Here is a 72,089-nt window from a genome sequence, read left to right as displayed (position 1 = left end):
AAGTCGCGTAGGCGAGCGCTATATTATGTGCGCGGGGTACCTTTAAGTGCTTCAGTAGGATGGCGTATTTGTGGCGTTCATCCAATACATCCACCAACATGGTCTCCAGACACATGCGGAGTTCTGTATACTGGGCCCGGTTCTCTTGGGTGAAGTCGGGTACCATAGGCGTGCCAATGTATGACGCTGACTGTGGATACATCGGCGAGCGTTGGGGGAGAGGCCTCCTAGGCGAGTCTCCTCCCGCTCCTTGGTATGGGCTGGTACCGGCAGTGTACCATGGCCCGCTTGTCCAGGTGCTGTTCCTCGGTGCGGGTCGTGCGTCGTGCTCACCCGTGTATAGAGTCGGGGGTCTGTAGCGCAGCTCCGCGGGAGTATAGCCTGGGCTGTACCGGACCTCCTGGTCCGGTAGAGTACTGTGCTGTCTTCGGGCGTGGTTCTCCTCCTCTTCCTCTTCGTCTTCAGTTAGGTCATCCAGTGCTTGTAGTCTCTGGTTTAGCCTCTCCACAGGATATGCTGCTCCTTCCCGGTTGCTAGGTCTCGCTTGGACCGGTGGGGGGAGGTGGTCTGTGGGGGGTATAGACCTCGTCTGTTGGTCAAGTTCAGGGTTGTTTACTCGGCTAGGGGATGCCGCCCTGGAGGTGTGTCTAGACGAGTTCCTGGAGCCTCTGGCGGAGGGAGAGGGTGTTGTCCGTCTGATCAGCTGTTCTATTAGTTGCGACTGCTGTCTGTCGCGCGCTGCGTCCCGTTGAGCACCGGCTCGTTCTCGGGCCACATTCTCTTCCATCTGAATGCGTCTTATTTCTAGACGTATCTGCTCGTGTTCGCTTCGCTGCTGGATCTGCAGTCGGTCGCGTTCAGCAGCGGCGTTCAGGCTGATGAGGAAGGCCTGCTGTAGGGTCCTCTCTGCCTCTGGAGAAGGCGGTTGTATAGGGGAGCCTTCCCTCTGGGTACTCCTTGCGGAGCCTTGGAGCTCTATCTCCACGGTGCTCTCCCCGTCTTCTTCCGTGCCGAGTTCTCTCTCGGTAGCGTTGTATTCCTCCCGGGACTCATCGGGGACTACTTCTTCAGTACTGGCGGGGTGTGAAGTCATGTCTGGTTCCCACTGGTCCCCACCGTTAACTTGGTCAGTTACATTAGAGCCCGTAGGGGCCTCTATGGTCGGGGTAGTCTGGGCGTTGGGGTTAGACATACTTTTACTTTCTAGTTTTACCGCGCTTACTGTTAGTAGAAGACTAGGTTGTTGACTGACAGCGTAAGCCTCTAAGTACTGAGGGAGCCGTCGTTCGCGCTGCGGGCGTTGGTTAGGAGGATCGTTTCGTGGAGTGTTCATCATAGGCCATTTCAATATTAATAACACTATATTAATATTACACTAATTACCCTCCGGCTCGAAGGACCAATTGTAACTGAGGGGTACAATTCCCTGACTGTATTACTAGATATGATACTTACTACCACTACCTTTGTACTTAATATTCGGCCACCCAGTACACGGCATAAATATATTATCATGAACACTCTCACGTAGATGAAACGGATCCAACACAAATGTACGAATTAGAAACAGGTCTTTATTTCTACACAGCGATGGTGTGTAGAAGAAGCACTTAATCACTTAATTACATTTATGAATTGAAATAGTATGCACTTTTATGGCAAGGAGTATTCGTCGGTATATCAATAGAGAATGTCCAATCTCTGAAGGCGCAGGTGGTAAATATACGACCTGGAATAGTTAAGGAATAACAGCAATGATACTTTAATGATTATACTAGATACACTAGAGGGGGTTAATCCGGTCGCTTGTAAGCCGACAGGAGTAGGAGGGGGGGGGGGGGTAGAATCCGGCTGCCTCGTCCGGCCAAGGGTATCCCAGGTGAACCCACTGTAGTGCCGTTCAATGCGCCGGCGATCCTTGGACCACAGATGAAAGCAGGTGGACTCTTTGTGGGCCGGCTCTCTCCGGTCCACGGGGGAGAGACGTGAAGCGACCTCGTCTTGCAGAGCGTCTCCTCACCTTGCGTCCTCTCCAGGGGGGGGGGGTTCCAACACACGGCAGTGTCGGGGGTCTTTATCCATGGAATAATCAAAGTATCCAAAGCATAATCCGTGCCTGGGAAGGCGGGCTGTCGTCGGTAGAATAATCCGGTATACAGGTCCACTCGCTCGTCGGCTCTGGGGCTCCTCGGGTGCAGCTTCACATAGGGTCAACCACCCTGGGTAAGCAGCCAGTTCTCTGCCCGAAACGATGGGGTACTGACTACGGTAGTATTCTCACCGCACGAAGCACTATATATTAACAGACTATTATTAGCTTAATAGACTACGTCCAACTCGACGATATAGTGCCAAATATGACTATTCAAATATTAATATACACGATGTCTCAATACCGATGGTAGGCGAACTTGGCCTTACTCCCACACGTGGCGTCGCGGGGAGGCTTTACGTCTGTGACTCTATTGGAGGGTAAGAAACTGGACTGAAAAGAAAGTCCTACTTTAGTAGCGCAGTATATATACGCACTATGAACAAATAGTCCCATTAGTGGTGCGGTAGCCAAATTCCTACGCGGAACTAGGACTTGTTCGTACATGTCGAGCGGTACGTTTGAACTGGGTCTGAGGGGTATGGCAGCCTGGCACCAAGGTCTCGACCAATAGTAGAATGGAGACTATTATGGGATGTTCAGTAGGCTAGAATGGATATTCAATGCATATTGTACAAGGAATATACAAGGGATATCAGGGAATATTAGAGAATATACAAATACAATTAAATATATATATATAAATAATATATATATATTCGGTTTAATCTGGCCCTTCACAACAGTTATATATGCCTATAATTGTGTACAGCACTTTGAGCTACATGACATGTATGAAAGGTGCTTTATAAATACTTACTTACTTACTTACTATAGCGCCCTCTAGTGGAAACAGTTATACATAGTTAGACAGTTACTCAGTTACTTGCAATCATATATAACCTCTAACCTTAACACTCCCACGTATGGTTGTCTAGTACACTGTACAACTTCTTCAAAAACAATTTTACAAAGAAAATAATACAGTTCAGAGCATCAAAAAGAATATTATGGCAGTCAATACTACATAAGTCAATATTTACACACCAAACATGACCTCTGCAAATCTTCTCAATTTCAGTTTGAAAATAGGTTTCGTCATAGCGTCTGCTACCATGTCGTCTGTTGGACAATAAATCAGTGTCATTCTTTCTTTTCTGATGACAGATCTGATGAAATTATATTTTATATCTACATGTTTACACCTCTGTCGGCACACAGGGTTTCTAGCAATCGCAATGGTTCCCTGGTTGTCTTCATAAACAACAGTCTTCTTATATACATAGGTATCCATTCCTTCGAGCAGTTGTTCTAGATAAATACATTCCTGTATTGTCATAGCTAGAGCCATGTATTCGGCTTCACAAGTTGATAGTGCCACTGTGGGCTGCTTCTTTGTTTTCCACAAAACCAGTGAGCTGTTTGTGTTCAAACACACAATACCCTGTGGTACTTCTTCTGTCTGTGGTGTCTGCTGCCCAGTCTGCATCACTGTAGGCTTTAAGCCCTAAGCCCTCGCTGCTCTTTCTGAAACAAAGCTGTTTATCTGCTGTACCTTTGAGATAACGAAAAACGTGTTTTGCTGTAATCCAGTGCTCCTCTGTGGGGTCAGCAAAATGCTGTGACAATTTACTCACTACAAAACATAGGTCAGGGCGAGTACATGTTGTCAAATAAATGAGGCTACCTACAGCTTCTCTGTACATTTTTACATCAGTCAATCTCTGAGCATCCTCTTGGTAGTCTAGTTTTTGATCACATGGTGTTTCCCTTGTTCTACATTCTTGCATGTCAATACCTTTCACCTGTTCTAGGTTTCTAGTGTTGTCCACTGCGATGATCAAATCATCCACCCAAATGACAATTATCACTTTTCCTGACTCTTTTGACTCCCTTGAGTAAACACAGGGGTCTACTGGGTTCTGTGGGAAGTGATCTTCAATGAGACATGTATGAAGCATCTCGTTCCAATTTCGCCCAGACTGTTTCAGGCCGTAAATGGATTTTTCTAGCTTACACACTAGTTTCTCTCCTTTCTTCTCGTAACCTTCAGGTTGTTCCATGTATATCTCCCTATCTATGGGTGCGTGCAGGTAAGCTGTCTTCACATCCATCTGGTGCAAAATCAAATTGTCCTCAGCCGCTTTCTGCATCACTACCCTTACACTGGTCAGATTGGCTGTGGGGGAGAAGGTCTCACCGTAGTCTATCCCCTCCCTCTGACTGTAACCTTTAGCTACGAACCTGGCTTTGTACTTGTCGTGGCCTTCAATACCCTCCTTGATTGAGTACACCCATTTCCCTCCCACTGTCTGTCTGCCCTCTGGTAACTTGGTTAGAGTAAAGGTGTGGTTGTCCTCTAGGGCAGCGGTTCTCAACAGGGGTTCCCCAGCACACAGGGGTTCCGCGGAGAGCTGCCAGGGGTTCCGCGAGATGCCTGGCAATGTTCTTTAAAAATATAGAATGACAACAGTCTTATTTTGAAAATCCTATAGCGGGTCTCATTTCTGCCCACGCGCAGCTCCAGCTAAATAACTAGGCTCCGAAAGCTAGCAACATTTAGGTCATTATGATACTCTTATTTTGAAACTCCGTGGTGTCGTGACTCATATCCGCTCTACAGCACACAGCCAATAAGGATGCATCTCAACACAGCAGGCTGAGCAGTGAGCAGTAGCGTCTCTCAGCTCAGCAGTCAGTAGTAGCGTCTGGATCTGGAACGCGGACATTGAAACACAGCAAGGATAGTGTTTTTGCAACCCAAAACAAATCCCTGCTGTTTTATTCCGCAACGGGTCAAATGCATATAACATGCTTTGCAATCCTTGCCATTCCTTTGTGGCCACGTTGTGTTTGAGACTGGAATTAATGTCCCTTTAGCATAAGCTAACAACAAGCTAAAAGCCCTGTTCAGAGCGACAGAGAACAGCAGGGTGGGGATTAGTTGGAAGGAGGACTGGGAAGGAGGGGGGGGGGGCATTCTCCCTCTATGTGTGTGCGTTTGAAAAGATATGATGAAGTCAGACTACTATATTATATTGATAGAAAATGTACTGAGGGTGGACAGACAGATTATGTTGATATTTAAACATAAAAAATACAATACATAATAAATGTATCCATGATCATCATGCAACATAAAACAATTGCAGGAACGGTTTGGGAGAGGAAGGTGTTTTAGGTTGCGTGTTCCAAAAAATGTACTTAAAGTTTAAAGCTCAATATATCAAAACGTGGCACTTTATAGTGAACAGGCACTTTATAGTGAATCCAAATTATTTTTGGATTACAGAAAATTATCCCTAAATAATTATCTAATTATCTATTATCTAACTATCTAATGCAGCTGCACTGTTTTCCATGAAAATACCATATTTGGATAAGTTTGACCATTTCTAAAAATCTGAAAATCATTAAGTCACTGGGTAAAAAAAGACTTTACAGACAACATTGAGACAAAGCTTCCTGACACATCTCCATCCAAACTCTTGGAAGAACTCATTGAAATCTCATCTGATACCACCTGGAGAGCTAGTTTCAGAGTGAATGAATGAATGAATGAATGAATGAATGAATGAATGAATGAATGAATGTGTGTGGTGCTGAGTACCAAGTATCTCATGATGCTGCAGTTAAGGTGTTGATACCATTCAGCCCCACATATCTGTGTGAAGCTGGCTTTTCATCCATGACAGCTCTGAAAACAAAATATAGGGCCAAGTTGAGCCTTGATGATGACATGCGTGTTGCCTTGTCAAAGATCTCCCCACGTATTGACCGTATTATTAGCCAGCAGCAGCGGACCTCGCATTGAGCTAGAAATGTCCACTGAGTGAACGAGTGCTTATTTTCTGTATTTATTTATATTTTTTGAGAAATTGTAACTTGGTGATCCTTTTCTGTATTTAAAATAAATACATGATTTTCTGTTTTTGAGAAATTGTCAAACTTATCCAAATATGCTATTTTTATGGAGAACAGTGCAGCTGCAACAGATAGCACTTTAGTGATCCTTTTCTGTATTAAAAAAAATACATGATTTTCAGTTTTTTCTTAAATAAACATTATTTTGAAAGCAAGCACTTTTGTCATCAGATTCAGACAACTTTATTGATCCCGCGTGGGGCAATTCATATTTGCAGATTCACCAACAAGCAACAAAGACAAACAAACAACAGAACATCTCAACGACAGCACGGCAAATAAAGAATCATTGTATCATCATTGTAGCAAAAAAGACAGGACCGAAAAAGTCTTTATCGTATGTAGGGGTGCCCTGGAATATTTTATTGAACACAGGGGTGCCTTGGCAGCAGAAAGGTTGAGAACCCCTGCTCTAGGGACCTCATCTCCTCATCCATTGCTCTCTCCCATTTACTTGATTCAGGGGACACTATGGCCTCTTTAAAGGTCTGAGGTACTCCACTGACTACTCTGTAGCAGTAATCAATGCTGGTAGGTGTACTGTCATCCTTGTCACTTTCTCTCCGGGCATAGTCTGTCAGATACTTTGGGGGTTTGTGTTCCCTTGAGGGATACCTCCCACTGCTTGGGGCACGTGACGTCACCCTTGGGTGCTCCTCGTCATCGTCCTCTGGGGGTTGCTGACTGTCTGTCTGCACGACCGTGCTAAGTACACTAGGCTGAGGTGTCTCTGTTTCTTCACACCTTACTCTGGAGTCCAGCTCTGGCTCCTCTGTCTGTGTCTCGTTCTCACATGTTGTCTTTGTGACAAATTTGACTAGCCTGTGTTTCTGCACTCTCCCTTTACCGGGATAATAAACTAGGAAAGCGGGGCTTCCTTTGTCGTGCCCTACAAAGAGTCCTTTTTCACATCTGGACTCAAGCTTTCCTCTGTCCTGCAGGTAAGCATAACCCACTGATCCAAATTTGTGCATTCTAGCTAGATTACACTTCTTTCCTGTCAGTGCTGTATACAGGGTGGTGCCCGTGTGCTTATTAAAGCACATGTTTCTGGTGTAAGCGGCTTCTTGCACCGCATAATGCCATAGACTCTTAGGTAAGTTACTATCTACTAGCTTACACCTAGCCATTTAGAAAAGAGTGTGCCATTCCCTCTCTGCCACTCCGTTCTGGTGTGGGGAGTATGGACATGACGTCTTGTGTCTTATCTTGTTCCTTCTCAACAGTGATTGGAACTCTCTATTTGTGAACTCGGTTCCGTTGTCGGACTTCAAGCATCTTATGTTACCATAAGGGGCTACGTCTGTCTGGAATTTCTCCGTGGCCTGGAGTGTGTCACTCTTTGCTTTGAGAAAGTAAACAAACACTGCCCCTGTACACACATCTGTAAAAGACTGTACATATCTAAAGCCTCCTATGGACTTGTTGCTTACTGGACCGGCTAGATCTGTGTTAACTAGCGCAAGTGGTACCTTTACTTTTTCTGTGGGATTTCTGTTTCTCGATTGAGTAAACTTCCCCTTTATGCACACTACACATTCTCTGTCAGGTCTACGCTTTTCACCTTCAATGTGCATGCCTTCTGTCACTGCTTGCAGTTTCAGTAAATCCTCGTAATTACAATGACCCATAATCTCATGCCATGTCTGAATATCGTGACTGACAGTCACATTACACATATCATTATTATTACACTTGTCGTTGTCATTACACTGTTTGTAGATAATACATCCTCTTGTACACCTTTATGTTAAATCGCGTACCGTCAGGCTCTACAAGAAAATGTTTACCTTCATTGAAGAACACTTTGGCACCATTCGCAGTAGCAGCTATTACAGAGAATAGTTCTTGTGGGAACAAGGGTACGTAGAGAGCGTTCTTTAACGTCACTGTACACCGGCGCCCCTCACTGTCTATGAGGTATACCTGTGCGTCTCCTCTCTCTTGCGCCAACCCGTAGGTGCGCTTCCCGTCTGCCAGCTCCATGCTGTGTCTCTCCGGGTCGAAAGTGTTGTCAAAGTTCTTGAACCGACTCCTGTCGTTGATGACGTGGGACGACGCACCTGTGTCCACGATCAGTCCCTTCCTTTGGGCCTGCTGCAGCTGCGTTGGCCGGCTGTCTGCGCCCCGAAGATGAAGTCTTCTTGCCCCGCTACTCTTCGGGCGTCGTCTCGATTCGTCTCACGTCCACCGTCACCGCCATCTTGTCCACTGCCGCCATCTTGTCCATGCGTCTGTGTGCCCCGTGGATTTGCAGAAGCTACACCAAACAGTCTTTGTGCAGTTACCTTTCCGATGGCCTTTTTCTCGGCATCGCCAACACGCCAGCTCCGTTGTGGGCCTGGTCTTCTCCCTCGGCGTCGCTCGGGCCTTCAACACCCTCTCTCCCGCCTCCGCGGCGGCTGGGTGGATATCTTCTAAAGCCTCAAATGTTTGCAACTTGGCCTTGAACTTTCCCAGCGGCATGTCCGCTGAACCGTGTGTTACCAGGAGTGTGAACGGTTTGTACAGCTCCGGTAGTCCTCTCATCACCATCGCCATCATTAGTCCATCGCTTGGTGCTTCTCCTGCACTCTTCAGCGCCGTAATGATCTGCTCAGCTCTGATGACGTATTCGGTCACAGTCTCGGTGTGCCCCTTCTTCAGTGCTGTTAATGTTATGTAGAGGGACACGACTCGGGGTCTTCCTTGTCCGATATAATGTTCTCTCAACACTTCCAGGCTTTCTCTGCCTTTGTCCTTAGTGTCGCGGAATATCAGCCCCAAGCTTGTGTCGTCGAGCAGTGGTGCTAACTCACAGTATGCATCTGCATTATGCTTGTCGTCCAGGGCTTGCGCTTCCGCCGTTAGTGGTATCGTGGGGGCCGTCAAGATCGTCGTCTTCAGACCCGCACCGTGCATGCAGCATAACATGCGCTCTTCCATTGAGCGAGGGCCATTTGCTCTTTCCTTTTGTCAAAAAGTCAAGTTAGACCGCGCACACAAAGTCTGACACTGGGTGCTGAAATCCCGTAGAATTAAGTTGAAGAAAGCAGGAAGCCGGACCAGCAATCTCAGATTCAATATTATTTTTTTAATGGCAGCCTGAAACATACATGTTTCGGAACTGGAGTTCCTTCGTCAGTGTTTGGCTGCCATTAAAAAAATATTGAATCTGAGAGTACTGGTCCACCTTCCTGCTTTCTTCAACTCTTTCCTTTTGTCGCCATTCTCTTGTTGGTGGTAGGCGTAGCTTTAGCTCTTGTTGGCCTAGCGTCTAGCCACGCGGTGCTCCCGGTGCTAACCTAGCCTATACTTCAGCTAAACTTGCTACCCTTTATTATTTCGCCCCTGCGTGATCTGGGCCCATAACCTGTTGACAGAGTTTGCTATGGGGCGACAATAATATGTTCATGAGGCAAGGTTTCTATCTTTAGCCATTAAACTGCGTGGTTTATTTCACATTGGTCCACAGCAGTACATGAGACATCCTTCTCTTATGAGCAGTGGTGCGTTATTGAAATCATCTGTGGTTGCACGAATGCGCATTTAATGTCCCCTCGCTTGAGCACAGACTAAAGACAGTGCCTAATTGCCTCTACGAATGGAATGTAACACATGTCTTCACAACAAGTTAGGTGTGAATGTATCTGAGAACATATTTAACACACCTGACGACCGGCGCTATTGATATGCAAATAGCGAGTACTTATCTGGGGTTGCACAGAGTGCACCCCCGTCCCATGAAGAACGCATGCCTGCTTATGAGAGCGAAGGTGGAAGAGACAGAGGGGGAGTCGGCATCTCCTTATAATACCCTCTACCTGGCGGCAGCATTAACAGCTCTGCCTATAGCGCCCTCTAGTGGAAACAGTTATACATAGTTAGACAGTTACTCAGTTACTTGCAATCATAACCTCTAACCTTAACACATACTATACAAAAGGATCTTCAATTTGGTATAGTAAATAATTTAAAATTGGTAAAAAGTCTGTAATATGGGAAGACTTGGTGGGTGCAGGGGTAATGTTAGAAGACTTGTTTGATGGTATACACCTACTTTCCTTTGAGCAGCTAGTGTTTAAATATAACTTACCCAGGACAGATTTTTGGAATTGTTTACAAATAAGGAGCTGTATTATGACCGCAAATAGGAAGAAAGATATTGCCACTATCACTGATATTCAGGAATTATGGAGATTCAATGGGAAGCATCCAGGGGGAACGTCTAGGTTCTATGACATGCTTAAAAAGCACCAACTCCCAAATTATGAGGGTGCCAGGATAACAAAAGGATTGTGGAACGCCCATACCTAGGGAGATCTGGAAAACAACAGTACAGTACAAATGGGGGACCCTGATGTAAACAAGACGAAAGTCTTTCTCTGGTCTGCATCCCCTTAACAATTGTATCAGCGATGCAGTCGTGCACACACACGGTTACACGCCGTTGCAGTAGATCACTGAGGCAGAAGTGTGCGCGGATGTGCACGCGCACACACAAACCTCCCGACTGGAAGGATGAGACATTAAGTTGTGCTTCAGTCTCTGAAGGAAACTGTCCTTCTGTAAACTAACTCTAAGTTACATTGTTAATTTAGTTTGCATTTACTTTTCTAGTTTAAGTTAATTCAATTAAAGAAACATTTATGCATAATAATCATCTGTTCTGTGCGCAATCGAAGGAACATGTATGCGCGTGCGCGGGAGCGCGCGTGCACGTGGCGTTTGGGCAGTTCCCATATTACGACTGCACCACTTGTATGTATTGAGCTGTACTGTACCCATTCTGCAATCTGTTAATAAACTTTTCAATCAATCAATCAATCAGTCATGGTACTCTATAGCCCGAGACATGCAGACACGTCTAATTAGATTCAAGATAATGAATGGGAGTTACTGGACTCCATCAAATATGTCAAGACTGGGTCTCAGGGGAGATGATATTATGTTGGAGGTGTAATACAAATAGAGGTACATTGGTTCACATGCTATATGAATGTGAGATGGTTCAGGACTTCTGGTCAGCTATTATTAAATATATCAACTACATATTGGAAATGAGGTTCATTGAAGGGCCTGCATTATATATTGCTGGTGGAGGCTGACCTATCCTCGCATTTATGCTCTTGGATAAGGCTGGCCCTCATAACAGGATGTATTGAGACATCGGAAATCAACAGAGAAAATCAACTTCAGAGAGTGGAATGATGAGCTTGCTAGATTAGCCTCTTTTGAGCAACTTATACACAAAGTTAATAATAGCTTACATGTGTTCAAAAAGACTTGGGGTCCATATTTGAGAATGATAGGTAAATAAAAGTCAGGATATCTTAGGTCCGATTTATACTCTCTGTACAGGTCAGGTGTAACCATAACATGTATACTGATTATATCATCAATGTGAGGAATGTTATAATCTATATTACTGCACATGGCTACGTTTTCATCAATTAATACAAGCAGTCAGATCAATTTACTTTTATTTAGAAAGTTAAATCAGAATGTCAAAATAAATATCTTTACGAGTGTTGCATGATACAGATACTAGAAAGGTATCTCGATAACGAGCTGTTAAAAACGGTTCAATACTATTTTTATTAGTATCAGTATCAAATAATACTTTTAGAATAGCCTGATGCTGTATTTTCTGAGTTGAGTGGATGCATGACCAGAGGACTAGCTTTAATAATACAATAATAATATATTTGATTTGTAGGGTGTTTTATAGTTGTGGAGAAAATCCCAAAGCGCTACATTGTAAAATAACATAAAAGCTAGCAAGATAGTGATTCTCATTGTGTTTGACTACCTGTGTCCGTGATGCTATGCTGGGATGTTGCTGGACTCATCTCGCAGATAGTTTGTGTCTAATGTTATGATCGCGGGCCTCTTGTATTTCAAATGCAAGGGGATGTTGCAGGAAAATGGAGACTAGATCCTTCATATGGTAGAAACAACTTTATTTTTGGGTCTTAGTTGTACTTATTTGCAATGTGCTCTCTCACTTTCAGTTGGAAGGAGTAGAGAAGTAATAGATTAGATTTGATTAAAATGTATTATCATCATACAGCACAAGTACAGTATAATGAAAAGAAGTTTGGCATCCAACCAGAGTGCAAATGTAGCAGTAAAGTGCAACAGCAATATACAATGTACAGGTGGTTAAACTGGGTGCAAAATATACAAATGAGTACTACTGAGTATAGTGCTAATCAGATGTATGTACAGAGTTGTAGTATAATATGTACAGTGATACAGGTATTAAGACAGTATGGTACAGTAGTAGTCATACTGGCCGACAGCGTAACTCACTTCTTCAACCATTATCTGAAATGAAAAAAAAAAAAAAAAAAAATCTAACCCCGACTAACCTTAATGTCATGCACTTGTCCTAATAAACTAACCTACACTGTAACACGCAACACTTTGATGAACATTGTTACTCAGCTGATAGAGTTATACCCTTCTTGCTGTCTTGTCGCACAGAACTTGTAAGTCGCTTTGGATAAAAGCGTCAGCTAAATGACTAAATGTAAATGTAAACTAGTAAGAGTAGGATATGCACAGATATAGATACAGTAAAGGACTTTGTGCAGGTAAGTACAGACAGGTGTGGATAGGTATAAGTTCATGAGCAGTGGTGCGTTCCTCATATCAACACTGATTGCACGCACGCTAATGACGCCACGTGCGCTCCCGTGCATAAATGTTCCCTTGCTTAAGCACAGACTAAAGACAATGCCTAATTGCCTCTACGAATGGAATGTAACACATTTCATTCACAAGTTCTGTGTGAATGTATCTGAGGACGTATTTAACACACCTGACGACCGGCGCTATTGATATGCAAAGTAGCCCAGGTGGGTACTTATAGCGAGTTGGCGAGTGCAGCGCATTCCTGTGTGCACGTGCGTGCCGTGCACATCCGTGCGTGCACACGCTTCTGTTCACAAAACGTTGGCTGCACTGCGTGCAACCCCGTCTCATGAGGAATGCATCACTGTTCATGAGTGAAAGTTCTCAGCCCAAGCACATGTATTTACTGAACTGGTGAAAAGCTGAATGATGTCGGAAAAGCCCCAGCGTTGTCTGGTTAGGTTACTACTGAGGGCCTTTTTTCTGAGTCTGGGGGCCTTCCTGGTCAGTGCATGTGGGGGTGAGCAGGTTCCCTATTACTGAGGAAATAGTTCATGAGAACACACACAAAATCACCTTAAGTGACTTACACACCACACAAGCACACTTATTACATGCACACACCGACACTGTAGAATAATTTCCCCTTGTAAAAAACTTTAAAAAAAAAATACATATACAGTACATACATAAAAAACATATACCTTCAAGTATTGTATATAGACTATATGTTGTGTATTATGTTTAGTTTCTAGTTTTTGAAGAGCTTGGTGGTTTGACAGGAGAAAAAACTATTTGATATCTCTATCAATACACACAGTACTTTGAACACGTTATACCTATGGTATTACTTATGTATTTCAAATCAATCAATCATGTATTTCCTGTTGTAATGGGATGGTGCTAAAATGTGTGTGTGTGTGTACTGTAGTAGCCTGTGTAATAATTAACAATCAATTGACACTCAATCCCAGGCTTTTGACAGCGTGATGATACTGTTTCCTATCACAGGGGAGGGTGTGGCGCACTCAAACGCCTTTTCACAGCAGTTGCTCGACTCGCCGAGCTCAAGAACACTGCAGCCATCTTGCACGGGAGGTTGCGGCCGATAAACTCTGAAATTCACGGTAGCAGAGTACCGCAAACCGTATTCTCGGCGCGCCGAAGGTCGCACGGCAGAATTCTGCGGTAGGCGAGCCATCGCGGACGGGTAGAGATGGACGGTGTCGACGTGAGAGTTCGAGCGAAACATTTCCCTCTGAAATCTCCCGTCCGGTGTTGTTCCGTCTCGAGCGGCCCCCGGAATGACAGCTGAGGCCATTGGTACCGCCCTTTAAAACCGCGAAGCGACCAATCGCGGCGCTCCGGGATCCCTGTGCGGTGACGTTGCATCTGTTGTGCGCAGGCGCACGTCAGTCGGTAAGTACCTCACAAGCTCGCAGGAGTGTGAAGATGGCGGTAGGCTCCGATCTGCTGGAAGAGCTACTCTTGACTACTGAGGTGAATACAAGAGTAGTTTGTAATCTAGTAGAAGGGTCTTTAGAGGTAGATGTTTCGGGCTCCTGTCGCGGGAACCCCGGGGTTAGAAGAAGCCAGGGAGCCGTTAATCACACTGCTAGTTTCCGGGACAGGGGGGTATAGCGGGAGCTAATGTCCAGCTGGGACTTGGTCAAGAGGTGTTTTGCTAAAAGCAGGTACGCTGTACGACTAACCTTGTTTTGCTCTTTGTCTCTCAAAAGTGTACACGAAAGCAAGCACCAGAGCTGACAGAGAAACACCAAGTAGTTGTGTCATAGTTTAGCCCCATCATCACATCCAAGCCTCTTCTCCGCTTCTTCTAAACACGTTGTGTAAAGGAGGAGGAGGAGGAGGAGGAGGGTGTCATTAGAAACGAGACCCCCCGGCCGGCATGGTGCAGCTATGGATGCATCATCGGCCAGTTCGGATCCATCTGCGGGGCACGACCGAGGCAAAGCATCCGCTGCTGCTGCCAACGATGCCAGTGTAACCCCTCTCCCCAATCACGCGGGGAGGGGAGGCTCCTTCTCCTCAACACAAACTTTGAATGGAGGTCACACCATGAACTCTCACACTTCAGGAAGCGCTGCGCCTCTCCCGGGGAGGACGGTGACAAGTGGCCCCGCCGCCGGTGCGCCTGACAGTAGCGGCGGTGCTGCTGCGGGGGTGGGGGGCGCCACGGCCGCTGTCACCGACGGACCGGGGCTGTCAAAACAAGGGCTCGCCAAAGCGCCAATGCCCCCCTCCTCCTCCAACAACAGTGTAATTCAGACGCCTTTCACGAACTCACAACACGTTGTCACTTCAGTTCAGCCCGCGGGCCAGGCAGCAGGAGGACCCGCCGCGATCACACTCATGAGGCCGCCTATGCAAACAGCGGGGTCGGGGATAACTTTTAATGGGAACAATAATGCGGCGGGACCCCCTTCTTTGGCCGCGAGTGCGCCAGTCATACAAACCACGCTTGTTGTGAACAATGGTCATCAGCCGTCCGCCGCCGTGTCTGTCAGCGCAGGGTCACACACTGTAATCAAGGCAGAGGCGCCCAAAACAATCATACAGACGGCAGCACCGCAACAGCCTCTCACACCGCTCAGCGCTCTTACTAGGACGCCGACTCCTGCTACTGGGACCGCCGGCCCGGGCGGGGTCAGGACCCTAGCGCCGCAGGGCCTACTGGCCCCGAGGCTCCCCCAGACCTCCCAGGGACAGCCCAGTATCCAGAACATCCAGCTACCCCCCGGTGAGTGGATGGTGAAACTTGTGTTGTACTTTACCCCTTCGGGTTCACACAGACATGATGACACACACACACACACACACGCACATGCACATGCACACACACACACAACGCAGCGGCAACTCACCCATCAGCATCACACTCACCACACACACACACACACACTAATTGTACATGTCAAAATACTTCCCAAAGATCAGTGAATACCACAATCGCAACACCACAGGGAGCTCCACAAATCATGTTAAACCCAGATTCGGCTCAAACAAGGGACTAAACACGTTTCGCAATTATGCCACATCAATGTGGAACGCCCTACCCAAAGCTGTAAAGGAATGTGAATCACTACCCACTTTCAAAACCACTCTCAAAGAACACCTAAGGGAGACTGCAATTCGAAACTGGCCCCTGTAAATGTCCTAACCCAACCCCCTCCAATGTACAGGAAATTACCAAGTATGGTTTTGTCAATAATCCAATGTACAGTTTTGCTTGTACAGTTGTACAGTGTTCCCCACCCACCCCTCCTACCCCCCCCCCCACCCAACCACCTCCAATGTACAGCCCCCCCACCCCACCTACCCAACCTCATCCAAAGTACAGTTTTTACGTCAAATGTATACTCTCTTTTCTGGACTCTTTTTGTATCACAAACAGTACTGTATTTGCAAATCTGGTATGTCATAAATGTATAGATGTAGCAGTACTGTCTATCTGTATGTCATGTATGTCAAATATGTCCTGATGAATTGAAAATGGGGGACCCTGATGTAAACAAGACGAAAGTCTTTCTCTGGTCTGCATCCCCTTAACAATTGTGTGTATTGAGCTGTACTGTATTGTACCCATTCTGCAATCTGTTAATAAAGTTTTCAATCAATCAATCGACCAACCCCATCAGGAGAAAGTAAGAACAGGTCAGGTTTGGCATTCAACCAGAGTGCAAATGTAGCAGTAAAGTGCAACAGCAATATACAATGTACTGTACAGGTGATTAAACTGGGTACAAAATATACAAATTAGTACTACTGAGTGTAGTGCTAATCAGATGCATACAGAGTTGTAGTATTATATGTACAGTGATACGTAAAGACGGTATGGTAGTAGTCATACTGTCCAGCTGCGTAACTAGTAAGAGTAACAGATATGTAAAACGATTATGTGCAGGTAAATACAGACAGGTGTGGATAGATATATATGTGGTGAGAATAAATATATATATATATATATATATATATATATATATATATATATATATATATATATATATATATATATATATGGTATACAGCATTTGTATACATGCTATCATACAGAGCTATGGGTTATATGCAGGTGTATAAGTAAGTATATAGAGGGGTATGCAGGTATATTCAGACGAATGTGGATATTAATATTCAATACAAGTTCTAAAATGACAGGTTTGTCCATAGCTTTTTATGTTGTATGACAGTACATGATTGTTTTATGTTACAGTCACATTATGCCAGTTTTCTAGAAGTGTTTCTCAGTTTTATTTTTCTTTAATACAATGTCTGTAAGTTAAACAGGTAGAGCTCTCCAAGTAAGGCTCCAGTATTTTGAGGGGATTTAACACCCTTTGAAGCCCTAAAAAACAATGCAGATTTATTTGGCAAATAAAAAAAACACTAACCTTTTATCTTTTACTAGTATGCACTCTGCTACTAAGTGATCTACATTGCCTGTATTATTACCTACTATGCTACTATGTACTCAAGTCTGTAGATCTCAAGTTCAAGACTGTTTGATGAACAATGTTACTTACTCTTAGCTGCCAGAGTGTGTGTATACTTTCGACAACAAATGTTAATTTCCGCATTCGAGTTTTGCACTCTGATTGGCCAGGTCATGTGACATGTGCGCCAATCGTGGGACGGCAAGTTCGGCGCCTATTTCCGGGTCTAACAGCCTGCAAACTACCTAACGCCTAGTTTATCACTGGTTAAGCTTAGGCGACTCTTTCGCAGTTGGTTAAGGTTAGAGTTTGGAATCAGGGCAGGCGTTCTATCGCCATGCTCTAAGACAAACTCTAACCTTAACCAACTTTGAAAGAGTGCCTAAGCTTAACCAGTGTAGAAACTTGCGGTCCCACGATTGGCGCACATGTCACATGACCTGGCCAATCAGAGACGCGGAAACAAACATTTGTTGTCTAAAGTATTCAGGCTGCCAGAGTTGTACCCTTCCTTGTACAGAACTTGTAAGTCGCTTTGGATAAAAGCGTCAGCTAAATTACTAAATGTAATAGGCCTACCAGGTAATCTCCTGTTAAACTGTAAACAGTCTTGCACACATTTATGTGGTTTGAGACGTATTGTTGAGATTAGTTAGTTAGTTAGTTAGTTTGTTCTCCTGAGTGGTGTCATCCAGGAGACTTACGGAAGGACGTTTTAAAATATAGCTCAGTGAAATAATGACAATTTAAAAAAGACATGATATGAAAGGGATATCGTTGGGAGCATATGGTTACACTTTTACCGTAAAGAATATGGATTTATTTTTCAAAACAAAGTATTACAACCAAATACCACTCACCATATTACAACCAAAACCTTTCACTTTAAACATTGTACACAACATCCACACAAACACTTTATTGTTTGGTCTTTTGCTGTTGTATGAAGCACAATCTCAGGAGGGTCACACAGAACTAAGCATTTCACTATAATGTACATCTACCTTATTTGTGACAAATAAAACCAAACTTGAAAACATTTAACTGTATACTAAAGAAAGACTAAACAGACTAATCAAAACTCCTTCTTGGAGCATCAATTTCAGCGAAGGATAACACAGAATATAGAGCCCAAAAGTCAGTATGGCACAGATATGTTTAGTTGTTTCTATTTTATACAAAGCCTTAATTATGGCAGGTCTTGCTCATGGGCTGCTGGAACAGATCAAGATCATTCCTTTTTGAGAAAGTTCAGGAGGACCGTTGATTCCACATCCAAAAGAACACTGAACAGCTACTTCCACCAGGCAAACAGACTATATAGTTTAGTTATAGTTTTAGCTTATAGTTTGTTTATAGCTTATTTAGTTAATAGTTAGGGCTGGACGGTATGGTCTAAAATTTATATCACGGTATAATTTGAAGCATAGACTATAACGGTATATATCACGGTATATTCATTTATCTTAAATTGTCTATATAAATGCTTCTGAAGGGTTAAAACACTGGTATGGAAGCTATTGCTGTACTCTTGTATTACTACTAGGACATATTTCACATAGTACAGAGGTATTTTAAGAACATTTATTGTGCAAAACTGCAATAGAAAAATGCAAAACCTTTTCTCAAGTCACTTCCATCTCTGAAAAACACTTTTTTCATGAAATACAATCAAATCAAGCGGCACAAAGTGAAAAAAAAAACTACAGCAGGACAGGAGGTTTCTTTCCCTCAAACAACTCAAACACAATACAACTCCAACATAACTTAACTTTAGTGTACATGTTTGACAACGTAGAGAGAGAGCGAGAGAGTGTGATGTAATAGGTTTGAGCTTCCTAAAATGCCGTAGGTGACGATGTCACACCAGGATGTCATTGTCAACACACAGCTGGAAACGAGAGCAGCCCGATGGATAAAGCGATATAAAGGAATGAATAGCCAAATAAATGTGAAGTTATCTTTGAACCTTTGTTTTCAAGCCTCATCAATATAACCCCCCATCTTTCCTCACTAATGGAACTGTGCCGCAGAGTCACATTAGAAACGTTAGCTTAGTGGCTAACGTTAGCCCCGTTGCTGTGCTAAAGCAAGTCTCCTATCAGCCTCCTTAGGCATAACAAAAAATATTGTTTGTTTCCGGTTGCCGACCGACCCTGCCGATTTAGGTGCGACCCAATATATTTTATGAGTTTAAATTTTTTTATTTTTTATTTTTTAGAATAAAGTTTCATAGAAATCTTAGTCAAACCTTTAGTATTATGATTATTAAACATGCTGGCAGAGTACATTTTAATTTAATAAAGAAATTCCCTATCCATAGTCGCCGTGGGAAAGAATAAAATAAAAAAAAAAAAAAAAATAAATTCCCTACCTACCCATGCCTTAACTGACAACCAACAGGAAACAAACAATATTTTTTTTATGCCTTAGCCAAATTGAAATGCAAAAACTATATGGCAAGGTCAGATTCAGATTCAGACAACTTTATTGGTCCCGCGTGGGGCAATTCATACCGTTTATACCGTCCACCCCTAAGTAGGGATGTCCGATATTATCGGCCGATATTGGCATAAAAATGTGATATCGGAAAATATCGGTTTTCAAAAAAATATATATATATATTATTTAATTTTTTTTTACATTTCTATAACCTTTATTTACCCAGGCAAGCAAGTAAGAACAAATTCTGATTTTATTTATTGTCAAAAGTATGCATAATGTTAATTCCACAACAAGAGATATGTAAGGGATAATGTATAGCTATGAGGTCATTGTCGCAAAATAATTGACCGACACAGAGTTTAAAATACCGAGCCGCCTCGGCGAGGTGTTTTAAACGTCAGTGAAGGTCAATTATTTTGCGACAATGATTGAGTATAGCTATACATTATCCCGCTTATTACATGGCTAACTTACTAACAATATACCTAATTCATTTTACATCGACTCGCAACACTGGTTCTGGCTCCGCTCGTCGCTCCGCCCCCTGTCATCGCCGGCAGCTTCCCCGGCAGCAGAACACCGGCAGTGGGCTTGATTGCGAACAGCTGCGCACAGCGGTCATTATTGTCCCACAGCGGTCATTATTGTCTTATAACTGACCTCTGACGCGCGCTATTGACCAATCACAAGCAAGCATTTCGGCGAATGTGAAAACGCCATGTAATAAGTAATGTTAATTACCTGAAATTATTCCGTTTTCTGGGGGGGGGGGGGGGGGGGGGGGGTAACCCTGCATGTATCGGTTGATATCGGAATGAATGAAATGAATGAAAAACTTTATTTAACAGATTGCAGAATGGGTACAATACAGTACGGCTCAATACACACAATTGTTAAGGGGATGCAGACCAGAGAAAGACGTTTGTCTTGTTTACATCAGGGTATCGGTAAAAAAGCCAATATCGAGCATCCCTACCCCTAAGTTATAGTTTGTATAGATAGAATATACCTTGTATTATGTTTACAAATCTACTAAGGTTGAAGAGCCGGGAAAAACAAGCATATCACATTTTTCTGAATGTATACATAATGAATCACTACTGTTGCTTCCCTCGGACAAACAAAGTTCAGTTGACTTAAAGGAACACGCCAACATTTTGTTAGCCTAGCTTAGCACAATGCATGGAAGCGGACATGACCGGTTAGCCTAGGCATTGTCCAACTAACACCTCTCCCGAAGGCTAACCGGTCATGTCCGCTTCCATTCATTGTGCTAAGCTAGGCTAACGTGCAGCCAGATAGCTTTCTACTGAACGCACAGAGAAAACTGGTATCTATCTTCTTGTCTCTCTCTGGAGAAGACGATAAGCTAAATGTCCCCAAATGTTGGCGTGTTCCTTTAAACCAGGGGGGCACCCTGCCCTGCGGTGTTGTCTGATTGTATCTCTGGACGTCTCTCCAGGGATGGTGCTGGTGTGCAGTGAGAGCGGCCAGCTGTTGATGATCCCCCAGCAGGCGCTGGCTCAGATGCAGGCCCAGGCTCAGGGAGCCATGGCCCCCCGGCCGGCCACTCCGACCAACGCCATCCCTGGCCAGGTAAACACCGCCGGTCTACCCTGGTGTGGCTAGCGAGGACCGTATAGATTCCTTCCCACGGCGAGGCCTCCACACTGCTCAGTCTCAAACCTCGAGTCTGGTGCCTGTCTGCGTCAAAAGGCTGCAGTGCTATCAATCAAGCCAAAGCATACTAAAGACCTGCCAGCCCATGACTAATGTGATTGTAATATGAAATGTGATGCATGTTGACACAGCTGTTTCCACATAATGCCTTTCTCAGCGCTTGGAGCGCTTGGGGGGGGGGGGGGGGGCACACAATCTGCAGTCTCTTGCGATTTATTGCAATTCCTTTTTTAATCAATTGTGGTTGATTATAGCTTTTAGAATCAGTGAATAGGTTTTCTGTGTGTTTGCGTGTCATGCTACCATTTTGTCCTTTCCAAGGCCCCTGGGACGTCCATCATCAACAGACCGGCCACGCCCACCATCATCCGTCAAGGGTCTCCGGTCTCTGCCATCTCTGCCACCACCGCACTCCACAGATCACCTGTCCTCCAGGTAATTACACTGTAATTACATAAATGAATTACATCTGTCATGTGTTTGTGTGTACGTGTTCTGTGTTTGTTCACGTAAGAGGTCAACGCAGCTGTTTCAGGACAGATCAGTGAAGCAAGACTCTCTACACGTGTAAATGGTAAATGGTGCATTTATATAGTGCTTTTATCCAAAGCGCTTTAAAAACATTTAGTTCCTCACATTCACCCATTCACTCACACATGACGGAGGCAGCCACACAAGGTGCCAACTGCCAACCTGCTCATCTGGAGTAGTTAAGGGTTAAGTGTCTTGCTCAAGGACACATCGACACGCTGCCCGGGTGGAGCGGGAATCAAACTGGGAACCTGCTGACTACCAGACGACGCTCTACCTCCTGAGCCACGTGTAGCTCTGTGACTTCAGTTCACGTTCTCAGAACAGAATGAAACCATTTTCAAATCATAGCAATGACACAACTCAAGCCATAGAAGTAGGGATGCAGCAACACTGATACTTTAGTTATCGGACACAGGGCCGACACCAGGGTACAATTGGGTATTGGGATTGTGAGAATCTGGTGATTTTCTGCATTTTTGAGATCTCTTTAACCTCTTAAGCCCGAGCCCTATTTTCTGAAAATCCGCCTAAAAATACATACCTAAGTAAATGGAAGATTGCTCCACTTGCATGTTCTTGGTATCTAGGGACATCTATGAATCTCAGGGAATGTATTCCCAGTGTCAGAAATACTGTGTCTGTTACTAGGCTTGAGTAAATTGTGATAAACCAAAGGAGAATATACATTTTCTTTCCTTTTTCCTATTTGACGGTGAATAACACCATGCTAAAAATGACCAGACATGAAAGATTCAGCACCTTCTTGAGATCACGTATACAAAAAATCGAAGCAAATTAATAAAGGGAAAATGATTAAACAGGAGATTTTGTAGAGACTGCACTGAATTCTTCCATCCGGACACATGCAATTTAAAATATGATTATAGAATATAGAATATCAGGCCTATAAATGACCTTATTATGGCCAAGTCGCACATCTATGGATCGGGCCAAATCTCCCCTTTCCAACGGCAGAGTTCAATCTGGATTTAGTATCTATCACCAGGCGTGATTCACAAACCGTGAATGAAATCTACTGTCTGTAAGTACAGTTACTTTTTTATAATGTAAATTTCTCCGCCATTCTTCATCAGATTGCAATGCCGTTTTTTGCTAAAACGTTCACAGAGAGGTAGAGAAACTAACTGCGTTAGGTTTTATGGCAATAACATTCAGGTTTGTGGGAGATAATCCAGAAAAATAAGATAAATAAAAAAGTCAATCCAGAGGCCAGATGATTGACAGGGGCTGGCATGCGCTAGGAAGTGTATATATATTTTTTTATATATTTTTTTTGAAAGCCCATCAAAAGTCCTGGGTCTCCTCTCCTCATAGGACTACAAACTCAATTCTCGTCTAGATTTCTAGAACTCATATTTCATTAACACATTGGGTGCCATGCAATGCAGTATGCCCATCTTTACCACTCTCTGCCAGTGCTGTAACCCTATGGAGTGGCTCACCTTCTTTGCAGGGCTATAACTTTTTAAATATTATAGCTATATCGAAATTACTATGGCCCATTCAACATCGGGTATCTATCGTTCTGGATGTGGGAACGTTATATTTTTCCATTCATACATTGTCGTGTTAGTACCGTCGAGAATATAAGTATGTTTTAAGACTGTATAGCAGTAATTCCTAGAATGCGCGTTATAGGCCCTGACGCGTATTATACATTATCGATTGGCGTTTCGTCCCTATACACGCTATATAAAAAATGTCATGCATATGATCGCTATACATTGTGCTCCATCATGCGTGAAGGAAAAGGGGGGGGGGGTCGTTTATGATTACTTGATTGTCACTAACGGCTTTCTTTAGTAAGACACCATACGTTGATCGGACAGATTGCAATGAAATAAATGGACAATCGAGCTGGAAATAACGTTAGATTCCTCTTACCTCTGGCCGATGCGTCTGGAGAAAAAAATTCCAATTATTTGACGTCGATCTTGTATGACGCAATAAACGCCGAAAGCATATTGATTCTTGCGTCTCGAAAGCGATCCAATGCACTCGAGGTGTGTATATTGATCCACGTAACAACATATCTCTGGCGGAGCTTTTTCCCCGATGCACCGAGCGCCACTTCCAGTTTAGAGTAGGGCTGGGCGATATAACGATAACGATAAATATCGCGATATATTTTAATAATCGATATCGAATATCGAAAAAAAAAGAAAAATCGTTTTTTTTTTTTTTTTTTTTTATAATTTTTTTTTTTTTTTTTACCTGCAACAGCGCAGTTCTAAAACCAGAGACAGTGGACAGACTTGTCTTTCTTGCCTGCAACTTAAAGTAATGGCTTTGCTTGTCCAAATGACAATACTGACCAAATTCAGATTTCTTTTTCTCTTGTCCATTTATTTTGTTTGCTTTCTAATTTAAAATACATTTTGAAACCGTCTGTACACAGTAGGCTATGTGTGCTAGCAGAACTAGACTCCAGTCACGAGTCACGGTGCACATGTGCGGTGGTTTGTCCACCAAAAAAGCGCCAAAAGATCGAAAATAAACTAGCAGAGCCAGAACTGTTCAACTCCTCTGGAGCCACAGCCAGCAGAGAAGCCGGTTTACTTTAGCTTTTAAACCAGCTGCAGCCTGAGAACTGGAGTGTGAGGGGATGTAACACTATAGATGGCGGCAATGACAAAGAATTGCTGCAAAATAAACATACATCTGTTGTTAAAAAAAAAAAAAAAAAAAATTATTTTTTTTATACTTATAACAATTCGATAATTATCGATATCGAGAAATAAAATAAAATTATCATATCGTTATCGCGATATGATTTTTTTCCATATCGCCCAGCCCTAGTTTAGAGTGGAGTGTAACTCGCCCAAAATCCACCAGGCGGCGGTATTGAGGCGTTGCAATATCAGACAGGGTCCAGCTGGCTCCCGGAGGCTTCCTGGATGAATTATGAATGCCAATAGCGAATAAAATAAATAACGATCATAACAACACGTTTTCTCGTTGGCACTCAACGCATGGCGGCCAATTGGCAATTAATGTGTTAATAACACTTTAAACCATTGGTAAACAAACGTATTGCTTAAAATATACACCTTGACTGCTGTTTTGACAGGGTTAGGGTCTTTACTCTTGGCTACATATGAAAAGAAAAATGCAACATTAATTCATACATTCTGTAGAGATGGATTTATGGCGTGATGTCATTGTGGGTCCGGTATCGGACCCCTCGGGCTTAAGAGGTTAATGGAGAAAAATGGCTTCTAAAGCATATGAAAATAATTATTTATTCAGTGACCCCAAACTAATGGTCATAGTTTTGGGTCACTGAATAGTCAATATCATACAATACTTATTTTTTTTTATCCTTTTTTTCTCCGCCTGATTTTCTATGCTTTTCCTCCCATCCCAATTTAGTTGTTATGCCAATTCCCCCCTCCCCTACCTGGTTGTTGTGCGCATGTGCCCCCTACTGGTCGGTCAAGGGAACCCTAAGGTCTACCACATGCTTCCTTCGACACATGCAGAGACAGCCAGCGGCTCTCTTTTTACCTGGCAGCGCGGACTCTCATTGGTGAAGTGTAACGCGTGGGAGGTCACGCTGCCTTCACCACTTCCTGTCTTTTGCTGTGCAGGCGCCCTGACCTGACATGTAGGAGTCGCTGTCCACAATGCCAGATTACCACCCCATCGACTTTCCTCCCGCTAACTCAGCCAAACGAGCAGGGGTGTAAAAAGTACCCATAAATTATACTTAAGTGAAAGTATGGGTACTGTCTCAAAATCTGACTCAAGTAAAAGTCAGAGTATCTGGCTAAAAACACACTTGAGTAAAAGTCAAAAAGTCCTACTTTTAAATGTACTTAAGTACTCAAAAGTAAAAGTAAATTTTTTTTAAAGGGATAGACCAGGGGTCTCAAACTCATTCCATCGTGGGCCAAGTTTTCATTTTAACTATACATTTATACAAATTTTTTAAGGCAGAGATTTCATGGGATCGGGGGAGGCAAAGGAGACACTTAATTTTATAAGAATCAGTGTTGACTGCGGCCAAAGAGAACAGTTTATGTAGATAGGGCCATGGATGCTCATCCTGTCCGTCCACGCCGTCGCCGACCGTTTCGTCCTCTTCATCACTCATTGTGGCCGTCTTCTATGGCTTGTCACTCTGACTGTCTATTCTTCTGATAGCAGGTGGTTAATCAAAGATCCCCGCTTTCTAGTCTTGCACAAGGACCAATCAGCATGGGTATGGGCGGGTTCATCTTCCATTGATGGGGATTTGATTGTCTGTCTTTAAATAAAGTTTGGACGCAGGATTAATAACGTTAACGTTAGTTCGGCCAGAGAAACAAATATACTAATTAAAATAGTTGGACCTGTGAGATTTGTACTTTGTACTTTATAGGTCTGCATTTTAAATGTAAGGAGTAAAAAGTATGTTTTTTTTCTCTGAAATGTAATGGAGTAAAAGTACAAAGTATACAAACCTAATGATACTCGAGTAAAGTACAAATCCCCCAAAACAGTACTTAAGTATTGTAACAAAGTACAATTACTCAAGTACTTTACACCCCTGCAAACGAGTTAGTATGACGGCTGGCGGAGGCAATGCTGACACCCGGATTTGAGACCGGAGTCTCTCGCATTGGTGACGAGCCCAATCTCCGCTGCGCCACCCAGCCGCCATCAATAATATCATACAATACTTTAACAAAATCAGAATTAGTGAATTAGTGAAAAAGAGGGCAATATGACCAAAAACGTTATCGCGATAAAATTATAAAATTATTTTCATATAATCCGATATCGATAATTATCGTCGATATAATGTCTGTCAAGTTTAATTAACTTCTAATATGCTGCTGCGAATGTCTCAAGTCGAGTTGATGTCGTCATCAGTCCTCGCACGTTAGCAGTTAGCCGACAACAGTGGTGTCATTTCAGTAAAAGCCAAGGTATGGCAATTAGGGAGGGTGGGGGGGGTGAAGGGGGGGATTCCCCCCCTTGGTGGATTTTTTTTTGTCAAATCAGTTGCGCAATAGTCACTTTTGGTGAGTTGTTTCTATACAATTCACTTATATGACATTTAGGTATGACACAGGACTACACAAGCATTTTTTGTATAGAAATGTGTCAACAGACTAAAGCAGGGAACCACAATATTTTGCATACAAATTATGCAAAATGTAATATCATAACTGTCTATTCTTTTTCTTGCAATTGAGCCAATTTTCCTTAGGTACGGTTTTGAGGTGTGTGTTCAACAGAATGTAGTATCAAAAACACATTCACAAAAACGATGGGTTACTGAATGCTGAACTGCACTGTTATAATCACTAAGCCATTGTAAGACCTTACAATGATAGATAAAACAGGGACACGTCCCCAAGGACTTCAAAATTGCGAGAGTAACACCCCTGCACAAAAAGGGCAGCAAATTAGACCTGGGTAACTACCGCCCTGTTTCTATCCTTACATCCATCTCGAAAGTCATGGAAAAAATAGTATACGAACAGATCGAAAAGTACCTCGCGGAAAAAAATCGAATCTACGAATTCCAATCTGGCTTCAGAACATCCCACTCCACTGACACATGCCTTCTCTACTTGAACGACCACATCAAACAAGAGGTGGACGCGGGCAAATACTGCGGCATGGTCATGCTGGACCTACAAAAGGCCTTCGACACTGTCAATCACACCATTCTGATTGACAAGCTAAAAGCAATTGGTTTTGATAGTTTATCAGTGAGCTGGATACAATCCTACCTGGAGGGGAGGGAACAGATGGTGGAAGTAAACGGTACCCTATCCCCCCCCCCTCACAGTGAGCTGTGGTGTTCCACAAGGAAGCATACTAGGACCGCTACTATTCCTAATTTATGCAAATGACATGTCGTCAGCTTGTGACTGCAACTTGTTCCTGTTTGCGGACGACTCAGCCCTGCTGGTCTCTGACAAGAACAAGTTACAGGTTGAAAAAGCCCTCAGCTCGGAACTAGGCAAAATCTGCATATGGCTCGCCGACAACAAACTATCATTACACATGGGCAAAACAGAGTCCATTCTCTTCGGTTCAAATAACAAACTCAGCAAGACCGACGGCTTCTCGGTTACAGTGGGTGACAATATTATCACAAGGAAAGATGAAATTACCTACCTGGGTTCCATCCTAGAGGCTAATCTTTCCTGTGACAAAATGGCATCCAATGTAATAAAAAAAAGTCAACCAACGAACGCGTTTCTTGTACCGGATCTCCTCTCTGGTAAACAAGAATACCCTGAAGACTCTAGCAGGAGCACTCATTCAAGGGTACTACGACTATGCTTGCACCTCATGGTACCAAAGCACCTCAAAGGCACTAAAAAACAAATTACAAACATCTCAAAACAAGCTAGTCAGACTACTACTTGACCTGACTCCTAGAACCTAGACGAAAGGGCCTACCTGGAAGAGGTAGAGAACCTGTCACAGTGGTGTCAGGAGAACTGCCTCTCCCTGAACGTCAGCAAAACAAAAGAGATGATTGTGGACTTCAGGAGGTCGGGGGTCAAGGACTACAGCCCCCTCAGCATCGACGGGGCACCAGTTGAGAGAGTGAACAGTTTCAAGTACCTCGGAGCCCACATATCCGAGGACTTGACATGGACCACACACATTGACAGTGTTGTGAAGAAGGCACGACAACGCCTCTACTTCCTCAGGCGCCTAAGGAAGTTCCAAGTCAGTCAGAAGATCCTTAGGAACTTCTACTCATGTACAATAGAGAGCATCCTGACCGGCAACATCACCTCCTGGTTTGGGAATAGCACTGCACAAGACCGTAGCAGACTACAAAGAGTGACACGTTCAGCCGAACGCACAATTAGAGGGGGGCTTCCCACCCTCCAGAACATTTACAACAAGCGGTGCAAGGGGAAGGCTAAGAGAATTATTAAGGACTCGAGCCACCCGAACAACTGCCTCTTTGAACTGCTGCCGTCAGGCAAGCGATACCGGAGTCTTATGGCGAGCACAGAAAGACTCAGAAGGAGCTTCTATCCCCAGGCCATCAGGCTGCTAAACGAACAATAATCGCTAAACGAACAATAATCACTATGCAACAACCATCAAATGCACACAGCACACACACCCACACGCACACACACACTCACTCAAACAAACAACACACTGCAGCACCCACTCTCCACACTTTAGATCACACAAACACACTTACACTTTATATTTATTGATAAAGGATTTGCACTACAACTCGTACACCGACTGTGAATTGTACCTAAACTGCACCTCGTCCATTTATGCCTTGCACTATATAGTATTGTATATTAGTACACTGCACAGTATTGTATATTGTATGGTAACTACGTCTACGAACATTGTACATATGTCTAAACTGAACACTGTGACCTCTTTTTTTTCTTCTAATTTTTACTATGTTTTTATTTCATACTTATCTTGTCATGCACAGTCTCTGGAGCGCAACAGTAAGAAGCATTTTGTACAAAAGTATTCTGTACTTCTGTATGACAACTATTAAAGAAACTTGAAACTTGAACCCACCTCACCCCTGCCCACTTTGACAACCTAGGATGGCTTAGAGTAGACGACAGAGTACAGCAACTTGCAATGGGCCTGGTCTACAAGATACACTACGCGACCAAGGTACCCATGTACATGTCAAAATACTTCCCAAAGGTCAGTGAATACCACGATCACAACACCAGAGGGAGCTCCACAAATCATGTAAAACCCAGATTCGGCTCAAACAAGGGACTAAACACGTTTGGCAATTATGCCACATCAATGTGGAACGCCCTACCTAAAGCTGTAAAGGAATGTGAATCACTACCCACTTTCAAAAACACTGTCAAAAAACACCTACGTGAGACTGCAATTCGAAACTGGCCCCTACAAATGTCCTAACCTAGTTGTACAGTAAATGACCAAGTAAGGCTTTGTCAGTATTCCAATGTACAGTGTAAAATGTGTGTGTGTCCCCTACTCAACCCCCCCCCCCCCCCCCACCTCCAATGTACAGCCCTCACCCAACCCACCCAACCCCACCCCACCCATCCAACCTCCTCCAATGTACAGTTTCTACGCCAAATGTATATACACTCCTTTTCTGGACACTTTTGTATCACAAACAGTACTGTATTTGCAAATCTGATATGTCATAAATGTATAGATGTAGCAGTACTGTCTATCTGTATGTCATGTATGTCATATATGTTATGATGAATTGAAAATGGGGGACCCTGATGTAAACAAGACGAAAGTCTTTCTCTGGTCTGCATCCCCTTAACAATTGTATGTATTGAGCTGTACTGTACTGTACCCATTCTGCAATCTGTTAATAAACTTTTCAATCAATTCAATCAAAACCTTACCTGTGTCCCTGTATCACTTGTCTCTGCTGCCCTTTGATTAAAAAACGTCTGTATGTCCATTTTCCTTTTTTTGTGTGGCATAGTAAAAGTCACCTAGTAAAAGTGAGATAATTGACAATATCAAAACATGCTAGGGCTGTACCGAATAGTTCGAAGCTTCGTTCATAATGTTGACATTCGAATTCTAAATCAACATAATTTTTTTTTTTTTTTTTTTTGCCAAGGTATGGCGAGTGCCATACCTTGCCATACCAAAATGACGCCCCTGGCCGACAAGCGGAGTATCTCATGACAATAAATATGACACTAAAATACTCTCTTCCGCCACAATATATTGAAACGAAGTCCACTCCCACACTACTATAAACGTGGCCTCAGAATTCAAAACACACATACTCGGCACGTAAATATATAAAACAGTGCCGTGCAAGCTAGTTAACCTAGCCAGCCTGTTGCTTCTACGCGGTGTATTCCATGACAATGTGCTAAATATCACACTAAAATACTCTCTTCCGCCACAATATATTGAAACGACTTCCACTGTATACCCCCACTACTATAAACGTGGCCTCAGAATTCACCACACACACACATACTCGGCACGTAAATATATAAAACAACGCCGTGCAAGCTAATTAGCCTAGCAAGCCTTGTTGTTGAGTGACGCCAGTCCTACCGCTCTGGGTCTCCTTCCGGGTCTCCGTCGCTCTCGGCCATCTCCTTCACTGATTGGTTGTTAGCTGTTGTGCGTAGCACGTCATCACGTAAGGTTGGCTGTTGTTAGTGAGTGTGCTGAGCCGAGGCTGAACGGAGCCAAGCTTGGAAAATCGATATATCGAAACTTTGCGACCACGTTTCATGTTTATTTCGAGGAAATAATTTATCGCGATAGTTATCGTTATCGTTTTATCGCCCAGCCCTAGGTTTGAGATGGTCAGACAGGTCAGTTGGGAGTGAATAAGTGGTATCGGTGTCTCCCTAATCAAATACCTGACTTAACGGACAGAGGACGAAGACGTCATCCTTATATCCACAACAACCGGGAGGCCACTTTGCGAAGAGTCTACTCGTTTTTTTCAGAACCAAATCCTTGTGTATTTTATAGTGTAGTTGAGCGGTTTGGAATGGGCTCTGAAATCTGACACACACACAAAACACACACACACAGAGTATCTTCTGTGATTTGACGTGCAGAGATGTCTAGACAGTACTGTAAGTAGCAATTTAAAATGAATTTGTCTCTCTCCACACATGGCTAAGAAAGGCTGACCAGTGCCATATCAACTGAGGACCACATTTGTATTGGCATGATCCCATTTTTGTACAACGCCTTTGTTTGAAAATGGTAGAACCTAACTAACTTAACTAACTTAACTAACTAACTAACTAACTAACTAACTAACTAACTAACTAACTAACTAACTAACTAACTAACTAACTAACTAACTAACTAACTAACTAACTAACCAACTAACCCACTCGCTCATTGGCTCATTTACTTACACAATGTCTTCTCCACCCAGGGCTCCCCGGGGGCTGCACTCCCAGTGGCGCCGCCCAGAACAGCCACGCCGGCAGCAGGGACCACGGTCTCCTTGGCAACGGTGAGCAGGGAGTTGAGTCGAGCACCTCTGTCCTCCTCGCGGATAAAAGAAGATATCCGACCAAAAAATGGGACTATACTGTTTAAAAGTACATTTGAAACGTCGGAACGGAAATACACACTGAGCCAGTGTTGAATGTACTCTCATGGAGTCAGATGTACACTTGTGATTTAATGAAAAGGTAGTGGCAGAGAACTTGTTCCTGGTATTTATAGCGCCGTCGCCACCATCACCAGATCGTAAACACAACCACGTGACATAATACAGCAGGGGACCAGTGGGTCGTGATGTCTGGCTGTAGGATGACTATACTGTATAAGCTACATCTACATGCCTGACCTCAGGGCTTTTCTCTGGAAATGAGAGAAGATTAGGTGAGAGATTAGAAGAGAGGTTGGCTTTGTGTGGTTATAGAGGGGATGGCGACTCCTTTAAAAGGATACACATACATTAGGAGCAAACAACGGGATCTATTCAGGATCCACATACTAGTATTCAATACGGGGGATATTTTACGCGTGTTATTTGGACGGTCATTCTATATACAGTGTGTTTATATAGTGCGTTGGCTCGGCCCAGCCAAGAGTCGAGAGGACGGGTCGAACCGGACACTTTGTTCCTAAATGTGTGTGTTTTGTCGTGTTTCCTGGCAGGAGACCATGGAGAATGTGAAGAAGTGCAAGAACTTCCTGTCGACGCTGATCAAGCTGGCGTCCAGCGGGAAGCAGTCCTCCGAGACGGCGGCCAACGTCAGGGAGCTGGTCCGGGATCTGCTGGTGAGTGGGCTGGTCCGGGATCCGCTGGTGAGTGGGCTGGTCCGGGATCCGCTGGTGAGTGGGCTGGTCCGGGATCTGCTGGTGAGTGGGCTGGTCCGGGATCTGCTGGTGAGTGGGCTGGTCCGGGATCTGCTGGTGACTGGGCCCTGCCCTCCTCCCCAAAGCCTCTAAGTTGGGCGCTATCATCCAAGAGGTGATATCGCCAATGGTGCATTTATATAGTGGTTTTAATCCAAAGCGCTTTACAATTTGTTCCTCAATTTTTTTTTGTTTTTTGTTTTTAATTCATTTTTTTAGCGTTTATCGCTTTTTCTGGTCAAGCATGACCGACAGAAACAGGTTGAATGGGATATAGATCAGGGGAAGACACTCTGAGAAAATACGGCGGGTCCGGGAATCGAACTCGTGTACCCCAGATCCGTGACGAGCACCGTTGTCCCCGACGCCGAAATAGCGCCGAGATACGCGGTGAGCTACGGGAGCTCCCTGTTCCTCACATTTTACCCATTCACTCACACATTCACACACCAATGGTGGAGGCAACCATGCAAGGTGCCAACCTGTTCATCTGGGGCAGTTAGGGGTTAAGTGTCTTGCTCAAGGACACTTTGACACACTACCCCGGGAGGAGCGGGAAACAAACCGGGAACCTCCGGATTTTCTTTCTTTCAGCAGTCAGATGGTGCAAAGAACGCTCTGGCAAACAGGCTGAATTGCTTCATTTTGGTCCACTACCTCTCCCAAGACGCAATTCAGCTGGCCCTGTGATAGAACGTCCCGACTTTTCAAGCAAACGCACAGAGCATTAATCTGCACACCCTGCATCGTGTTTTCATTGAATAAAAATGCTATCAACCTGCTTTTTCGTGGACTATTAGAGGAGGACTCGATATTTAGCCGTGGTGTTATTCGGTTCACATTTCTCAAAACGGACACCATCTTCAAATCTTAGCGAAGACACAACTCGGGCCATAGAAGTAGGGATGCAGCAACACTGTCAAGTCAAGTCAAGAGTTTTATTTGTCACGGCATACAAGGCATACAGTGAAATGCGGGTGGTCATGCCCGCAGCGATTGTGCAATAATACAAGTAATAAGAATAAGACATAACCGGTATAATGTACCGGTACATAAAGTTTTAAAATGCATGGTAAAAGACATGCTAAGGTCCTGCGATAGTGCAATACAGTGTTAAGCTACGGATGAGGCACTGGGTCTTATGTACACTACTATACAATACTATACAATATACAGTTATACTATATATCCTTATGCTATCTTGCTATATCCATCTGTTGCTATACAAGAACCACTCCTGTTATTTATTTTTATTTTTTATAAAGTGACCTTTTCATTTGTTCATAACACTGATAGTGTTATCAGATACTGGGCCGACTCCAGGGTACAATTGGGTATTGAGATTATGAGAATCTGGTGATTCTCAAATTTTTTGAGATGCATTTCTGACAGATCTCTTTAATGGAGAAAAATGGCATCTAAATATCTTTTTTAAGATAAAAAAGAAATGTTTAGTGACTCCAAATTAGTGGTCATAGTTTTGGGTCACTGAAGACATTCAATATCATACAACATTTTAGCAGAATCAGAATCAGTTGCATCCAATTTGACTTTATCAAATTAAATAGCAAATTTACCATACCTACTCTGAAATCAAATCTGTGGGAATTATTGTTTTTGAGCAAGATAAGTAGGGGGCGGCTGGCTAGCGCAGTGGACTAAGCACTCGCCTACCATCGCAGAGACTCTGGGATCGAATCCAGCTGGCATCCCTACTGACACAATTGGCAGTGTTAGCAGGTGGGAAGCCGGTGGGGTATGTGTCCTGGCCGCGTGAATACTTTACCCAAGGCAGTTGTCCTTCCGCGTTCGGTTTGCGCGCCCTGATTGGCCTCTCAGCGCCCAATCGCGTTAGCCTACACAGAGCTAGCAGCGTATCGGGAGAAATGTAATATTACTGTGAAGAGAATCACGTCGCTGCAGATGCTCGCAGTTAGTTGCCCGCGGAGATGGTAAAGTACTACGGATGTAAAACATTTGGAATTGTTTACAATAAAGCTGTGATTGTACAACTTCAAGGCTCCTTTCGATCGCCGTGCTGCTGCTAGGAAGGAGCAATAAGAGGAAAACAATGTCAACATACAGTAATTGTACTTACAGCTGTTGTGGTGTCCACAGTCTGAGTAGTTAGGCGATAGTAGCGCTGAGAGGCCAATCAGGGCGCGCAAACCAAACGCGGAAGGACAACTGCCTTGGGTAAAGTATTCACTGGTCGTTGTAAACTGCGACTCCTACTGGTCGGTCGGGGGGCCTGCAGGGAGGGGATCTGGGAAATGGCGTGAACCTCTGCACGCGTTACGTTCCCCCAGTGAAACTCCTCGCTGTCAGGTGAAAAGAAGCCGGAGTATCAGAGGAGGCATGTGGTAGTTCTACACCCTCCCCAGGCCGACAATGGGGCAACGCGTGCAACGACCAGGAAGGAAATTGGCATAACCACAAAATTGGGATGGGTGAAAAAAATAATATATTGTAGTGATTGTAATGGTACATAATTCACCCACAGAACTAATGTTAGGAACATTCTAGAACATTAGTGCTGCCCGAACATTCTGGAACGTTTGTGATGTCATGGCAGAACATTCTAGAACCTTAGTTATGCCTGATCATTCTGGAACGTTCGTGATGATGTCATAGTAGGCCATTCTGGAACGTTGGTGATGATGTCATAGTATGGCAGACATTCTAGAACCTTAGTTCTGCCCAATCATTTTGGACCGTTCGTGATGATGTCATAGTAGAATTTTGGAATGTGGGTGATGATGTCATAGTAGAACCTTCTAGAAACCTCTAGCATGCCTATTTAAGCGGTGGCAGTTCCTGCCACTGGCATTCTGTTTAGCTTTCTATTAATGTATTGTATCTTGTAGTTGTGCTGATGAATATTAAAGGAGTTACCTTCGACTTCAGGACATCGCCTCAGACTCCCGTCTCAGCACTACAATATAGAATAAAAAAAAATGTAAGATATGTAAAAGCTATGGTAGAAAGAGATGCTGGGGTGAGAGACCAGTTTAACCTAATCTTTTTTTTTTTATCCACGTTTTCTCCCATTTTTCTATTTTTCTCCCATCCCAATTTTCATATCATCCAATTCAATTCTCCCCTGTCTTTGAACGCTGTTTCATGCCTCCCACAAGCCGGCTACAATGTGGACTAAGTCATACATAGCACGAGTCCCCTCCGATACTCGAGGCAACAGCAGTCGCATCTTTCCACCTGCGCGGCTCGATCTTTCAGGGTCAGGGGTCTGGGCTTTGGAGGGGCCCCGCCCCCGTCGCTTCCTGATTCTACTGCGCAGGCGCACCAACCGACCTGTAGGAGTCGCTGTCGACAACGCCCGATCCCCACCCATCAGTTTCCCTCCCCCTAATACTGCCAATGTGTATTAGTGCGGACGACCAGCTAAACTGAAAGCAATGTGGAGCGCTGGGCTTGAACCTGTTTGAGCCCAGTCTCCAGTATTCGTGGTGAGCACCTTGCCCACTGCACCACGTAGCCGCCCTCAGTTTAACCTAATCTTACAAACTATTGAATAACTAATTGAAACCTAATAGGTATTATTAGCTTGTAAATTCATAATTCATTTTGCATACCTACTGTGCAAATAATTGTTTTGCGCGAGAGCAGTGGAAGCGAGGTGAGAGATGTTCTGTGTGTGTGTGTAATCGTTCTCCAATAGTCCAGGACCAGTTTAGCCTATAATTGCTAATCATACAAACTCTTCAGGGTGAATAATTACCATAATTGAATCCTAATATATCTAATTTAAAAAGAAATCTATAATAAGCCAATTATCCATAAATGATGCCTCCTTACCCACCTTCTACAAAGCCCTACTTGTATTTATTCACTGAGGCACCTAATGAACAGAAGTGCATTTACAACAACATATTGAGCTGCTGCACAAATAGAATAGATAAACAAAATGACCAATTTAGCTAGTGACCTCAGGAAAATGCACCTCTGTGTTTTTAGGTGTTACTATGTGTCCGGCCCACAAAATCATCTGTATTGTTAATCTTGCCCCCCTTGGTAATTGAGTTTGACACCCGTTGTCTAGATAGTAAACGCCGTTGCCACAGCAGTACCACTGGATGACAGTTGTAGGTATGAGTACTAATATAATGGCTACAGTTGCCACAGCAGTACCACTGGATGACAGTTGTAGGTATGAGTACTAATATAATGGCTACAGTTGCCACAGCAGTACTACTGGGTGACAGTTGTAGGCATAGATATATATAGAACACTAGATAGCTTACCCGCGCTGCCGGCCAATGGAGAGCGACGTCGTCGTAGGGTGGCCATCTTGCCCCAGGCAGCTCAGCTCCTGATAACATTAATGTCTATGGTGCATGTACTATTTAAATAACCATAGATTGCTCAATTCTATGCCGATTTTTAAACGGGTTGGTTTGCTATAAACATCAAAGATGTAGTTATGATAATGCATACTTATAATTTTTTGTTGATTTTTTTGTTGATGTTTTTTTACAAACCGCTTGAATCATAGCCACGTTAATAATGCTTGTAATAAACCAAACCGTTTGTAAATCCGTCAATATTTCAGCGAGTTATGAGTATTTTTGTCTGCAGATCACTCACCCTCCAACAGCTACCATAGAACGTAACAGAAAGGCTGCCTGGGGCAAGATGGCGGCGGTTCAGCGACGCTGGTGACTCCGCCTTAAGCTATCTAGTGTTCTATATATATCTATGGTTGTAGGTATGAGTACTAATATAATGGCTACAGTTGCCACAGCAGTACTACTGGATGACAGTTGTAGGGTTGAGTACTAATATAATTAAATCAAATCAAATTTATTTGTAAGGCCCGACAACACACGTTAATGTCCCCATGGGCCGTACACGTCTTCTTTAAAGTCAAGAAGAAACATCACAAAAAGTCAAGAACAAAACAAGAACACCATAAGGTCCAAATATTTTTTTAATAAATGCAAAATAAATAAATGCAACACTCCCAGACATACCCCACGCGAAGGTAAGGAAAAACTCACTAAAACCTAGCAATAGGAGGGGGTGAGATCAGGGTAGTAGGTTGAAGGAGAGAGAGAAAAGATGGGTCTTAAGCAGGGATTTAAAAGCTTCGACAGAGCAGGCGCCCCTGACGATGGCAGGTAATTTGTTCCACAGGTAGGGAGCGTGGTAGACAAAGGCTCTGTGGCCGGCGGATTTCTTTTTAACCCTAGGAATCGATAGAAGCCCCGCATTTTGTGAGCGCAGAGCACGAGCGGGCGAGTATCGAGAGATGAGATTGGATAGATAGAGCGGTGCAAGCCCATTAAAATTTTTGTAGGTGAGGAGTAGCACTTTAAAGTCAGATCGGGCTTGAATAGGTAGCCAGTGTATGGCGGACAAAACTGGTGTGATGTGATCATCATATAATGGCTACAGTTGCCACAGCAGTACTACTGGATGACAGTTCTAGGGTTGAGTTCTTATATAATGGCTACAGTTGCCACAGCAGTACTACTGGATGGCAGCTGTAGGATTGAGTACTAATATAATGGCTACAGTTGCCACAGCAGTACTACTGGATGACAGTTGTAGGGTTGAGTACTAATATAATGGCTACAGTTGCCACAGCAGTACTACTGGATGACAGTTGTAGGGTTGAGTACTAATATAATGGCTACAGTTGCCACAGCAGTACTAGTGGATGGCAGCTGTAGGTTTGAGTACTAATATAATGGCTACAGTTGCCACAACAGTACTACTGGATGGCAGCTGTAGGATTGAGTACTAATATAATGGCTACAGTTGCCGCAGCAGTACTACTGGATGACAGCTGTAGAGTTGAGCATTGATGTGATGGCTACAGTTCTGACTCCCTGCTCTCGATGGCTCTGGTTGAACTAGGAGGGCAGGCTGGATGCAGAGGACTTCACCAGCAGACTCTACAAAGAGCTCAACTCCTCGCCTCAACCCTACCTGGTGCCTTTCCTCAAGGTAAGGAAGCACACCGAGAGTCAATAGGGACGCACCAATACTGGTGTTGGAGTTATGGTCAACTATCAAATTCACTTTAAGTTCAATACCAAGAACCACATGTAACCACCTACTGTATATATCCATATTTGTCTGAATTTACCTACATATAACCCCTCTATATACTTGTACACCTGCATATAACCCATAGCTCTATATGATAGCATGTATATACAATAATGCTGTTCAGGAGGTCGGGGGTCAAGGACTACAGCCCCCTCAGCATCGACGGGGCACCAGTTGAGAGAGTGAACAGTTTCAAGTACCTCGGAGCCCACATATCCGAGGACTTGACATGGACCACACACATTGACAGTGTTGTGAAGAAGGCACGACAACGCCTCTACTTCCTCAGGCGCCTAAGGAAGTTCCAAGTCAGTCAGAAGATCCTTAGGAACTTCTACTCATGTACAATAGAGAGCATCCTGACCGGCAACATCACCTCCTGGTTTGGGAATAGCACTGCACAAGACCGTAGCAGACTACAAAGAGTGACACGTTCAGCCGAACGCACAATTAGAGGGGGGCTTCCCACCCTCCAGAACATTTACAACAAGCGGTGCAAGGGGAAGGCTAAGAGAATTATTAAGGACTCGAGCCACCCGAACAACTGCCTCTTTGAACTGCTGCCGTCAGGCAAGCGATACCGGAGTCTTATGGCGAGCACAGAAAGACTCAGAAGGAGCTTCTATCCCCAGGCCATCAGGCTGCTAAACGAACAATAATCGCTAAACGAACAATAATCACTATGCAACAACCATCAAATGCACACAGCACACACACCCACACGCACACACACACTCACTCAAACAAACAACACACTGCAGCACCCACTCTCCACACTTTAGATCACACAAACACACTTACACTTTATATTTATTGATAAAGGATTTGCACTACAACTCGTACACCTACTGTGAATTGTACCTAAACTGCACCTTGTCCATTTATGCCTTGCACTATATAGTATTGTATATTAGTACACTGCACAGTATTGTATATTGTATGGTAACTACGTCTACGAACATTGTACATATGTCTAAACTGAACACTGTGACCTCTTTTTTTTCTTCTAATTTTTACTATGTTTTTATTTCATACTTATCTTGTCATGCACAGTCTCTGGAGCGTAACAGTAAGAAGCATTTTGTACAAAAGTATTCTGTACTTCTGTATGACAACTATTAAAGAAACTTGAAACTTGAAACTTGAAACTATACCATGGTATATATTTATTCTCACTGCATATATATATCTATCCACACCTGTCTGTACTTACCTGCACATAGACCTTTTACATATCTGTAGATACTATATCTATATCAAACTCCGCACCATGGGAGATCGGGCTTTCTGCTCCTCCGCTCCCAGTCTGTGGAATGCTCTCCCTGACCACCTGAGAGCACCACAGACTGTATGCTTTTAAAAAGGGCCTCAAAACACATCTTTTTAATAGAGCCTTTTGTTGATTTTTATCTAGTTTTAGCTCCACACATTTTATGTTATTTTACTCTTACTAGTTTTAGCCCTTCTTATTTTAAGTTATTTTACTCTTTTACTAGTTTTAGCCCTCCACATTTCATGTTCTTTTTACTCCTTTACTAGTTTTAGTTCTACTTACTTTATGTTCTTCTACACTGTAGCGCTTTGAGATTTGTTCCACAAATATAAAGCGCCCCTACAAATTGAATATATTATTATTATTATTATTATTATTATTATTATTATTATTATTATTATTATTATTATTATTATTATTATTATTATTATTATTATTATTATTATTATTATTATTATTATTATTATTATTATTATTATTATTATTATTATTATTATTATTATTATTATTAATTATTAATTATTATTATTATTATTATTATTATTATTATTATTATCTGTACATATCCTACTCTTACTAGTTACACTGCTGGCCAGTATGACTACTACCATACTGTCTTTATACCTGTATCACTGTACATATTATACTTCAACTCTGTACATACATCTGATTAGCACTACACTCAGTAGTACTCATTTGTAACATTGTATATTATTCTTGCACTTTACTGCTACATTTGCACTCTGGTTGGATGCCCAAACTTATTTTCATTGTACTGTACTTGTGCTGTATGATGATGATCCATTTAAAATTATTATTATAATTAATATACATAATTTTTTTAACACATAGAAGGATGTTAGAAGGAGGATGTTATTACTGGCTGACTGTATTACATTATTTATATCCAGTGACCCCAAACTAATGACCTAAGTCTGTATCGTTCAGTAGAAGCAGCGTTTTGGATCGGTATTCAGTATCAGCCGATACTTATAGCTAGGGTTGGGTATCGTTCACATTTGAACCGATACCGGTACCAGTACCAGTTCCTGTAATTCGGTATTGGTACCCAACGGTACCTTCTTTTCGGTACTTCTCTCTCTGTCATAAGAAACAAATATAATTCAGTTGTAAAAACTAAGTCCAAATGATACAACATTTTAACATTGTTATTTATTTAGAACATTTAGTTATTTATTGTTGTAACACACCACACAAAATAAATTGCATGATCATCATGTATTGTGTTTTTAAATGTTTAAATATCAACATTATCTGGCCATCCTCAGTAAATATGATCAAACCCCTCTGACCTCGTCTGGTCTTTCTAAAGACCCAAGAGACGGGACAGTAATAATATATATATTTGTGGAAAAGGCTCTTATACTACAGATTGATCTAACGTGGTAGTACCAATGTAATTCGATTGGTACCCTTAAAAGTACAGAGTTCGGTACCAACCCTGCTCACAGTTTACAGCCAGAGTGGTATTGGCAGTGAAAAATTGGTACGGTGTAACATTATCCCTCATAAGGATGCACATTTGGTGCACAAGAGGTTTGTGCTCCCATCCTTCACATAAACACTATGCCATATGCCCAAAAGAGTCATTTTAATCTTTATTTTTTCCCCAGGGGTGGTTGAATAAGTGCACTTGTTGTAAGAGAAATTTGAACCAGCAAGCGTCCAGTCTAAAGCCTGCCTTCTTTAACCCTGAGTCTACCACCAGCCTCTATACGACTGTACTAATGATTTTCAACCTGCCTGTGTACCCTGTACCCTCCAGAGAAGCCTCCCAGCCCTCAGGCAGCTCACCCCAGACTCTGTAGCGTTCATCCAGCAGAGTCATCCCTCCCAGCCAGCCTCCGCACCAGCCTCCGCACCAGCCTCCGCACCAGTCTCCGCACCAGCCTCCGCACCAGCCTCCGCACCAGCCTCCACCCCAGCCTCCACCACTACCACCACAATGGCTCTGGGCAGCTCAGCCCCTCGCCTCTTCACCCCGATCAACAGACCCTTGCTCCAGTCAAACCTTGGCAAACCGGTACAACCTGCCCCACTGGTAAGTAGAGATGTTCCGATACCATTTTTTCCTTTCCGATCTGATTCCGATACCTAAGCTTTGGGTATCGGCCGATACCGATACTTATCCGATACCAGTGCATACATTAAAAAAAAATAAAAATAAAAAAAATATTATATAAATTATATATATAAAAAAAAAAATAATAATAATGTATACAGCTACTGTTTTATATATACTGTTTTTTAGTAATAACTATAAAGTAATGGTATTTATTCAACAACAGGTGATTGTATAGATTAGTATTAGTATCAGTAATTGAAAACTATCTCAATGAGTTCACCCACGGAAAGGTTGTTGGCACATTAGTTCCACACGGACATTATTCGTTGCTGCACTTGCTTCCACAAGAAGGCTCCGTTTAGTACCAGAGGCTCTGTTGTTGTGATTTTTGCACAATAAATATTCAACATTCTCTTTTGAGACTCCGCCTCAGACTCTTATCATTTGGCACTAAAAGCTAAACATTGTCACCGATATGGCTGTCCCGCAACATGTCATTAATTGTGTATGCGACGTGCAATTGTGCAATGACGACGTTAACGTGAGCTAGGTTAGCTAGCATGAGCTACCGGTATATGGAAAGACTGTAACGTTACTGGTGACATTGTGATTTAACTTGGAATACTCCTTTGCCAACTTGCTGTACTTTGCTTGCACTGCAGGTCTGCAGCCATTATTGCTGGATTATGAATAGCCCCAACTTTAGCCAAGGTAACGTTAAAGCTAGCTTTCGGTTAGCTGTTCAATGCTAATAACACCAGCCACCAAGCAAACTCATCAGAGCTCCCCGTCAACAGCGCTCTGTCGGGACGATGGCATTTTAAGAAAGTATCTGCTCTGCTGTTAAAATGACAAATGGCAATTGACACTTTAATTCACGGTCGATTAAGCACACGTTTGTTTTATAATGCTCACTCAGCGAGTAGGGTATATCTGCAGAGCCACAGAGCCCAACATCCGCAGTGTTGTTGATAAATTACGTCATAATAGTATCGGAGCGCAACATTAGAGGGTATTCGCCGATACCGATACGAGCATTTTAGGCAGTATCGGCGGCATTTCCGATACTGGTATCGGTATCGGAACAGGCTGGTAAGGCTAAAGTTAGTATATATTTCAGTTCAGTTCAGTTCAGAGTTTTTATTTGCCACATGGAATAATACAATCATAGTTTCTTCATTAAAAAATCATAAATAGCCATTCCATGGACAAAAGGAGCAGGAAGAAGAATAAATCTTATAATTACCTGCCCCTTATTCCTAAACTAACATGTATTTTCTTAATGGTCGGCGTATAACCTTATTTACACAAATAATCATTTATACCATTATAAAAGAAACACAATCCACAGTTAAACAAGAAAAATTGTAATAATAATAATAATGATAAAGAATAAAGAAGAAAAGAAAGAGAAGAGAAAAAAAAAAATCTCACTATTCAGATCACATTTTGATTTTCATACTGACTAAATATTCTTTTTTTATACATTTTTTTGAATTGATAAACACTGTTACATCCCTTAAGCTCGCTATGGAGAGAATTCCATAACTTTACACCAATAACTGAAGGATATACAAGTTTCATTGTAGTCAAAGAGATATTGAATTGTACTGTTGTTGCCTGCTGTCCACACATTGTTAAACCCAAATGAGTTTTAATTAATGGTTCAAACGTGTCAGCAATACTAGAATAACCTACCGTACTTTTCGGACTATAAGCCGCGGCTTTCCCCCCATTTTTCGACCCTGCGGCTTATATAACGGTGCGGCTTATATGTGACTCGACGTGACCAAACCCGAAAATGTAAAAAACAAAATATTGCTTTTTTGACTGCATTGAAATGTTATTTATCTGTTCCCTTATTTGCTAAACTTAATACAACTTGTAAATGAGTTAATTCTTGTTATTTGTCCGACAGTATTGTGTCCCAATGCTAATTACAGTAATTAAACATTAAAACACCTGCGGCTTATAGTCCAGTGCGGCTTATATATGTACACATCATTCAATTTAGCTGCTGCGGCTTATAGTCAGGTGCGGCTTATAGTGCGAAAAGTACGGTACTCTAAACTTCTCTCTTGAGCGGCGAGTGTCCAGTGACAGCTTGGAAACCGTAGTGGCTGACCGATAAGCCTCTTCATTAAGTTACCTAGTTACTGTGATGAAGGTTAAAGCTGTGGCCTCTGGTAGTCAGCCTGCATCGTTGTTTGATGAGTAACATTAGCTATTGTTATAGATGGTTTCCCTGGAATTCTCTTGCCAGGGAACAGTTTGGACCCCAATTGTATTTCCTGTCAGTTATTACATGAATTTGTATATTTTGTACCCAGTTTAATCACCTGTACTGTACATTGTATATTGCGGTTGCACTTTACTGCTATATTTGCACTCTGGTTGAATGGCAAACCTATTTTCGTTGTACTGTACTTGTGCTGTATGATGATAATACATTTGAATCTAATCTAATCTAATTACATTAATAAACATTGCAACAGGAAATAAACCCGGGTCCATTTAGAATGTTTATGGTGTCAAGTTGAAACCATCTATATGATCTTGATTTAATTTTAGATTTGATGGTTTGTCGGAACACTGAACCTTACGCATTACTGGCACTTACTGGAAACAGTGATGGGGATCGTTCACCTCATTATAGAATAAATTGGAAACCATTAGCAGTAACACACGAGAGAACCGATTCAGATTATTTTATTGTCACCGCTTTTTGAAATGTACATGCATAAAGAAAATAAATAAAACTGAAGATGCTTGTTTTTCCCAGCTCCTCAACCGTAGTAGATTTGTAAACATAATACACAATGTATATTCTATCTATACAAACTATAACTATAAGCTAAATTAGCTATAAATAAACTATAAACTAAACTATAAACTAGACAATCGTAGAAGTTCATCTGACTCAAATGGCGCGATGTGTGGTGTGGAGCGGGACACTTTGAATCTGTGTAAATGTAAATGTTCATGGTTTTTGTTCATAACTGGTCCTTTGACCCCCCCCCCATATAACCCTTCAGGTACTCCATCCTCAGCAGCAGGGGGCGATGTTGAGGCCTCAGGTTACCATAGCAACAAGCCCCATGGTGACCCTCAGGGGTCAGGCCCCAGGCCGCATCATGCTTGGACAGCAGCCACAGATGCAGCTCAAACAGCTGCACCCAGGTGAGGGTCCATACGGAGGTGATATGGAACTCAGGGTTATTATCATACCTGGATAAAAAGACCGTTTTATGTAAAAGTTGTGCTTTTGTAAGTAATTCAAACGATCATTCGTGTGTGTTTAGTGTGGCTCTCTGTCCATTCCTCTCTGTCTCTCAGTTCCTATGAGGCCCGGGGTGTCGCCTGCCTCCAAGCTGGTCCCCGCTTCAGTGCTCTCTCTTGCTCAGAAAAACAAGCTGAAAGAGGCCGGGGGCACTTTCAGGTAAGAGTTATAATAATAATAATAATAATAATAATAATAATAATATATGATGATAACAAGTGAGTAATCAATGTTCTGTACGTTTTCCATGCACACAGATATTCAGATAAAAAAAAATTCACAGATTGTTTTTAACCCTTTCACTACCACACTACAGAAGGTTAACCCTTTCACAACCATCTGTAGTGTGGTAGTGAAAGGGTTAACCTTCTGTAGTGAAAGGGGTGGCAGTGAAAGGGTTAACCTTCTGTATTGTCGCACTGAAAGGGTTAACCCTTTGGTAGTGTGGTAGTGAAAGGGTTAAATGTAGGCCTACATTAATTCAGAAAAGCGTGAGATGCTTGTTTGTCCCGGCTTCTCAACCATAGTAGGGTTGTAAACATAATACACAATGTATATTCTATCTATACATACGTTTTGATGAATTGTAAAAATAAAAATAAATTATTCTACAGTGTAAGTAGCAGCAGTGTGTAATACCGGTAAGTGTGCTTGTGTGGTGTATAAGTCACTAAGGTGCTTTTGTGTGTGTAGCTCATGTGATAATTCAAAGTCTGTCCCGTAGTCTGTCTTCCCGGTGGAAGTAGCTGTTCAGTGTTCTCTTGTGGACCTGACCTGAGACTGCGGTACCGTCTGCCAGACGGCATGAGCTCAAACAGTCTATAATATCGTGGATATTCTGTGTTTTTTTAAGTTTTCGCTTCATGACATCGTCTCATGGCTGATGGCAGAGTCAACATAATCCTTTGGCATTTTGAACCTGGGTTCAGAGAAAGCGTAGTGTCTTCATCAATGATATTGCAGAGGGTTGTTTTGTTTTGTATTCTTCCCATGTCTGCTCAACAAAACCACTGAAACTGTAGCTTGCATTTGCATTATGCTGATATTGGAGAAAAATACGTCTACTCAACCACTGACACAGACCTCCCCACCACATTGTGCCGTGTATATATATATGTGTGTGTGTGTGTGTGTGTGTGTGTGTCTCCAGGGACGATGACGATATCAACGACGTGGCGTCCATGGCTGGGGTTAACCTATCGGAGGAGAGTGCCCGTATCCTGGCGACCAATTCGGAGCTGGTGGGAGCGGTGACGCGCTCCTGTAAGGACGAGGCCTTCCTCGCCTCCTCCATGCTGCAGAAGAGAATCCTGGAGATAGGTGAGATAGACGCTAACGGTCACTAATGTCTGTATGAAACCCCGCCCCCTCTTTCCTTTATCCTCCAATCACAACTGTTGCTTCAAACTAAAAAGTTTGTCTGAGGGAAGCAACAGCTGTGATTGGAGGATAAAGAAAAGAGTATCATGTACAAATTGACCGAAGCTCACTGATGTTTACTCCACGGAGCACACACAGTAGACTTCAGTGAGCTTCAGTCAGCTTGTACAGACAGGAGCTTGTCCCCATTGACTTTGCATTGGTTTGTGGCTACTAGCCAGAGCTAATGTGAGGAACAGCAACTAGGGATGTCCGATATTATCGGCCTACCGATATTATCGGCCGATATCGGCATTAAAATGTTATATCGGAAAATATCGGTATCGGTTTTCAAATATTTTTTATTATTTTTTTTTACATTTCTATAACCTTTATTTACCCAGGCAAGCAAGTAAGAACAAATTCTAATTTTATTTATTGTCAAAAGTATGCATAATGTTGTGTTAATTCCACAACAAGAGATATGTAATGTTAATTACCTGAAATTATTCCATTTTTGGGGGGGGGGGGGAAACCTGGCCCCGGTATTCACTGACATCTTCAACCTGTCCTTGGAACAGGCCGTCATCCCCACCTGTCTGAAGAAGTCCACCATCATCCCTGTACCCAAAAAATCTACGCCCGCTTGCCTCAACGACTACCGCCCTGTAGCCCTCACCTCCATAGCCATGAAGTGCTTTGAGAAGCTAGTGAAGGGCTACATCTGTTCCTCCCTCCCCATCAACCTGGACCCTCTGCAATTTGCATATCGCCCCAACAGGTCCACGGAGGACGCCATAGCCCATGTGCTGCACACAGCAGCATCACATCTGGACAAGAGGAAGGGGAACTATGTGAGAATGCTGTTCATCGACTACAGCTCAGCATTCAATACCATAGTCCCCTCCAAACTCATAGCCAAGCTCAGGGACCTGGGCTTGAACTATGACCTGTGCCAGTGGGTCCTGGACTTCCTGACGGGCAGACCCCAGGTGGTAAGAGCCGGCAACTGCACCTCCTCATCCATCACGCTCAACATAGGGGCCCCCCAGGGCTGTGTTCTGAGCCCCCTCCTCTACTCCCTGTACACACATGACTGCGTAGCACAGCGGAACAACAACACCATCATCAAATTTGCTGATGACACAGTAGTGGTGGGCCTGATCTCTGCCAACGACGAAAGGGCCTACCTGGAAGAGGTAGAGAACCTGTCACAGTGGTGTCAGGAGAACTGCCTCTCCCTGAACGTCAGCAAAACAAAAGAGATGATTGTGGACTTCAGGAGGTCGGGGGTCAAGGACTACAGCCCCCTCAGCATCGACGGGGCACCAGTTGAGAGAGTGAACAGTTTCAAGTACCTCGGAGCCCACATATCCGAGGACTTGACATGGACCACACACATTGACAGTGTTGTGAAGAAGGCACGACAACGCCTCTACTTCCTCAGGCGCCTAAGGAAGTTCCAAGTCAGTCAGAAGATCCTTAGGAACTTCTACTCATGTACAATAGAGAGCATCCTGACCGGCAACATCACCTCCTGGTTTGGGAATAGCACTGCACAAGACCGTAGCAGACTACAAAGAGTGACACGTTCAGCCGAACGCACAATTAGAGGGGGGCTTCCCACCCTCCAGAACATTTACAACAAGCGGTGCAAGGGGAAGGCTAAGAGAATTATTAAGGACTCGAGCCACCCGAACAACTGCCTCTTTGAACTGCTGCCGTCAGGCAAGCGATACCGGAGTCTTATGGCGAGCACAGAAAGACTCAGAAGGAGCTTCTATCCCCAGGCCATCAGGCTGCTAAACGAACAATAATCGCTAAACGAACAATAATCACTATGCAACAACCATCAAATGCACACAGCACACACACCCACACGCACACACACACTCACTCAAACAAACAACACACTGCAGCACCCACTCTCCACACTTTAGATCACACAAACACACTTACACTTTATATTTATTGATAAAGGATTTGCACTACAACTCGTACACCTACTGTGAATTGTACCTAAACTGCACCTTGTCCATTTATGCCTTGCACTATATAGTATTGTATATTAGTACACTGCACAGTATTGTATATTGTATGGTAACTACGTCTACGAACATTGTACATATGTCTAAACTGAACACTGTGACCTCTTTTTTTTCTTCTAATTTTTACTATGTTTTTATTTCATACTTATCTTGTCATGCACAGTCTCTGGAGCGCAACAGTAAAAAGCATTTTGTACAAAAGTATTCTGTACTTCTGTATGACAACTATTAAAGAAACTTGAAACTTGAAACCCTGCATACCGTAATTCCTCTAATAGTAACCGGGTCTCAAATACAAGCCGGGTCTCTATTAATGGCTGGGTGCGCTCTTGAGCTAAGCAATTATAAGCCGGCCTCCTAATACAAGCCGGGTTACTAATATACTGAGCTGCACACTGAGCTAGTTACTTGATTTCACTTTGAAAACGTTGAAATGACCAGTGACCACCTGTAATTGCACTGTTTACTATTTCATACAGTACTTGGTTTCAATAAATGAACCCAGTACATTTTACTGGGTTCAAACTGACACAAAATGTTGATTTATTCATTATGATCCGTTAAAATTTGAAATATAGGCCTCCCTCTTATACAGGCCTCCTCCTAATACAAGCCTGGTACCCGCTACAGTTGAAACAAATACAAGCCGGGGTTACTATTAGAGGAATTACGGTATATCGGTATCGGTTGATATCGGTATCGGTTGATATCGGTATCGGAAATTAAGAGTTGGACAATATCGGTATAGGTAAAAAAGCCAATATCGAGCATCCCTAACAGCAACATATAAATATATTGCGTTTATATAACGCTTTTATCCAAAGCACTTTACAAGTTATGCCTCACATTCACTCATTCATTCACATACGGGACGGCGACCATGCAAGCTGCCAACATGCTCATCGTGTGGCAATTAGGGGTTAAGTGTCTTGCTCAAGGACACTTCGACATGCTGCCGGGAGGAGAGGGAATCGAACCAGGAACCTTCTGACTACCAGACGAGACCGCTCTAACTCCTGAGCCCACTGTCACAACCTCAGCATTACTAAGTAGGAAATAGGGTTAGGACTAATCAGAACTATACCTTTAACTTTTCCAGACGGCGACGTTTGTGTCGGCTAACGTTCCGAGTCGATACAGTGACATTTGACATTGAATGAATGAAAACTTTATTTAACAGGTTGCAGAATGGGTACAATACAGTACGGCTCAATACACACAATTGTTAAGGGGATGCAGATTGCAGACCAGAGAAAGACGTTTGTCTTGTTTACATCAGGGTCAACCATTTTCAATTCATAGTGACATTTATGACATACTACACAACATACATGACATCATGACATTTATGGCATAGGGACATACATGACATACAGGTATATAGTACTGCAGTGTTTCCCACAGGATTTTGTGAGACTGGTGGGTGAACCTCGGCCCCCGGACCCCCCCAGAACCCTTTTTTTGTGTACATTTGAAAGTTAAATGCATCAATCTGGTGCACTTTGAGAGCAAAATAAAGAGGCTAGATCTATGATGAACTTTGTGCTCAAAACACAAAATCGACTAGAGCAGTGCTTCCCAATCCTCTCCTCGAAGCACCCCAGCCTTTCAATGTATTTGTTAAATTCCACCACCAGCACACCTGATTCAACTTAACTAGCCCTTTATTGAATCAGGTGTGCTGGTGGTGGAATTTAACAAATACATGGAACGGCTGGGGTGTCTCAAGGAGAGGTTTGGGAACCACTGGACTAGAGCATACATTTGAGCCATCAAAGAAATGAAGCAAAAGTGGTTACCTGTGTTGAACTGGTTTATTTTTTTAGAAAATAAAAAAATATAGTGGATTACTATTTACGATTACCACCACTGCCAATACTGTAGGTCAGGGGTTCCCAAACGTATTCAGCTCGAGACCCAAAAGAGACATTTAGAGTTTCCCCGGGACCCAAACTTACAAAAATACATCATGACATGAATTGCCATAACATACATTTATAAACTAAAACTACTGATAAAGAACACAACAAACCATGAATTTAAAATGTATATGAAATGTATTTATTTAATTATAAAAGTACATCACAGCAATAATCAGAGTGTAATGTTAAGTTCCTCACCACCTCATAACATATGTACATGCAATTTTGTAACACTTTTAAATGAACAAACATGTTCTACTCTCCTTTCTATTTCTCACCCCTTTTTCAACTCTCCATTTCTTAGCCCCTCCTCGTCCCTCCGTCCCTCAACCTTAAACCCCAACATTGAGCAACATTCTGATTCATTTGTACTGACTTATTTTAAGATTCTACTGACCTGACATCATGATAGAAGCCTTCAAGGGGTATAATATTTCATCTATGGCACAATGAAATCTAATGAGAGTTATGTGGCTGGTTGAAGTTTTCAACCAGCAGATCTATTCTGGGCTTGGTTTTTGAAAGTGCTATTCTGAGGTCATGCTGAGCATTTAGTCTGTTTCTGTATTTGTTTTTCAAGTATGCTAGAGTAGAAAACCCATAGTATGTGGTGCCAAACTGAATCAACACATCTACAGCGTTTTTATTAAAAAATGTTATAATAATAATAATAATTTATTAAAATATTTTTTATTGGCGACCCAATAAAAACGGGTTGCGACCCTACGTTTGGGAAACGCTGCTGTAGGTGATACTTATATATATATAAAACTGTGGCGGGCCGCCACAGTCTAGGTAATTAATGGGAAACACTGGTACTGTTACATTTGTGACATATACGATATGCAAATATCGTATATAGAAAATATACATATGATGGGGAGGAGACTGTACAATAGGAGGGGGTAGGTGGGTGGGAGAAAAAATATACATACGGTGGGGAGAGAATATATACATACGGTGGGGAGGAGACTGTCGATTAGGAGGGGGTGGGGGTGGGGTGGACATTTACGGTGGCCAGTTTCGAATTGCAGCCTCCCGTAGGTGCTCTTTAACATTTTGGTTGCCCAAAACATAGAACTCCGGCGCTCCGGTCTAAACAACATTGCATGCGTGCACGAGGAAGGATAATAATTATGATCTAGCGTTGATTTCAGGAAGATCCGATAAAACAGAAATGTACGGATGAAAAAAATAATCTGTTTCTTGCACGTTGACCAGAAGCAAGTCACTGAGACCCGACGCCGTTATTAGACCCATAGCTATACTATAAAATATAGGTTTAGCTCTACAAACTACAACTACGTTTACATGGGATTAATGGACGGCAAGGAAGGGGTCACTTCCCGTAAGGGCCGTGGCACTCAATGTGTTAAGACCGGTTTTGAATGTGGGTAGGGATTCACATCTTTTTATGGCTGTGGGTAGGGCGTTCCACATTGTTGTGGCATAATTGCCATTGACATTTGACATTTGAATGGATGCATCCTTTTCAACACTGTCTCCTGTCCATCTGTCCGTGTCCTTCAGGCGGGAGGTTCGGGGTGACGGAGGTGGGCGCGGAGCTGGTGACCTACGTGTCTCACGCCACTCAGCAGAGGCTCAAGAACCTCCTGGAGAAGGTCTCCCAGGCAGCCCAGCAGAAGAACTTCAACTTCAAGGTTTGTCCACAGCCACACTATATGGACAGACTGACTCCTTGTAAAAAAGATATCATGTATTTCCACAATTTTATGGTTGGATGGTAGTGATCAAAAACAACAACATTGAAATACCATTTGACCATCATGGTTTAGGTAATATATATATATATATATATATTAGGGGTGTAACGGTACGTGTATTCGTCCCGCGACTTCACGGTACGGACGTTGCGGTTCGGTACATCCAGCCATATGACGAATACATCTCATACCACTAGGTGAAACTAGGGTTGCACATTTTACAAATGTATGCTCTATATCTTTACTTTACTTGACACTGGCTTACTAACACAGAAGGTCATTCATTTAACGTTGAATATCAAGCTTGTATTGCCACATTTAGATGATGAATAAAACATTGAAGCTTGTAAAGGCATGATGACGAGCCGACAGAACAAATTAACAACCGCACACTCTAGTCTGCACTGGGCTGTTTCTCCCCTCCCCCCCTTACTACAGGTGTCCCTGAAACAAAACTATGAATGAATGATATGTTTGTAACACAGCAGGGTCATTACAATAGGCTGCAAATGTTCATTGTTTTCTTGTTCGCCTAATAATGTTATCCAATGGAAAGACACACATGTCTCTGTCTGTGTTTTGTGTATTTTGTATGTTTGTTTTTGTTTTTGCTGCCATTTTGGCCAGGTCTTGCTTGAAAAAGAGATCTTTGATCTCAAGTGACTACCTGGTAAAATAAAGGTTAAAATAAAAAAAAAACATACTTTTGCTGATCTGGACTGGTCCTCTGAGCTCCCCTCCAGTCGAGCTGTGGTGTTTAAATCCAAAATATTGATAAATCCTCTGCCATTGTTGTGTAACATGGCATCTCTTCTCTAGAGTCTTCTTTCTCTGCTTCACATGAAGTTAAATCTACTCTAGAAGTGAAACTGAAACTGAAAAATCGTACACCAGTGGGGGTTGGGGGCAGTAGGCAATACATTTATTCAGTGGATTCCTGAACACAGAATGACACCGTTATCACTGACTGACTACCCCGGCAAGCCTAGGTGGAACTAAGTATAACTTAATAAAAATGTATTATATTTAATAATAATAATTCTAAATATATAAAAAAAATTAAAAAATTTTTTAATCCTGTTGTACCAAACTCGTACCAAACCATGACCCCAAAACCGAGGTACGTACCGAACTATGTACAGTTACACCCTTAATATATATATGGCCTTTTTATTTTACCACTATGAGTAGCATAGATGTTTGCTAGGGGGATTGGGTTTCTTCATTGAACGCTTATCCTTATCATTAGGGCCCAAGTATCTCGTGTTTTATTATAAATAAAGAAGTAGGTTTTGCGTTAAAACTGTTTTTAAGGTACGAGGTGGATGCGAAGAACCTACAAGTTGATTATTCCGCTTATACTATGGTCCTTTGACAACAATATCAAATAAAAGCATTTTGGTGAAAGTTAGTTCACTAAACTAAACGACTAAACGACTAAAGTTTTGAGTCGTTCGTTTATCAACTTCATGAGTCGGCTGTACAACGAATAAAGCTCCGACAGCTGTGCTCTTTAACGTTGCTATGGTTACAGGCTGCGTAGCGGATGCATTTATAACGGTGATTAAACTCGAGCCAAACTACATGTGCATGTGCATTAAACAGTTTAAAACACTTATCGGCCAATCGGAAAAGAGTGTTCACCCAGATCGTGGTATAAATTGGATTTTTTTATTTGGTATAATCTTATTATTTAAGTACAAAAGTGTTACCATGATAACTTATAACATGATAACTTATTATTATATTATTATTAGCAGTATTATGGTGAATGATACAATGGCCGCTACCATAGTCTAACTGAAATGACCATCAAACTACCATGATACCATTTTGTAAAGGATACTACATATTTGCTTGTCTGATTAAGCGCTGACACGGCTGTCTAAGACACAGATTAGGGTGCTCTGTAAGAATCTAGGAGAAGTCCTTCATCCTCACCTGATTCATGTGAGACAGTTACATCTGGTCAAAATTACACGTGTTGTCTTGAGTCTGTAGTTACTTTTACTTTAACCTAAACTACTTTTAACTAGTTACTTTTAACTACGGTACTACCCCCTGAAGAGCTTGCAGCAGAAAGACACATAAAATATCATTAAATACATAATGCAACATCAACACATGTAGTCACATTTTGTATGTTCTGAATTTATTTTATAACATTTTCTTCTGGGATTGAATGCATGTTTAGCCTGTAATTTAATGGATGGTTCTCACTATTACAGACTGCAGTGTGAGAACCGTTCATTTGCTTATTCCATGTAACGGAACGTGGTTTGAATCTACACAGTTTTCATCGCAAACAAACAAATATCTTACTGAGTGGACATTTAACAGGCATTATACTTCTGTTCCGAGCTACCATACTGAAGATTTCTACTAAATGATTACCATACTGAAAATGTCTACTAAATGATTACCATACTGAAAATGCCTACTAAATGATTACCATACTGAAAATGTCTACTAAATGGTTAGGCAGCTTGGCTTTCACGCTCATACTTGCGTGAGGTCCTCCTGTGTGTGATTGCCTGTGTTGTTGTTGGACTGTAGTTCCCGGGATGACACGGCTACCACGGTGACACCTGTTGTCGGGGTGGGCGATATGACAATATTAAGGGGGGGGGGGCAGAGTCGAGTAGGTGCCATGCAGACGTGGAAAGCGGCATAAGAGAATACTTCATAATGTTTCATGTAATTAAAAACTAAATATATATGATGATGATGCACACACACCTTTACAGTGTTTTGTTTACCAGTAGGATGCTATAACATTGCTGATAATAAAATGTATTATTATTATTATTATTATTATTATTATTATTATTATTATTATAGTCTTAGGCCCCGTTTAGACGGAAACGCTAGCAGGTGAATCCGCAAAAATATTTTTTCGGATGTGCCTTTCGTTTATACGGAAACGGCGTTTTTACGGGGTGAAACCGCAAAAAAGTGAGACTACCTTCCAGGGTGGAATTCCTAGAAACGCAAAAGCTTTGCGCTCTCGTCTAAACTGTTAAACCGTATAAATCTGTTAAAACGATGACGAAAGGGTTGTCACGGCTCTGGTCGCGCGTACTGCTTACGTCACAGGTAGCAGGTATGCGCCAGTAGCCGAGACGTAAACAAAGCAAGTATGTCTGACTATATCAACGGAGATCACCTGAAGGCTACATTGGCAGTACTTTTAACCCTTTCACTGCCACACGACAGAAGGTTAACCCTTTACTATCACACAACCGGCTGTCGTGTGGCAGTGAAAGGGTTAAATACACAAGAATCTGTCCCGCGGCGTGAGTGGACCCACTGTCTGCGAGTGACTCTGCTTTGGTCCAATCACATTCCCCATCCACAGTCTGCGAATCAGAGGCAGAGTAGGGCGGGTCTTCACAGCACGTCATGTGACATATGCGCCAATCGTGTGACAGCGGGGCTCCGTCGTTACAGCGTCGTCTGAACGGAGAATTCCACCCCAAAACGCTCGTAAAATTAAAAGTGAAACCGCAAGATGACTTTTGCGGTTTCTGTTCACAAAACGCTCGTCTAAACGTAGCCTTAGGCACCCAAGAGTTTTTATATAAATGGTCTTAGATGTTAATAATAAAAAAAAGTCTGTATTAGTGTGTCAGTAGACTAAACGGATTAGATTTTTAGAAACCTTTAATAAAATTATTTTTGAAAGCATCTTCATGGTTTAATGCAGACATGAGTTGCAGGGGCTATTATAATCGTCATGTTGGCATGACTGTATGCATCAAAGGGTTAAATCAAGCATTTTTAAGTGCTTTAGAGGAAATGTCAAAATATCGTGATATATAGCATGTATCGTGACTAGGGCTGACCTTCGAAGCTTTTTTTGGCAATCGAAGCTTCGGGGCCAAGCTTCGATTTTAATTCGAAGCTTCGAGAAAAAGAAAATGTAATTATAATAACTTTTTCTTTTTTTTTCTTTTTTAATCTTATGTTGTGGGACTTGTACAGCACTTTGGTAAACGTTGTTGTTTTTAAATGTGCTCTATAAATAAAGTGGATTGGATTAATTAATTAAGTAGCCCCTTTCGTGACTGTGACGCAGCCAACAAGGTTTCACTCGGCTGCCCTGCCTGGGTGCAGTGGGGCTGCTCTCACAGCCAACGACATGACATTACATAATTATGTTGCAACCTTTGTCTATCAAGCAAACAATTATATTATATTTTAAGTATATCAGACAATGCACCTACAAAAGCAGATGATTACAATTAAATTAGTCAACTTGGTAACACATTAGTCATAGCAGCATAGGCATAGCCTTATTAATGTTTTGTGCTTACTTTCTTACTTTCGTTTCATTGGAATGGATGCGGGAAGGCGCCGCTTACTTCCGTTTCATTGGAATAGAGGCGCAAGATTTGAGGCAAAAAAATTAGATACAAATAAAATAAAATTAACTTCGATTTATTTTTGAATGTTCGAAGCTCGTGCCATCGAACGAAGCTTCAAAGTATTTAAGACAGCCCTAATCGTGACATAGCCAAAAATTATCGTGATATCATTTAGAGGCCATATCGCTCAGCCCTAACCTGTTGTGCCCCCTGTTGGTAGGAGGAAGGCCACTATGAGCAGACCAGTGACGTACGTGCCCAGCTGAAGTTCCTGGAGCAGTTGGACCAGCTGGAGAAGCAGAGGAAGGAGGAGCAGGAGAGAGAGATCCTCATGAAGGCAGCTAAGGTACGGGACAGACCGCCCTGTTTCACCAGGGGTGTGAACAACAATACATGTATTGCTATGAGTGTGGAAGTCCAACCACATCTCTCTGTGTAACTGATCGTCTGGTAATCTGAAGGTTCACTCCTCCCGGAAGCGTGTCGAAGTGAGTCCTTGAGCAAGACACTTGCACGATCGCCTCCGCCGTCGGTGTGAGAATGTGTGAGTGAATGGCTGAATGTGAGGTGTAAGTTGTAAAGCGCTTTGGATAAAAGCTGTTGTATACTCCTCACAGGACTCTTTACTCTTTATTCTCTCACCTAAACTGCACGTACTACAATGTATATCATGCCAATTAGGGTACTTTATGTATACTGCACCTGTGTATACTGTTTACTTTACTTACTCATAGTATATATTAACATTCTAAGTGTTATTGACCATATTTATTGTAACACATAATATAACTGGTAGGGCATACGTCATAAACGAGATGAGTAGGCGCAAGAGGTCGAGGGAGGGACAACTAGCAGGCTGCAACCCAGAGGAGAGGGTGACCTCCTGGTTCACCCACTTCCGGGATCTCCTAGGCATAGGCACCCACCCGACAGTGGAAGGAGCCGAGGAGGAGATACCTGCAGTCCTCACAAATCTCGAAATTGACGATGGCCCCTTCACAGCTATGGAGTTTGCTACAGTGAAGACCACTTTGGGGGAAAAGTGCTGCGCCGGACGGCATCCCCCCAGACAGAGGTCCCTAGGAACTGCAATCTTGACGGCATCATACTGAAGATCTGTAACCAGGCTCTGACAGGAAGCATCAAGCCCGATATGGTCCCTCTCCAACATCATCCCGGTGCCCAAGTCTGGAGATCTGTCTAAGCCACACAATTATCATGGCATTAGCCTGACCTGTGTCATATAAAAAATGTACAACCGTATGATACTCAACCGACTTTGGGATGCCATTGACCCTCACTTGAGGCTTTAGGCAGGGAAGGTCCACTGTAGCCCAGATCTTGGCCTTAAAACACAGCTGTCCTGTGTTTTATTGATTTCAAGAAGGCATTTGACTCAATACACAGAGACAAGATGATAAGAATCCTTAAGGCCTATGGGGTCCCTCCCAACCTAGTCCCTCCCAACCTAGTCTGGGCCATGTACACGGGCACAAGAGCCAAGGTGGTAACCCCGGATGGCAACAGTGAAGAGTTTGCCATCCAAGCTGGGGTACTACACTCTTGCCCCCTTTCTCTTCATAGTTGTGCTACATTACGCACTTAGGAAAGCCATCAACGGGCAGGAGCTTGGCTTCACAGTCACACCCAGGAAGTCCCGAAGAAACCCTGCTGTAGTCATGACAGACCTGGACTACGTGGATGACATCTGCTTGTGTCTGACCGCGTGGAACAGGCACAGGAGCTCCTGATAAGAGTCGAGGCGGAATGTGGCAGGGTCGGCCTCAACGCGAAAAAGACTGAGGTAATCACCTATAACATCCCCCTGGACCATCTGCCTCTCAAGACAGCTGGAGGCGGTGCTCTCCCACTGGTCAGTGACTTTAAATACCTGGGTTCATGGGTAAACTCATCAGAACAGGACCTCAAGGTGAGGAAAGCGCTGGCATGGAGGGCCCTGAATGGCATGACTAGTTTGTGGAACTCCAATCTCCCCCGACACATCAAGCTGAACTTCTTCCATGCGACTGTGGAGTCGGTCCTCCTATATGGCTGTGAAAGCTGGACCCTGAAGCCCACCCTGCAGAAGTCTCTGGATGAGTGCTACACCAGAATGCTGCGTGCAGTGCTAAACATTGACCAGAGCGAGCATGTTACCAACAAGCAGCTGTATGGGGGGCTACCAAGGCTGAGTGAGAAAGTGGAGGCCAGGAGGATGAAACTTGCTGGCCATTGCCACAGACGGAGAGCTTCCAGCCAGCAGGATGGTGCTGTGGGATCCATCGCACGGTCGTCGATCACGAGGACGTCCCACGCCGACATACGTGGACGTGCTTAGGACGGAGAGATGCAGGAGTGGAGAATTTTGTGGAGCTTGCTGGATGTTTGGACGACGAGAAGACTGGAGACTCTGTTATCAAGCTCATCTGAGGACGACCAAATGATGATACAGACCCTCATCTGCACCTTTGATTACACTGCTTACTTGTTCGTATTCTTATATTCTGAGTTAATTATATTGTTTACACTGCTTATTCTTTACTATTACTACTATTACTATTCTAGTTTGATTGCCTATATTTATACTTTTCTTCTACTATTACCCTGCCCATACCTGTACCTCCCCTCCCCATGCTGCTACGACGCCTGCATTTCCCCCAAGGGAATCAATAAAGGAATATCTTATCTTATCTTAAGTTAAAAGCCCCATCGTTTTTTATTTTTTATTATTGATCTTTTCCCCCCTCCTTTTTCCTCCGTTTTTCTCCCATCCCAATGTTAGTCGTTATGCCAATTCCCAATCCCCTTCCTGGTCGCTGCGCACCTACCCCCCACAGTCGGTCTGGGAGAGTGGAGGCTATCACGTGCTTCCTCCGACACACGTCCAGCCAATCAACCGCTTCTTTTCACCTGGCAGCGCGGACTCTCACTGAGAGGGTGTAACGTGTGGAAGGATCACACTACCCCCCTTAGATCCTATCCTCGCTGAGCAGGCGCCCCGACCGAACTGTAGGAGTCGCTGTTTACAACGACCAGGACCCACCCACCAGCTTTCCCACCTCTAACACTGCCAATTGTGTTAGTATGAACGACCAGCCAAGCTGATAGCAATGCGGAAAGCTGGGCTCGAACCCAGCGTCTCCTGCATTGGTGGCGAGCGCCTTGCCCACTACACCACCTAGCCGCCCAGCCCCATCGTTTTTAAGAGAAAGTAAGAGTAAGAGAAAGTAGCCACAACATCAGACCACCAGCCACTCCTCATAACCGCAGACGTTTAACACATCAGGGATGGAACGCTTCGAAGCACTGAAACACGAGGACGTCTTATAGATCGTGTTGTACTTTTGATTACTTGTTTTTATTTCTCAGGTTACGGTCGCTGTGGATTATGCAGGGGGTTATATCACTAACGATTAATAGTGATAGCTGTGAATCCCCTGTTGCTGGAGTCACAGTGGGGTGATAATGCAGCTCTACACACTGGGTGTTTGCAGTTCGATACTGCGATGATTGAAGATTTATCACACTGTTTGATCACAGCGGAATGCTGAAATACCCTGATATTGATTCATAAATCACTTGTGCGTTAAGTCAAAAAGCTATGAATCAAGTACTTGAGGAATGTTTAGACTTTCAAGCAGTCCTGTGTCCCGTCACTATCCTTTTCATTTTCTAGAACATCATTTGATAGAATATCGATTCGTTACATAAGGTCTTACGTTAATATTCTTAGAATGTGATTAAGAACATCATGACGCCTGGTGTCAATATTGATTACAGTGGAGAGTGTTGGTGTCGGATCCTGCAGCAGCACAGACGTGTTCCAGAGATCTGAACATCCTCCTGTAACCTCTGGTCTGTTCTCTTTCAGTCTCGAGCTCGACAAGAGGACCCAGAGCAGCTGCGTCTGAAGCAGAAGGCCAAAGAGGTAGGGTGGAATTATATTACATTACATTGGATTAGATTAGATTAGATTTGTTTATATTAGATTACATTACATTACATTAATTTAGATTAGATTCAAATGTATTGTCATTATACAGCACAAGTACAGCACAACGAGTGTAGGACACTTGACTATATGAGTATACCTGCCACTGTTTATGTGTGTTTGTGTGTATCAACGTCTCAAGTTGCTGTGTGTGTGTGCGTGTGTGTGTGTGTGTGTGTGTGCGCTCCTCAGATGCAGCAGCAGGAGCTGGCTGTGTTGAGACAGAGGGAGGCTAACCTGACAGCCCTGGCAGCCATCGGACCGAGGAAGAGGAGGAAGCTGGACTCTCCTTCCTCTGCTGCTGGAGCTGAGGTGAGGGACGTCATGTAGTTACTGGTGCTGTCAATCGATTAAAATATTTAACTCGATTAATCGCATGATTGTCCATAGTTAACTCGCGATTAATCGCAAATTAATCGAATTTTCTTTTTTTTTATTCTTTTTTTTTACCTTAAACAGATCTTTTTCAAGTTCCAAGTTTTAATACTCTTATCAACATGCGAGTCAACAAATGCTTGCTTTATGCAGCCATTTAACCCATTCTCTGCCGATTCTCCGCCATGCGTAATTTGCCAATGACGCCGTAAGGCGTCTTTGAGATCAATATTTCATATTTTCAAGTTTCAAGTTTCAAGTTTCTTTAATATTTGTCATACAGAAGTACAGAATACTTTTATACAAAATGCTTCTTACTGTTACGCTCCAGAGACTGTGCAAGACAAGATAAGTATGAAATAAAATAACATAGTAAAATTAGAAGTAAAAAATGAGGTCACAGTGTTCAGTTTAGACATATGTACAATGTTCGATGCAGAATAGACGTAGTTACCATACAATATACAATACTGTATACAATACACAATTTCGTCATGGTATTCACATTTCACCCACGGAGTCTTGGCTGGTGCTGTAGGACTCCGCTCAACTCTGCAACGCTTCAATACCGCCACCTCGTGGCCGATCGACGAGTTGCCAAACCGGAAGTGGCCGGAAGTGCTTGGTCCGTCCCCTATTTTCGTCCGGCCACTCTGTGATCGTCCCGGGGCTCAATACAGACACTGTGGATATGGATCTTTGCCATAACTCAATAATCAACATTATTTTGACGTGTATTAGTAATATACAACCCGGCAATGGATCGCATCGATCAACATCCCATAATAGCGATCTTTTTGCTCCACTCTCATCACCCAACGCTACGAGGAGACTGGGGTGAGTTTCAGTGTTTTTCTTTACCATTTTCGATACAAACTGCTCTGATCAATATATCACCCATACTACATGAACCATTTAACGTCGGTCATTGAATTATAAACGACCCCCCCCCCCCTCCGTTCACCCGCAGATGACCAGTCATGACGTTTAGGACCATGTACAGTTGAAATTTTGTATATAATGTTGATTGGTATCAAACTGCATTTGATCATCTAATATATGCATTTATGGCTATATCTCACGTTCTATGAAATACAGCAGAAAACGATAAAAACATATTTGTACTCTAGACGGTATTTTAGTATGAATGTGTGAATGAAAAAGTAAAACGTTCCTACATCCTGAACGATAGATAATTGATGTTGAATGGGCCATAGTAATGTCAATTTAGCAATACAATTTAAAAAGTTATAGCCCTGCAAAGAAGGTGAACATTTCCATAGACAAATAGCGCTGGCAGAGATCAAACAGCGATGGATATAAGCTCCGGCAGAGAATGGGTTGAAGGCCCACTTGCAGGTTAAACCCTACTCTTCAATTATGGGTAGTTTACAACATCATTGGTATCTATTTTCATTATTTATTTTTTTCCATTTGACGCCGGAAATTCCACTCAGAAATGGTTCAAAATGTCCATGCCCGAATAACATGTTTTTTTTTTTTATCCACTTTTTCTCCCATTTTCTATATTTTCCCCCATCCCAATTTCGTATCATCCAATTCAACCCTCCCCTGTCACGGACGCTGTTTCTTGCCTCCCACAAGCCGGCTGCAATGTGGACTAAGTCATACATAGCACAAGTCCCCTCCGGTACTTGAGGTAACAGCAGTCGCATCTTTTCACCTGCGCAGCTCGATCTCTCAGTGGCGAGGAGTAACGCGTGGGAGGCTCACGCTGCCCCAGACACTTCCTGATTCTACTGCGCAGGCGCACCAACCGACCTGTAGGAGTCGCTGTCCACAACGCCCGATCCCCACCCATCAGTTTCCCACCCCCTAATACGGCCAATGTGTATTAGTACGGACGACCAGCTAAACTGAAAGCAAATGTGGAGCGCTGGGCTCGAACTGACGAGCCCAGCGTCTCCAGCATTTCGTGGCGAGCGCCTTGCCCACTACGCCACGTAGCCGCCCCGCCATGCACGAATAACATGTATGGAGCTAATCAAAAAGCTTATCAGACGCTATCAGTGCCGTGACGTCACTGCAGGTAACTTTCACCTACTTCTGATCCACTACAATGGAGTTTGACGAGTGCAGAAAGCTATTTCCTTGATCCAAATGGACGCCTTACAAGACGCAAATGGGTTTAATCGTCGGAGAGACTTTGATGGACCAGCTACAACTAGGAGTGCCCCCCGGACCCCGGTTCTAAACGGGAACCGGTACTATATTAGAAAAGACCGGAGTATTTATAAGCTCAGACGTTATCGGTACTGCTATAGATTATTATGAGTTTTTTTTTTGAGGAATTTAAACGTTGCGAACGATCTCTCCTCTCTCTGTCTCTGCACGAGAAGCGAGCCGCAGCGAGCCATTATTACTCACACTCAACTTTTTTTGCCATTGCTATGTCTACTATACATTGGTTTCTTGTTCGAATGCATTTATTTCTATAGACCAGTGGTGCCCAACCAGTCGGCCGTGATCGACCGGTAGATCAATGACATGCAATATAATTGATGCAAGCAATGTTAGCTGCTAACTAGTAATACATAGGCTAAGCTAACTAGCGTTAGCCGCTAACCCTGGAAAACGCTCAAAGCGGACTCCACGACACCAATTCCATTTGTGAGAAAAGGGGGTGGGTTATATTGACAGGCTTGACAACAGAGGTTCAAATATAACTTCATATTTATTGGTTATTTGTTTCTTTATATCAGCATCCAGCTTCCACCACTGTGTGTTAAAACTCTTCCTGTGTTGACGTTAGAGCATGACATCATCGCTACGGCAAGCTTACACGCTCAAAACGCAAACCGTAAACAGAACCCGGAGCGCACCAAGACACACAGCCTCTACTAATAACATGGAGTATTGAACCGTTTTTAACAGCTGGGTATTGGGTGGGACATTCTGATTTAAGAACTTTCTAAATAAAATAGAAAGTCCCAAAATAGTTAATTTATCTGACTGCTTGTATTAATTGATACAAAAAAGTAGCCATGTGCAGTAATATAGTTATATAAAAGAGTAATAAAGCAATATCGATTCTGTTCTTAACACTTTGGCTGCCGGAAGACGTTTTTAGGCGTCCTTCCCCGCCATGCTCAAGTTGCCGAAGACGCCGTAACTCGTCTTTGATATCAATATTTCAAAAATCTGTGATCGAAATCATATTTTCTTTCCGGAGCCCTGAGATGTACTGGTGAGCTCCCATCAACTGTTTAACGGATCGAGAGCGCCATCTGGTGGCCGATCGGCAGATCGGCCAAGAGGGAGGGGCTCGCCAAACAGGAAGTGCTCATCCTATGTGCTCCGGGCACTCGCGATCGGTAGCCGGACTCCATCTCAACACACTGGATGATCAATCGCCCTAACTCAATAAACAACGTTATTTGGACGTATATAGTATTATACAACCTGAAAATGGTTCATCTGGATAAACATCCCATAATCGAAAACGGTCTACACCACGCTGATCGTCCAACGGCGCGAGGAAGATACGGTAAGATTCAGCGTTATTTTTGAACGTGTTCGATATAAACTGCTCTGATGAACATATGACCCACACTAGATGAATGATATAACGCTGCCCACGGAATTATAAACGATCCCCTCGCCCATCCGGTCAGCATCAGATGATACGTAGAAACTTCTAGAAGTACGTCCAATTGAAATTTTTTATATCGCGCCGATTGCCATCAAACTGTATTTCATCATCAATATAATGCATTTGGGGCTATAGATCACGTTCTGGAGAAAGCTGCAGAAAGAGATGAAAACATACTTATACATTAGACCATATTTTACTATGAATATGTGAATGAAAAAGTTTAACGTTGCTACACAATGAACAATACATATAGGACTTTGAATGGGCCATAATAATGGCAATTTAGCAATAGAATTTAAAAAGTTATAGCCCTGCAAAGAAGGGGTACTTATCCATAGACAAATAGAGCTGGCAACCTATGGTATATCATGAATTTAGCCTTAGGCAATCAAAGTGTTAATAATTTTTTTTTTGCTAAATCAAAAAGAACCGATAAGAGTATCGATAAGAGTAGTAGTATCGATAAAATCCTAACGATACCCATCCCTAGCTACAACTGCATTTTTGGTTGAAACAAGGTAGCTATAAGGTTTTTAATGTCGTAAAAAAAAAACGACATGTACCACTAGGCAGCCTGTTGTTCAGTACAGCAGCGCTATTGGTCTGTTAGGCTGTCGCCTGATCCCCGTCTGGGTCATAGTACCAAGCTGGCTATATGGCTCTGGCTAACGTTAACGTTACCCCGGTAACGTTAGCATTATGTCTACTGTCTTGAACCATTTTAAATCGGGGCATGTAGAAGAGTTTCGGGAACGAGTGAAATGTGCAGGTCCTCTTCTCAGACCTGTGGGGCAAAGCACTGCACAGGCATCATGCCGGCTAGCAAGCTACACGTCACGGCATGTTGATACGATAGTAGCCCCTCAGATAGCACTCGGTGCATCAGTCACGAAAGGGGCTACCACGATAGCTAACTAACGTTATATACACAATATGTACAACGACACAATGATTTACATTAGTATATTTACAAATATGGTAACGTTGTTGTGGCTTTTACAAATAGTGGTTAGCTTTAGAGATAAATGGCTATGATCATGGAGCACTAGTGTTAGGTGAAACGGATACTAGCTCCTCGGCTAGCCTAGTAGTAACAAGAAGGCTCTTTGCTTCCTGCCACTACCTGCCACTACCTGCCTATGATTCTCAGGCCCCCTGCTGCCCTGTACCTGCTGTGACGTCATCATTAAGATGACACACGCACGTTATGAACCATGGATTAAAATATGCATGTGCGTGGTGATTGTGGTTGGGCGGACAAAATGTTTGATAAAAATGCTAAAACTGGGTCAATTTCGATACTTTTTTTTCCCTCTTCATGAAAGTCACCGTTGGCCTAGTCCACATTGTTTATTGAACAAAAATACAACATGCAAGTGGGCCTTTAACACAAAAGGATGACCCTCATGCATTGCAAATTTGCATCAAAGAGTGATGCACAAAATAACTTAAAAGAAAATAATAATTTTAAACAATGAATAAAGTGTGCATGAAATAATAGGGGAAAGAAAACGTTAGGAACTTGTTACATTCACCCACACAAGGGCTGAGTAATCACATACCCCCCCCTCTCACACACACACTCTCCCAGCTCTCTTTCTCTCTTGCCCCTTCCTCATCTCTCTCACCCCCCTCTCTCTCTATATATCTCACACACACACTTCAGAAACAAACATAGTATCAATGAGAGCATCAACAATACACCTGAGTGAAGTCTAGTAAAAAAATAAATAAAAAAAATAATTTTTTGTTTAAAACAAATATAAAAAATGTAAGTTAATTGTGAGTTAAAAAAAATGGTGGCGTTAATAGAATCGGGCGATAACGCGTTAATACCGCGTTAACTTTGACAGCCTTAGTAGTTACAGTAACCAAGTTGATTATTCTGCCTTTTTCCGATTTCATTTGTTTGTCAATCAAATTTATCAAAGTAAGTGTCATTGGACAAGCGCTGTGTTCAGTATCATTGGTCCTCATTCTCGAACGTACATACGTGAAAGTTACGAAGGAATTCCTTCGTAACTCGATTTACGAATTTATTCGGCATTCTCGAATGGCTTCATATTGTAAATTCGTTGTAGGATTTATGTAGGATTTACAAACTCGAAAAGGCAGTCGTAAATCGGACAGACCAATGTTCGCCCATGTATTTAACGGCTTTCTTTGTGAGAAATCCTTGGGGATTGTGTCCCTTCGATTCTACAGACATCCGCGGGATTAAATAATTATAATTATAATATTTGTATTATGTTTTACATTTATAGTCATGACTCAACGAACCATGTCCGAGAAACGGCTTGGTGATGATGCATAAGACAAATGCACTCAGCGCACACACACAGCGCTTTCTCGGACATGTCCAGAGACAAACGTTAATTCCCCCAAACAGCTAGAAGCCGTTGGGGGAAACTACACTATACAAAAAAACTAAATAACACTCTACTACTTACTCTATACTTACACCTATACTTACTTAAACAACTATCTCACTATCAAACTCAAAGCTACCGCGCGCTGTCAAACTCAAACCGACCTGTCAAAAAGAGGGCGTGTTCTAGGCGACAGTGTTCACCACTACACTGTGCTGCTCATATTTACAGAGGATGGCCAGATAATGTTGATATTTAAACATTTAAAAACATTATACATGATCATAAATGTTGAAATTGCGAAGTTTGGACTTATTTTTTTTACAACTGAATTATAACCGAAAAAAGTACCGTTGGGTACTGATACCAAATACCAGGAACTGGTACTGATACCTGTATCAGTTCAAATGTGAACTTTACCCGACCCTAATTGTAATGGATTATTTGGACGCGTCTCAAACTTCGCAAAATCATAGTGTGTGCCCCTCTAGTTAAAAAATAACCGTTGTTTTAGTGTAAGTGCTCCAAAACTCTTGTAATGTATGGTATGGACCTATCTCAAGCCCGTCCTCTTGTCTTGATCGTCCAAACACTGTTGCTTGTTTTTTCGAGGGAAGTAGTTGTGATTGGAAGATCAAGAAAAGAGGGCGATGCTTGAGATAGGTCAATTACTATCCTTGCTTACAGCCTGTAGAAGCATCATGGTCCTGTAGCCAGGATTAAGTAAAAAAAAAGTGCTGGACCTACAGAAGCCGAGAACATCCACGTCTTTATTTATTATTTTATTGCCGTTTTATCGTGATAACTACTTATTTTTCATTATCTGGATATAACAACGGTAGTTTTCTCGTGATAACGGATTCATTTATTTCATTATCTCGATATAACAAAGGTAGTTTTCTCGTGATAACGGATTCATTTATTTCATTATCTTGATATAACAGAAGACTTGTTTTGGTGGGATAATTATCCAGAACCGTGTGCAGAACTCGGAGATGATTGTGAGCTGGTTCATGTGATCACGCCGTCCTGATTTCAGCCTTCAAGAGCTGCCACTGGCTGTCTGTTGCTGTACTGAACATCACGAGAAAACAACCTTTTTTATATCGAGATAATGAAATAAATGTATCTTTGTTATCACAAGAAAACAAACTTTGTTATATCGAAATATAACGAAATAATAAATAGTTATCACAAGAAAACGGCAATAGAATAATAAATAAAGATGTGGCCGTTCTCTGCTTCCGTAGACCACCATGTTTCTCACAGTGAAATGTATTTATTTGCATACCCCTCCATAGACCATAGGGATTATAAGACGAGGTATAGCTCTATGTCTGCGTTTCACCATAGGAGTCAACTATAAAATAAGGAATGGTCATCATGTCAGAATACCAGCGTTCTATACCAAGGAAATTATAAAAGAAGGAAGGGTCATGACCTCAGAGCACCAGCGTTCTATGCTCTGCTTGGTGCCAGACTTTGGTGCCAGTTCTATTGAAGCCTGTATTAAAATTCTAATTATACCAGCTATCTGAGCTGTGGAGGAATTGACCATGAGTAAGGATGTACACTCCAGATATAGACTTAGTTAACACAGGTTTACTTAGCTCAAACAGAGTATCAAAGTACAAATAGGTCAAGAGTTATGCTGGATGACTCCAGGAGTGACACAGGCCTAGTCTCCCCCCAAAGAGCTCCTGAATCAAGTAAAACGTAGGTCTTTGTAGTAAAGAAAGGGATTGTGGGTATACTAGGTTGGGCCAGGTATTGGGTTGGAGGGGGAACCAGGAGGGGTGAGGGGTGAGTTAGAAGGAGGAGCCTTGCTCAACGACACTCCGGACAGGAACAGTTGCACCGGTTGCCACAGTTGCCACCCTGTGACCCTTCCAGTTACGGTAAAGTCTCTAACCACCAGGCCGCCCTGATGTAAATCTCTCTCTCTCTCTCTCTCTCTCTCTCTCTCTCTCTCTCTCTCTCTCTCTCTCTCTCTCTCCTCCCTCTCTCTCTCCTCTCTCTCTCTCTCTCTCTCTCTCTCTCTCTCTCTCTCCTCTCTCTCTCTCTCTCTCTCTCTCTCTCTCTCTCTCTCTCTCTCTCTCTCTCTCTCTCTCTCTCAGGGCTCGGGGTCCAGCTCCTCTGTCTCGGGCGGTGCCGGGGGCCCGTCAGGCTCCAGACCCACACGGCAGCGCATCACACGCATCAACCTCAGGGACCTGCTCTTCTGTCTGGAGGACGAGAGCTCCAGCAGCCGCTCCCACCTGCTCTACAAGGGCTTCCTCAAGTAGAGAGAGAGACACAGTGGAGAGACTAATCCCTCCCACGTACAGACGGAACGGAGGAGGGGTCAGAGGGAGAGGTGTGGGGAGGCACCGGCCCCGATACTGGAGTGGGATATCGGGCCGATATCTGGCTAAAAAGAAACGTGCCAGAATCAGAACTAAAAACCCGATACTAAGAGAGCCACATGCAGCATGTTAGAAAGCAAATCAGGGTGACTTCATTTTCATTCATCTTCTATTTTTAATGTTTATATATACACAACATACAGTATGCTTCTGCTGATAACAGGCTATCAGCAGGTGTTGGTAACGGGATAGTGTCCCTAATACTAAAAAACCTCATACTGGGAGCCATGTGTCACATGTCAATAATCAAAGTAGATCCATTAGGTTTTCTGCCGTTTAACGCACAGCATTATGTTGGATTTCTCTAACTGAGAAACATGGATATGATCTCAATCATGTTTGTCCTCAAACGAACGCTCTTCGTCTACATGGCTCAGTAATAGCCGTGGGACAGACGGGTCCTCTGTACTGGTGCTTTAGAAATAATAGTAGAGCGTGTTAGTTAAAGGGAACACGCCAACATTTTGGGAAATTAGCTTACCGTCTTCTCCAGAGAGAGACAAGAAGATATATACCAGTTTCCTCTCTGTGCGTTCAGTAGAAAGCTATCTGGCTGCATGTTAGCCTAGCTTAGCACAATGAATTGTCCAACTAACACCTCTCCCGAAGGCTAACCGGTCATGTCTGCTTCCATTCATTGTGCTAAGCTAGCTAGGCTAACATGCAGCCAGATAGCTTTCTACTGAACGCACAGAAAGGCAACTGGTATCTATCTTCTTGTCTCTCTCTGGAGAAGACGGTGAGCTAATTTCCCCAAATGTTGGCGTGTTCCTTTAAACATTCAACACAATAAGGATCTTCACTTTTCAATGTCATTGCTTTTTTAATTTAAAATAAATTGTTTTTTACAGAATGTATGTTGATTTAAAATGACCCCAAATGTTCAGATCGTCGGTGTCGTGGAGATGACTAAATCTCGTTGATCTCTATCCCCCTGAATATCAGAACAGAATCAAACCATTTCAGATATCCAATCTGCTTCCCTGATAACATAATCAGGGTAACCCGTGTTTTATTATGCAATAAAGCTGATTTGATTTTTGAAATGGTTGGATTTAGTTGATATACGGGGGGATGGATGAATCGGAGGTTGTTCACACACCAACAGTTCTAATATTTTGGGTAACTATATGTCAACATACCTTCTGTTAAAAGAATGCAACAAGATTAAAATAATTGATTTTAGATACAAAATAATTGATTTTAGATTTAAAAAAAAAATGATTTTAGATTAAAAAAATATGAAAATAGATTATATCTCAATCATGTTAGAATCAAAGATAATGGTCTAAGTCTATATCGTTGTGTTAAAGTAACGGATTGGACCAGTATTGTGAATCGGCAGGAAAATAAAGTGTTTTTGGTGCATCCTTAGGTCTAGTTCAGACACCTGTTAACTGACACAGGAGCGGTGTTCAGTCTGCCGCGCTGACCCTCCGTATCTCATGCCAGAGTCTCTTCCACCTCCGACCTCCTTCACTCACAGACACGCCGCTTTTTTATTTGCTTTTTAAAAGATATTTTAGAATCCCCTTTTCGCAACTGTGTAAAAAGAAAATAGATATATGTTTGTAATAGGAAGGTTGTTTTGTAATGAACAGATAACTTACAGTCTGTTTGTTTTATGATTCTGTTTATGTTGGGGTGGGGGGGGGGTTAAAGAAACTGATGTATTTCCTTTTTATGGAACGCCAGTTGATTTTATAAATAATCTAAGTTTTTTGTTTTGTTTTTCACGACTAGTTCTAAATGAGTTTAAAGTCGTAACTGTGTAATCTACTGAGTTGCCTTCCTAACAAAAGAAGCCATATCATCCCTAATGAACAACAAAGCAATGAACGCAGCTTAGAGCTTGGCGCCAATGCCTTAAGGGTCGGTTCAGAATTTTGGTACTTACAGATGATGTCATGGAAGGGTCCTTTCTCAGTGCAATCCGTGCCGTGCTCCATACTGGATACCTGCAGCTTCAATCCACTCAGTGCTCCATACCGGATACCTGCAGCTTCAGCTCGTCTGCCACAAAACTATTATGAACCCTTTCACTACCACACTACCAAAGGGTTAACCCTTTCACCGCGACAATACATACTGTAAGGTTAACCATTTCACTGCCACACACCAGCAGGTTAACCCTTTCACTACCACACTACAGACGGTTGACCGGCTGTAGTGTGGTAGTGAAAGGTTAACCTTCTGTAGTGTGGTAGTGAAAGGGTTAAGCAACGGTGCCACTCTTCAGTCTGTACATTGGCCATTACTTTACATTCTTTTTCTTTGGCACAGTATGAAGCACGGCATGGATTGCACTGGGGGGCACTTACGCCGGGACCCCACCAGGCGCGGGCACAAGCACGCACGGGTTTCGTGCGAGAACAGCGCGTGTGGCCGTCCACACCGAGTCCGACTTCAGAGCGGGCAAAAGCGCACGGAGGAAGGCACATTTACATTGGAACAGCTGTATATGCGAAGTCAGTCCCCGTTTGAAGATTTTTTAAAGATTTCCAGTTCCAGTGTTCTATTGTCCATTTTGTTAGAATTAATTTTAGAATGATGAAATCAGTGTGACTGTACTCCTGAAAAAGTATAGTATGGTTTATTTGTATTGGGAAAGATACAGACGCATTA

The 72,089-nt window shown here is 42.8% G+C and overlaps 1 protein-coding gene across 1 annotated transcript; it reads left to right on the top strand.

Annotated features, from left to right (window-relative positions):
- The first annotated feature begins 14,095 nt into the window (after positions 1-14,095).
- taf4a (TAF4A RNA polymerase II, TATA box binding protein (TBP)-associated factor) lies at positions 14,096-69,941 on the top strand. The gene is made up of 15 exons (XM_084315976.1): positions 14,096-15,395; positions 20,996-21,129; positions 21,535-21,648; positions 31,640-31,720; positions 32,374-32,496; positions 38,455-38,544; positions 41,709-41,984; positions 45,044-45,188; positions 45,345-45,447; positions 46,439-46,608; positions 52,148-52,278; positions 56,929-57,054; positions 60,580-60,636; positions 60,892-61,011; positions 69,177-69,941. Exons 1-15 carry the CDS (start codon positions 14,555-14,557, stop codon positions 69,342-69,344), a joined length of 2,679 nt encoding a protein of 892 aa, XP_084172102.1. The 5' UTR covers positions 14,096-14,554; the 3' UTR covers positions 69,345-69,941.
- The last annotated feature ends 2,148 nt before the right edge of the window (positions 69,942-72,089 follow it).

The sequence above is a fragment of the Notolepis coatsorum genome, assembly GCF_963971535.1.
Source record: "Notolepis coatsorum genome assembly, chromosome: 6".
Lineage (NCBI taxonomy): Eukaryota > Metazoa > Chordata > Actinopteri > Aulopiformes > Paralepididae > Notolepis > Notolepis coatsorum.
The sequence above is the reverse complement of the archived record's forward strand: the minus strand, read 5'-3'. Positions and strand labels throughout refer to the sequence as shown.

Bases quoted from the DNA above. Each gene is read 5' to 3' on its own strand.
- taf4a (XM_084315976.1), top strand. From the start codon at position 14,555: ATGGATGCATCATCGGCCAGTTCGGATCCATCTGCGGGGCACGACCGA. The intron at 32,497-38,454 runs GTGAGTGGGCTG...TGGTTGAACTAG, and splicing joins AGCTGGTCCGGGATCTGCTG to GAGGGCAGGCTGGATGCAGA. The intron at 57,055-60,579 runs GTACGGGACAGA...GTTCTCTTTCAG, and splicing joins TCCTCATGAAGGCAGCTAAG to TCTCGAGCTCGACAAGAGGA.